Here is a 72,089-nt window from a genome sequence, read left to right as displayed (position 1 = left end):
GGGCTGTGGGATAGCAGGTATAGTAGGGAGAGATGGTGCCTATAGTAGCAGTGGGGGGATAATAGCCTCTGGGAAGGGGCTGGGGCTGTGGGATAGCAGGTATAGTAGGGAGAGATGGTGCCTATAGTAGTAGTGGGGGATAATAGCCTCTGGGAAGGGACTGGGGCTGTGGGATAGCAGGTATAGTAGGGAGAGATGGTGCTTATAGTAGCAGTGGGGGGATAATAGCCTCTGGGAAGGGACTGGGGCTGTGGGATAGCAGGTATAGTAGGGAGAGATGGTGCCTATAGTAGCAGTGGGGGATAATAGCCTCTGGGAAGGGACTGGGGCTGTGGGATAGCAGGTATAGTAGGGAGAGAAGGTGCCTATAGTAGCAGTGGGGGGATAATAGCCTCTGGGAAGGGACTGGGGCTGTGGGATAGCAGGTATAGTAGGGAGAGATGGTGCCTATAGTAGCAGTGGGGGGATAATAGCCTCTGGGAAGGGACTGGGGCTGTGGGATAGCAGGTATAGTAGGGAGAGATGGTGCCTATAGTAGCAGTGGGGGGATAATAGCCTCTGGGAAGGGACTGGGGCTGTGGGATAGCAGGTATAGTAGGGAGAGAAGGTGCCTATAGTAGCAGTGGGGGGATAATAGCCTCTGGGAAGGGACTGGGGCTGTGGGATAGCAGGTATAGTAGGGAGAGATGGTGCCTATAGTAGCAGTGGGGGATAATAGCCTCTGGGAAGGGACTGGGGCTGTGGGATAGCAGGTATAGTAGGGAGAGATGGTGCCTATAGTAGCAGTGGGGGATAATAGCCTCTGGGAAGGGACTGGGGCTGTGGGATAGCAGGTATAGTAGGGAGAGATGGTGCCTATAGTAGCAGTGGGGGATAATAGCCTCTGGGAAGGGACTGGGGCTGTGGGATAGCAGGTATAGTAGGGAGAGATGGTGCCTATAGTAGCAGTGGGGGGATAATAGCCTCTGGGAAGGGACTGGGGCTGTGGGATAGCAGGTATAGTAGGGAGAGATGGTGCCTATAGTAGCAGTGGGGGGATAATAGCCTCTGGGAAGGGACTGGGCTGTGGGATAGCAGGTATAGTAGGGAGAGATGGTGCCTATAGTAGCAGTGGGGGGATAATAGCCTCTGGGAAGGGACTGGGGCTGTGGGATAGCAGGTATAGTAGGGAGAGATGGTGCCTATAGTAGCAGTGGGGGGATAATAGCCTCTGGGAAGGGACTGGGGCTGTGGGATAGCAGGTATAGTAGGGAGAGATGGTGCCTATAGTAGCAGTGGGGGGATAATAGCCTCTGGGAAGGGACTGGGGCTGTGGGATAGCAGGTATAGTAGGGAGAGATGGTGCCTATAGTAGCAGTGGGGGGATAATAGCCTCTGGGAAGGGACTGGGGCTGTGGGATAGCAGGTATAGTAGGGAGAGATGGTGCCTATAGTAGCAGTGGGGGGATAATAGCCTCTGGGAAGGGACTGGGGCTGTGGGATAGCAGGTATAGTAGGGAGAGATGGTGCCTATAGTAGCAGTGGGGGGATAATAGCCTCTGGGAAGGGACTGGGGCTGTGGGATAGCAGGTATAGTAGGGAGAGATGGTGCCTATAGTAGCAGTGGGGGGATAATAGCCTCTGGGAAGGGACTGGGGCTGTGGGATAGCAGGTATAGTAGGGAGAGATGGTGCCTATAGTAGCAGTGGGGGGATAATAGCCTCTGGGAAGGGACTGGGGCTGTGGGATAGCAGGTATAGTAGGGAGAGATGGTGCCTATAGTAGCAGTGGGGGGATAATAGCCTCTGGGAAGGGACTGGGGCTGTGGGATAGCAGGTATAGTAGGGAGAGATGGTGCCTATAGTAGCAGTGGGGGGATAATAGCCTCTGGGAAGTGACTGGGGCTGTGGGATAGCAGGTATAGTAGGGAGAGATGGTGCCTATAGTAGCAGTGGGGGGATAATAGCCTCTGAGAAGGGACTGTGGCTGTGGGATAGCAGGTATAGTAGGGAGAGATGGTGCCTATAGTAGCAGTGGGGGGATAATAGCCTCTGGGAAGGGACTGGGGCTGTGGGATAGCAGGTATAGTAGGGAGAGATGGAGCCTATAGTAGCAGTGGGATAATAGCCTCTGGGAAGGGACTGGGGCTGTGGGATAGCAGGTATAGTAGGGAGAGATGGTGCCTATAGTAGTAGTGGGGGGATAATAGCCTCTGGGAAGAGACTGGGGCTGTGGGATAGCAGGTATAGTAGGGAGAGATGGTGCCTATAGTAGCAGTGGGGGGATAATAGCCTCTGGGAAGGGACTGGGGCTGTGGGATAGCAGGTATAGTAGGGAGAGATGGTGCCTATAGTAGCAGTGGGGGGATAATAGCCTCTGGGAAGGGACTGGGGCTGTGGGATAGCAGGTATAGTAGGGAGAGATGGTGCCTATAGTAGCAGTGGGGGGATAATAGCCTCTGGGAAGGGACTGGGGCTGTGGGATAGCAGGTATAGTAGGGAGAGATGGTGCCTATAGTAGCAGTGGGGGGATAATAGCCTCTGGGAAGGGACTGGGGCTGTGGGATAGCAGGTATAGTAGGGAGAGATGGTGCCTATAGTAGCAGTGGGGGATAATAGCCTCTGGGAAGGGACTGGGGCTGTGGGATAGCAGGTATAGTAGAGAGAGAGGGTGCCTATAGTAGCAGTGGGATAATAGCCTTGGTTTTGGAATAGAAGGTACGGATAGTAGGGATTACATTTCACTATACAGTAGTTAACCAGAGTGAATTCTACTCACTTTTTTGAGAATTTTTAACAAATGGTGCACTTTATTTTTCCCTTTAATAAACAGGGCCCTAAAAATATTATAGAAATGAATAAAGAAGTGAACTGTGGAGGTGAGCTCTGCTTCTCTTTGATAAATATGCCCCAAATACCAAATCATGCCAAATTACTCTGCATCTTGCATGAAACTTCTAGTTTTGCACAATTTAGTGTCATCAGCAAAAGCAGAAACAGTACTTTCATTGCCAGCTTCCAGGTCATTAATAACCAAGTTAAAAAAGCAAGCAAACCAGTTGCAAGCCAGTTCTCTACGTAAGTACATATATTATGTTCAAGACCAGTATTCCTAAAAGACAAATTCCTTGAAGGCAATTAGAAGTGCACCAGCATTTTATCCATGTGACATATTTGGCAAGTTGCACAAACATGGATGCGATTTAGTATCTGTTGACAAATCACTCACAAATTGCAGTGAATGCTGTACTTGATCCCAACTAAGATATAATTACCCCTTATTGGGGGCAGAACAGCCCTATTGGGTTTATTTAATGGTTAAATGATTCCCTTTTCTCTGTAATAATAAAACAGTACCTGTACTTGATCCCAACTAAGATATAATTACCCCTTATTGGGGGCAGAACAGCCCTATTGGGTTTATTTAATGGTTAAATGATTCCCTTTTCTCTGTAATAATAAAACAGTACCTGTACTTGATCCCAACTAAGATATAATTAATCCTTATTGGGGGCAGAACAGTCCTATTGGGTTTATTTCATGGTTAAATGATTCCCTTTTCTCTGTAATAATAAAACGGTACCTGTACTTGATCCCAACTAAAATATATTAATCCTTATTGGAGGCAATACAAAAATGATTTTTAGCAGAGCTTAAGTTGTGGAGATCCAAATTATGGAAAGATCCATTATTCAGAAAACCCCAGGTCCCGAGCATTCTGGATAACAGGTCCCATACCTGTACCTAGGGGGAGATTTATCAACAGCTGATTTTTTTCTCACAATTTCATTATTTTTTTAACTCTTATTTGAGTTTTGCTTCAAAAACTCAAATGTCTGGTATTTATTAAGTGCCAAAAACTCAAATGTAAAAATTTCCAATCTAAAAGCTTGCAAGTTTCTATAGAAGTCAATGGGAGTTGCCCTAGGCAAAGTCAAGCCATATTTTCATCTCAAGATATCTGAGTTCTATTCGAGTTTGTAATCTCGAAGATTCGAGGTATTTGAGTTTTTTTTATTTGAGTTTTAATCGCACATTTGCTGCATTAATTAATAAACGAGCATTCAAAATGCAAATTTACTCGATTTAGAAAAACAAACTTCACTTCACAAACTTGATAATTGATAAATAAGCCCACTAGAAACTGCCCGGGAAACATAAAAATAAAGGGTCCATTGTGATCCTGACTGAAATCCCACCCTCCCAACAACTTTATAGTGGGCCCATTATTTTATTATGACAATAATGAATGGATTCATTTTCTTGCCTTCTGTGTTCTGCTGTATCAAATGCTTTAGCAAAGTCTAAGTAGATCACATTCATTGCTACTCAAGAATGTAGGCTTCTGCTCCCCAATGTAGCAAAGGCGCATAAGTGCGCTATGGCCACCCTCCTAAATTATAGAGAACAATTTTATAGTGGGCCCATTAGCACCAACAGTGAATATATTAACTTATGTTCACTTTACTGGGGCAAATTCTCTATATATTAGAGCAGTGATCCCCAACGAGCGGCTCAGGGACAACAATATTTTTGAATTCCTGACTTGGGGGCAAGTTCTGGTTGAATAAAAACAAGATTTCCTACCAAATAAAGCCCCTGTAAGCTGATAGTGTGCATAGAGGCTGCCTAATAGCCAATCACAGCCCTTATTTGGCTCCTCCATGAACTTTTATGGTGCTTGTGTTGCTCCCCAAGTCTTTTTACATTTGACTGTGGCTCACGAGTAAGAAAGGTTGGGGGTCCCTGTTTTAGAGAATCAGGAATCACAATGGCAAAATATAACTTAATTAACACACAGTAAGTAAGGTTTGGCTGATAATACCCAAGATATGCTCTTAAAAGAAAAGAGAGTTCTTGCATTTAAGTCCAACTATGACGCCATGTTAGCTGGTAAGATTGGGTTTCTCTCACGCCGCACTTTTTGAAGCTCATTTATAAATAACCCGTGTGATTAAGGATTTCTCTGCACGCCTGTTCAGCTGGCTCACATTTCCTCTTAAGCATTTTAGGACGATATCCAATCCTGCAGCCATTCTGCTGCTGTCTGTGCTAGACAAAGCACAGAGCAACATAAAGATCCCTGGCACAAAATCAGCCACCCTGTAATATTCCTATTAGTTGCCTGAAATATGACCACGGGGTGTCTTGTCACGGGGCAGAAACAAATGCAGGGCTGTCAGAGTTGAGCTAGTTTATGGATCCAGCTGCTTATCATTATCAGATATGAGCTAAAGCCATACTGTAGTTTCTCAAATTTGCCACATTTCATTGGCTTGCAGATTGTTTTAGGACATGGAGCCGCTGAGCCAAACAATTTTTCAGTGCCACTTATGTAATAGAGGGGTATAGGGGTATACAGTACCTTAAAGTGACATCTTATAAGATAAAATTGTTATGGTTGCAGGAATAAATGCCTTAGTAAACATTACTCTCAGTCATTTACAAAGTGCCAATATATTCAGATGAATAAGTTGTAAATTGCTTTCCTTTTTGAAGTTTTGGGTTGGGTCACAAGCACAGACATCATTAATAGACCAATCAATGTGCCTGTCATGATTTGGCTTCAATAGTCTTTCTCCAAGAATCCATTTGCATACATTACAGCACCATACACAATTGTCTTCTGTCATTTCAGTTCAGATAACAACCAGTCATTATAGGCCAGAATGAGCCCTGTGTGGAGGGACCTACAGTGTCAGGATCAGTAAAGGATCCAGGGAATGCTTTGCAAAGGAAAACGATTAAGAATGCAGTGAGAAGGGAATGGCTTTAGTCCTACACCTTGAACTATTCAATATTATAGCCAAGGAACAACAAGCACTTAAGTCTATGGCATATCTGTGCCACCAAGAGGTGCCGAATGCAATTCTGGCAGGTACCAGGCAGCCAGGTCAGAGGGCAGTCAGTAAGTACTGGACTGCTGAACTCTTCTGTGCTCAAATATCTGTGCCATTAATTCTGCTGACTGGCAGGCATGCTTCCATTTGGCACATGGATTTGCCAATAAGTATGGCGCAGCAATGCTGACATCTCTCCTTTTATATTTGATGTTCATGTAATGTACCTTGTAGCTGTGAGCTATGCTATTTCATGCCATCCTATATTTTTAGAATGGTCTAAAGTAAGAATGAGATGCAATATTTGCCTACTCTCAAAACCAGCATGTTCCAATCATAGTGCAGTACATGGTGTATTCTAGTTGCAGTCTGTATAGAGTGATAGCATTACTTACTGCATATTCATTGCCCATTACTGTCACTGTGGTGCCCTCTGTTGTTCCTAGCAGGAAATTGTGTATTACATGTAAGTTAAATAATGTGATTTGGCTATAAGCCAGTCAAGGGAGAGGCAAAAAAAGCACAGGGTATACATTTGTAATGGAGTGGCAATTTCAAGGGCTCCTATAAAAAAGTAACCTTAAAGGAATAGGACTATATAAAATACAATATTATTCCAGTTACTAATTTGTTTTATTTTGAGAATGGTTGTCAATTCCCACACCTTGTGTCTCAACCCTTTCTCCTTGTAGATTGTAAGCTCTTTTGGGCAGGGCTCTCTTCACCTCTTGTATCGGTTATTGGTTGCTTTATATGTTACTCTGTATGTCCAATGTATGTTTGCGCTTTATAAATAAATGTTAATAAAATAATAATACAGGAATGACCTGCTGTCAGTTTGTTTTGTCAATGCTTAAGATATATTTTTATAGAGAATTGTATCAAAGGACCCCCTTCCCTCTTCCTTTCTCTACCCCCTCCTTTTATTTACCATTGCAAAAATTCTAAATAAAAAAAATCTAAAGGGAATGGGACCACTTTACTTTTCTTATCAGTTTGTACTGTATAAATATGGAAGGCCCAGCAGTCATATTCAGCCGACTTGCCTATGTGGAATTGAAGGCAGGGTCGGACAAGGGGTGTGGGGGCCCCGCACACCCCCCACAAGGCTCCCCACCCCACTGGCCCTGAACACACATAAGTAGATTCGATTGGGGTGGGGAAGGCAGCTGGCATCGGGTCTGGGCCAGTGGGGCCCACCGGGTTTATTCCTGGTTTCCCACTGGCCCATTCCAACCCTAAATGAAGGAAAAGCTTTCTCCTGTTCAAGAGTTTTTGTGATAATGTTAGATCAGCCTTATTGTTATACTGTATATGAGATGAGAGTGGGCACTAGCGATGAGCAAAACTGCTGAAAATTCAGTCAATAGGTGATAAATGTATTCTTTCACCCATCAACTTTTCCTTACATGCTTACCTCTTATTTGTTCTCACTCCAAATGCATTGGGGCATTTTTTTCTTCAAATTTTTTCTCGCGGGGAATTTTTGCCGCAATTTCGTGAAATTGCCCATGGCAAAATGTGCAATTTTACCATGAATCCATGCCTGGAAAAAAAAATTTGCTCATCACTATTGGGCACTTTTTTAAAATCATATTAAGGCTGTGTGGCCTTTTTATGAGCTGAAAAATTCAAATACATTTTAGACAAAATATATTAAATAATAACCTGAAAAGTGTATCCCACATTTGCCTTGCTTTTATAACCTCGGTACCTCACACCTGCTTCCCTGGGGAATATAGTACAGTTCTTTTAATTGCTGCTATTTTTTGTGATGATCAAAATACCATTACATGTCATAGACTGCGCCACCAGAAGTGTTTTTGTTGCATAATGGAAGAAAATGTAATTTTAAGCAACTTTCCAATTTACATTCATTACACAGTTTTAATGGTTTTAATTTTAATTGTTATTAGGCACAGTATTTGGTACGTACTATTCTCTGCACTGCTAATTCCAGCCCTTGAAACAAGGCACCAGCAGAAAAAGCATGCAGTGTATTGTGGGAATTGGGGTTTTGGCTGAAGGAAAGTTGGCTGCTGCTACATTGTTTCAAGAGTCAGAACTAGCAGTGCAGAAAGAGACAAGCAAACAATACCCCTCAGGGTCAGACTGGGGGGTGCAGGGCTCACCGGGGCTCCCCCCCGCAGGGTCCCCCACCCGACACCCTCCCCTGAGCGCACATAAATTTAACGCTTCATGGGAGGGATGGTCGGGTAGAGGGAGCGCTGGCAAGGGTTGGGTCTGGGCCGCCGGGGCCCACCGGGATTTTTCCCAGTGTCCTGGTGGCCTAGTCCGACCCTGATACCCCTTGTGTAGCACTGCATAGTTTTCTTTCACATTAGAGTATCTGAATTAATGTTTATTGTTTGCTTTGTCTCAAGCAACCTTTCTTATCTCTTCCATTCTCACAGATAATCTAGATAGCAGCAGTGTAATAAACTTAATTCCTTCCTCTATATCATGAGGGACTGGTTTTGATCATGCGTTTTTGTCATTGTGACTTATTTATACATTGCCACCGCAGCTTACACTTAATAATTTTGAATAAAAAACAAGACATTGAAGATATAGTAACAAAGAGGCGCCTGCAGGGCCCCAACCCACCACTAGAGGCTGACCAAGGAATGCAGTATAATGTATAGAGGCGGTTGCTATCCTAGGGAAAGGCAGTAAAGGCTATTACCTACTACTAAATATTTGCACACTGGGCTGGTTCTCTCTACAAATATAATGTAAAAGAAAACAGGAATCTCATTTTATTACCGTAACGTGACGTATGAGGCTCTGATCCAGCTACTCTGAGGGAGCTATAAATGAATTTATGAGAGGAGTAGCTTTTTGGTGTAAATGTGTCCTTGACTTTTTCACGTTAAACAAAAACCTTGGTGCCACTAAGATATGAACCTGTATATTTCTTACAACACAATAAAAACTGTGTGTGAATATTTTTACCATATAAACCTTTATACCTATTAACGTAGTGTAATAAAAAAAAACTTCTCGAAAGGGTATTTTCCATTCAAGTTAACTTTTAGTACGTTATAAAAGAGACAATCCTTAGCAACTTTTCAGTTGGTCTTCATTTTAATAGTTTTTGATCTATTTGCCTTCTTGTTCTGACTCTTTGTGTGAGGCTACAGTTTTATTGTTATTGTCATTTTTGTTACTTTTATTTCTGTTCAGGCCCTCTCCTATTCATATTTTTGTCTCTCATTCAAACCACTGACTGGTTGCTAGGGTAATTTAGAACTTAGCAACCAGATAGTTTCTGATATTCCAAATTGGAGAGTTGCTGAGAAAAAAATGCATTTAACAAATTAAGACCAATTGCAAATTGTCTGGGAATATCAGTCTCTACGTTATACTAAGGGGCTGATTTGCTAAGACACGATTTTGAATCCGAATTGGAAAAATTCCGATTGGAAACAAACATTTTGCGACTTTTTCGTATTTTTTGCGATTTTTTTCGGCGTCTTTACGATTTTTGCGCAAAAACGCGAGTTTTTCGTAGCCATTACAAAAGTTGCGCAAAGTCGCGCCTTTTTCGTAGTGTTAAAACTTAAAAGGCGCGACTTTGCGCGCAAGTTTTAACGCTACGAAAAAATCTCGACTTTGCGCAACTTTCGTAATGGCTACGAAAAACTCGCGTTTTTGCGCAAAAATCGTAAAGACGCCGAAAAAATTGCAAAAAAATACGAAAAAATCACAAAAAAATACGAAAAAATCGCAAAATACCGATCATTACGAAAAAAACGCAATCGGACGCATTCGGCCAGTTCGTGGGTTAGTAAATGAGCCCCTAAATGTTAATTTATATAATATTATATAATATTCAGGGTTCCTTATGTAATGGTGTGCAGACCTATGCAGGAAGCCCACCCTGTCAAAAATAAATACACACAGATTAGTGATTCCTGGGCTGGCCCAGTACCTATTGGGCCCCTTTATTTTTGCCATTATTTTTTATTACTCATCTTCCTTTTCAGTCCCGCTCCTATACTTATACCAGTCTCTCATAAAACCACTGCCTGGTTGCCAGGGAAAATAAGACCCTAGCAGCCAGAGAGTCACTGAAAATGAGAAGTTGAAAACTCCTAAATAAAGAAAAAATAACTGGAAAACCATAAGGGTGAAGGTCTTTCTTGCCATAGGGTACTGTGTCTGTCCCTGTGACGATTGTTTTTAATACTGTAACTGTACAATTTTGCTTTTTTCAGGTGTTAATCCAGCAAGAGAGCATGGATCTATCTCCTGCTGTAAAAAAGGTTTTAACTTCTTGAAAGGTAAAAGAATTATATAGAACACTGACAAAAGACTAATGCTAAATGCTGAATCAGGTATAGTACTACTGAATGTTTGGGACACTTCTGGATAGGCCCTATGGGCGGCTTCCTTTTTATGGACTGAAGCACGGACAATTAGGGGAGCATTTATTTCTGTGCTTTTATAGTTTTTTTGTAACCACAACTAAACTTATTTCCACAAACGTCACTCATTTATCAAATGATAAAAAAGCAGAAATAAAAAAAAAGTGGAAAAAACTTGAAAACCACAACTTTTTGGTATTGTCGCATGAAAACCGCAACTTTTTGGTATTGTCGCATGAAAACCACAACTTTTTGGTATTGTCGCATGAAAACCGCAACTTTTTGGTATTGTCGCATGAAAACCACAACTTTTTGGTATTGTCGCATGAAAACCACAACTTTTTGGTATTGTCGCATGAAAACCGCAACTTTTTTCCATACTGTCGTACCCAGTCCCGGATTTGTGGTGAGGCCACAAAGGCCCGGGGCGGCATGCCGCACCGCAATTTTTACATTTTGTTCCAATAGGGAGCAATGCTCTGTACTGTTCGCTCGGCAGGGGGGGGGGGGTTCTGTTGGTTTGCCGAATGGGGGTGGCCCTGGTCGTACCCATACAGCAGACTTGGATCAGGGAGAATCAATTTAAGCCTGATACCCTTGTCACTACTGCTGGCAGCAGAATACTCCCTGGTATCTCTTCTGGTTGGAGCAATATATTAACAGGTATCGGACCCCTTATCCGGAAACCCATTATCCAGAAAGCTCCGAATTACGGAAAGCCTGTCTCCCATAGACTCCATTTTAATCAAATAATTCAGAATTTTTAAACTGATTCCATTTTTCTCTGTAATAATAAAACAGTACCTGTACTTGATCCCAACTAAGATATAATTACCCCTTATTGGGGGCAGAACAGCCCTATTGGGTTTATTTAATGGTTAAATGATTCCCTTTTCTCTGTAATAATAAAACAGTACCTGTACTTAATCCCAACTAAGATATAATTACCCCTTATTGGGGGCAGAACAGCCCTATTGGGTTTATTTAATGGTTAAATGATTCCCTTTTCTCTGTAATAATAAAACAGTACCTGTACTTGATCCCAACTAAGATATAATTACCCCTTATTGGGGGCAGAACAGCCCTATTGGGTTTATTTCATGGTTAAATGATTCCCTTTTCTCTGTAATAATAAAACAGTACCTGTACTTGATCCCAACTAAGATATAATTACCCCTTATTGGGGGCAGAACAGCCCTATTGGGTTTATTTAATGGTTAAATGATTCCCTTTTCTCTGTAATAATAAAACAGTACCTTGTAACTGATCCCAACTAAAGTATAAATAATCCTTATTGGATGCAAAACAATCCTATTGGGTTTAATTAATGTTTTATTGATTTTTTAGTAGACTTAAGGTATGGAGATCCAAATTACGGAAAGACCCCTTATCCGGAATACCCTTGGTCCCGAGCATTCTGAATAATGGGTCCTATACCTGTATATATATACATGGACAAACAATCCCTTTTATTTGGAGTGGAAGCAAGCCTGGAATAGGATGAAAAATAGGCCCTGGCAACAGCTCAAACAGCACCCACCCCCCTGCCAACCAAATGACTGTCCATTCTATGACATTCCGTATTGGTCCACAGATTGCCAGTCCGGACCTGAGAGGAAGCATACACTTTCGCAAAAGATTTCTTGATGTCCTGTAATATATTGACATGGGTAAGTGCAGATCATCTTTTTTTTCTCTGTAAACAACGTATTTATGAATTCAGTAAAGTTGTTGGTGCTGTCAACTGCCTTAAGGGGCCTTTTCGGCCCTCCACGTATCATAAAAAGTAGCAAATGTTCAGTGAAAATGATAATGCCAATATCACTATCTTGGCATAAAGTGCCTAAAACATGTGAAAGCCTCTCTTTCTTAATGGTTAGCAGAAACTTAACTGCTGCTAAAGCATATTTGAAAAGGTCCATGCCCTAAGTGTAAGCGTGTGTGATAGCATAATAAAAAGCAATATATATGTCACCCATTAAAAGGTAGTAAATGTATTTTATTTTTGAAAGGTTATACCATATGCAACACAAAAGGGGTTAGTTTGCCTTTAAATATGTCCATAGGTTAAAGGTTCACACAGCATTTACGATGGTAAGGATAACGGTTAGGGACAGCAGAAAGATAATATGTGGATACAAGTATTCAGGATAGAGCAGCAGCCAGCATTGTATCAGTCAACTGAAATGGGCAGTGTTGGAGGTGGTCACTTGGCCAGAAGCCACTGTGACAAAGGGAGCCACGTAATACAATGAAAACTTTATGGGTTTAATTGTGTGTCTAAAAACAAAGGTTCAGGAAGGAATGAATGAAAAGTTTCCTATACATAAATTAGCAAATTACAAAATGCATAAACTTTAGTTTGATGCCCTTTTCACCCCCGAACCTCTTCTTTTGTTCTAGGTCCCATTGTGCTACGTGGGCATAGACATTTCTGTGTTGCATATAAATTATTTTGTCAAAAGGGGCTGCATTTATATAGTGTTTAGAGAAAGGTCATCATCTCCTATTTAAGCTTTGACTTCTAAAATACAGACCCTATTTTCATTTCACATTTTCAACAATGTTATTTGTTTGGATTCACTCACCAGACATCAAGAATAAGCACAAAGGTTTATTTTGTGCACAGTGTTCCAGGGGAACTCTAACTTCTGAACCAACATTTGCTAAAGAGAACCACGCAACACAGAAACCTCTAAAATATCTTTCACCGTAGCCTGTTCCTTCAAAAGGAATAAATAAATACAGTTTTTATATGCTGAAATCCAGTAGCAAAACAGGTCTTCTCTTTGCATCATTTGAAATCCTGGCAGTGGAGGAGGGACTAAAACAAATGTTGAGTGACCAGTCTAGCAATATATACCAAGACACCCCCCTACTAGACAGGAATGTATGCATTGAGGATGCAATAACAACTATATATGATGATGTACAGAACTGAATAGCATCCAAGCAATACTACAAAGTAGCAAGAACTTGTTGTCAGCTTAGGAACAAAAGAACATGATAGTAAAATATACAAGGCACCCCTCCCTCCCCCACCCCCTCTTCTTTTTGTATCCCCTCCCTTATTGTTGAAATGCAAAAATAAAGAATATATAAAAAAAACAAAAAACATTGATGTTGAAAACTACATCAACTTCTCCACAATTTACATTGACATGACCTTAAGTCGTGATTGGGTGGAGTCCCCCTTTAATAAAATAGGTAAAATTGTTTGGAAGGGTGCTGAATGGTAATGTAGTTGCCCAAGGGCATTGTGGCCATTTTGTAAAGCCCCCCCCCCCCCGACACCAGCCCCTTGTGTTTCTTGGGTATTGCTATTGTAGTGCCCTATTTCTAATACTTCCCCTCCTCTGAATTATGCTTCCATAGTGGAAGTGATTGAATTCTTTAATGTCTTTTGGCATGTACCATATTACTGGGTGTCATCCATTTATTTCCAATATCACTTGGAAAAAGCCTTAGCTAGGGAACAATAATTCACATTGTCACTAAAGGGGAGGAGCCTCATGCCAGAAATGCCCATGGTCTTTTCTGTAGATATTGTTACATATTGCACATCTCAGTACCTATTAAATGTCAGTGTTTTCTTTGATGTCCCTTACTTGATAGAAATGGTTTAAGACTATGGGGCACATTCATGAAAACGCGAGTTCAAATCCGATTGGATATGATAATTTCTTAAGATCGCAAATATCACGAATATGCTTACGAAAAAATCATATTGGTCACGATAATATCGTATTGGCGATCCGAAAGTCACAAAATTTTCGTATCCGAACAATTGTAAAATGCAGGAAAACCTTTCCAACTTTGATCATTCTGTGCATGATTTTGGAAGCCTCCCATAGGAATCAATGGCACTCTGCAGCTCCAACCCGGCCCAAGGAAAGTCTCCCATAGGGCTCAATGGCACTCTGCAGCTCCAACCCGGCCCAAGGAAAGTCTCCTATAGGGCTCAATGGCACTCTGCAGCTCCAACCCAGCCCAAGGAAAGTCACCCATAGGGCTCAATGGCACTCTGCAGCTCCAACCCAGCCCAAGGAAAGTCACCCATAGGGCTCAATGGCACTCTGCAGCTCCAACCCAGCCCAAGGAAAGTCACCCATAGGGCTCAATGGCACTCTGCAGCTCCAACCCAGCCCAAGGAAAGTCTCCCATAGGGCTCAATGGCACTCTGCAGCTCCAACCTGGCCCAAGGAAAGTCTCCCATAGGGCTCAATGGCACTCTGCAGCTCCAACCCGGCCCAAGGAAAGCCTCCCATAGGCCTCAATGGCACTCTGCAGCTCCAACCCGGCCCAAGGAAAGTCTCCCATAGGGCTCAATTGCACTCTGCAGCTCCAACCCGGCCCAAGGAAAGTCTCCCATAGGGCTCAATGGCACTCTGCAGCTCCAACCCGGCCCAAGGAAAGTCTCCCATAGGGCTCAATGGCACTCTGCAGCTCCAACCCGGCCCAAGGAAAGTCTCCCATAGGGCTCAATGGCACTCTGCAGCTCCAACCTGGCCCAAGGAAAGTCACGATTAGGAAGCTTGAATGAATCCGAAACTTTCGTACTCGTTGCGACAATATGATTTTGTTGCGTAATTTGTGCCGCACAGTATGAAAAAGTTTTGCAAAATAACGAAAAAATTGGCGAAAATACGCACAGGCATTAGAACGAATGCACGGAGCGCTTGTGGATTAATAAATCTGTCCCTATGGATAGTTGGTGATGAATACCGCTACATGCAAAACTGATGTAAGAAAATTACAGCAAACAACACAGCACAAAACAAAAGGACCAAAGTGCCGCTCTCAGAGACCTTCCCAAGGTAACAAAATGAGAGAAGGTTACATGGTAAGAGGACTGGGGTAAAGTGGTTCTGCAGCATTCTAACATGTGGACATTAGTGCTACTATGTGAAATATCTTTTTCTACCCAGCACCTATAGTGTGGAATGCATTTTCTTGCCATTGCTGTGTGATTTACCCCTTTCAGGTTATGGGTTAAGATGGGATGGTGACAGAATTGTCACCATCCCATGTCCTTGTCAGCAAGTTGGTGGGGGCTGTGTCTGTACTGGAGTAACAACAAGGCAGTGATCCCCAACCAGTGGCTCGGGGGCAACATGTTGCTCACCAACCCCTTGGATGTTGCACTCAGTGGCCTCAAAGTAGGTGCACATTTTTGAATTCTTGGCTTGGAGGCAAGTGTTGATTCCATAAAACCCAGTGTAAAGCCAAACAGAGCCTTCTATGGGCTGCCAGTCCACACAGGGGCTACCAAATAGCCAATTATAGCTCTTACTTGCACCCCCAGGAACTTTTTCCATGCTTGTGTTGCTCCCCAACACTTTTTCATTTGATTGTGGCTCACAGGTATAAAAGGTTGGGGATCCGTGCACTAAGGAATCACCCACCTATTCTTCAGTCACCCTTTTCCTCACTCCCCATATATGTGAGCCCACCTTCTGTTCTTCCTTCCCTATCCAAAGGCTGGATGAGCCATGAACTAAAGTTTAGTTGTGGACATTAGGGGATATGAGGGAAGGCCACACATTGATCTGAAGGGGATTTAAAGGCTACAACTTGTGTTTTTGGTGTCTGTACTAACCCAAGGTAACCACAGCCCTTTAGCAGTAAAGAAATGAGAATCTGAAGATGTCCCCAGCAGGGCCGGATTTCTCTTTGGTGCGCCCCGAGGCCGCCCCTGTGGGAGTCCCCCATGCGCATGCGCGAACGCGTACCCCAGTGCGCATGCGCAAACACGCCCCCGGTGCGCATGCGCAAGCGCGCCCCCATTGCGCATGCGCAAAGGGCCAGCTCCCCATTGCGCATGCGCAAAGCGCCAGCGCATGCGCGAACGCTCTTTTTAACTCCCATACGGAGCAGTGGGGAGAGGTCCTGACTGCTCCGTATGGGAGCAAAATTAAAAAATGTTCTTGCGGCGGGGCGGCATGCCGCCCCTAAACTTCTGCCGCCCTAGGCCCGGGCCTTTGTGGCCTCTCCACAAATCCGGGCCTGGTCCCCAGTACTACAAAAGTCACAATTACAGGCAGATTAGTAATTCAGTGGTTCAGATTTACATTACATGGCAGCACAGAAACCAGTACATACAGTAGCAGAGTTGCTAAGCAGTCTTGGAGTGCAAGTTTTTTTGACAGATGATGAGTGTCAACAACTCCTAAACTCAGCTTTTCAACAGCAGCCCAGAACACACTGAGCATGTGCAGTGACCCCGTGGTCCAGGCCCACCTGCCCCCCCCCCCCCTTCCCCCTTGTGGGGAGTCTGCTGTATCATAGTTACATAGTTACATAGGGTTGAAAAAAGACCAGAGTCCATCAAGTTCAACCCATCCAAGTAAACCCAGCACACACAACCCACACCTACCAATCTATACACTCACATACATAAACTATATATACAACCACTAGTAGTAACTGTAGATATTAGTATCACAATAGCCTTGGATATTCTGCTTGTTGAAGAACTCATCCAGGCCCCTCTTAAAGGCATTAACAGAATCTGCCATTACCCCATCACTAGGAAGGGCATTCCCCAACCTCACTGCCCTCACCGTGAAAAACCACCCACCCAACATCCCCCGGCAGGGCATTCCCCAACCCCCTCACTGCCCTCACCGTGAGGAACCCCCTACCCAACATCCCCCGGCAGGGCATTCCCCAACCTCACTGCCCTCACTGTGAGGAACCCCCTACCCAACATCCCCCGGCAGGGCATTCCCCAACCTCACTGCCCTCACCGTGAGGAACCCCCTACCCAACATCCCCCGGCAGGGCTTTCCCCAACCTCACTGCCCTCACCGTGAGGAACCCCCTACCCAACATCCCCCGGCAGGGCATTCCCCAACCTCACTGCCCTCACAGTGAGGAACCCCCTACCCAACATCCCCCGGCAGGGCTTTCCCCAACCTCACTGCCCTCACCGTGAGGAACCCCCTACCCAACATCCCCCGGCAGGGCATTCCCCAACCTCACTGCCCTCACCGTGAGGAACCCCCTACCCAACATCCCCCGGCAGGGCATTCCCCAACCTCACTGCCCTCACCGTGAGGAACCCCCTACCCAACATCCCCCGGCAGGGCATTCCCCAACCTCACTGCCCTCACCGTGAGGAACCCCCAACCCAACATCCCCCGGCAGGGCATTCCCCAACCTCACTGCCCTCACCGTGAGGAACCCCCTACCCAACATCCCCCGGCAGGGCATTCCCCAACCCCCTCACTGCCCTCACCGTGAGGAACCCCCTACCCAACATCCCCCGGCAGGGCATTCCCCAACCTCACTGCCCTCACCGTAAAAACCACCTATGCTGCTTCAAATGGAAGTTCCGTTCCTCTAATCTAAAGGGGTGACCTCTGGTGCGTTGATTGTTTTTATGGGAAAAAAGAACATCCCCATCTGCCTATAATCCCCTCTAATGTACTTGTACAGAGTAATCATGTCCCCTCGCAAGCGCATCTTTTCCAGAGAAAACAACCCCAACCCTGACAGTCTCACCTCATAGTTTAACCCTTCCATCCCCTTTACCAGTTTAGTTGCAGTCTCTGCACTCTCTCCAGCTCATTAATATCCTTCTTAAGGACTGGAGCCCAAAACTGCCCCCCATACTCAAGGTGAGGCCTTACCAGGGACCTATAAAGCGGCAAAATTATGTTTTCATCCCTTGAGTCAATGCCTTGGACACAAGACTGTTGAGAGCACTTGAAAGTGGCAAGTGCCTTGAAGGTTGAAGACACAGAGCTACTTAGTAGCAGCTACTTGTCACAGCTACTAAACGCCAGAAAATACCCTGCCATAGACAATACTGAGAACTGCCTCTGGTAAAACAAAGACATAGATACAATTATCAATAAATGATCAGCATTGTCTATTTCTGTAGCCCTGACAAGTAGCTGCTACTAGTAGTTCCGTGTTTTTTCACCCTAGCACATATCCCTTGTGGTTCCCTGTAAAATGTAAAATGGTGGTTCTACTTATATTTACCTTGTAAATATGTTTTTTTAAGATGGCCTTTCTTCCTTATCAGGAAAGCTAGTACAGTTATATCAATTATCTGCAGTCTTGGCCAATGTCACCATTAGTCCTAAAGTATTGTAACCTTTATATATTTTCCAGACGATTAGCAGCTTACATGCTTAATAACACGGGCAAAAGATCTTCCCAGAAGATAGCGGTAGTAGTGATACTGGAAGAACTCGCTTGGTTGCTCCCTCAGCTCATCATTAGGCAGATGTAAATGGCCCTGGCTTATAGGCTGGCTTATCAGCCCTTGGTTAGACAGTTTCTGCTTTTAAACTCTTTTCTTCTTTCTTTTCATAATTAGGTAAATAAGCCCTAAAAGGTAATCAATTCCCACAAATGAAAAGTCATTCACTCAATACCTTCCACCAAACCCAACACAAGCCAAAGCCGCAGAGAAGGAATTCCTGGATGACTGTAAAGCAGAAACCTCCTCTCTTAGGGCTCTGGTACACGGGGAGATTAGTCGCCCGCGGCAAAACTCCCTGCTCGCGGGCGACTAATCTCCCCGAGGTGCCTTCCCCCTGCCATCCCACCGGCGAACATGTAAGTCGCCGGCGGGATGGCAGACGCGGCGGCGCAATTTCGCGCAAATCGCAGAAAAAGACTCGCGAGGCTTTTTCGGCGATTTCCCGAAATCGCCCCGCCGCGTCTGCCATCCCGCCCGCCGGTGGGATGGCAGGGGGAAGGCAACTCGGGGAGATTAGTCGCCCGCGAGCAGGGAGTTTTGCCGCGGGCGACTAATCTCCCCGTGTACCAGAGCCCTTAATGTTTGTCCCCCTGTTTGCACTATTAGGGCTCTGGCACAAGGGGAGATTAGTCGCCCGCAACAAATCTCCCTGTTCGCGGATGACTAATCTCCCCAGATTGCCATCCCACCCCACCGCCGAAAATGCCTCGCAAGGCAACTTCAGCGATTTGCCGAAATCGCCTGTGCAGCGTGTGCCATCCCACTGGCGACTTACATTTTCGCCGGTGGGATTGTAGTTCGCGGGCGACTAATCTCCCCGTGTGCCAGAGCCCTTACTGTATTGGAATAATGTAAAGAGCTGCATGCATAGGAGCACTAGATAAGCAATACATACAGGTATGGGATCCCTTATCTGGAAACCCGTTATCCAGAAAGCTCCGAATTACAGAAAGCCCATCTCCCATAGACTCCATTTTAATCAAATAATTCAGAATTTTAGAACTGATTTCCTTTTTCTCTGTAATAATAAAACAGTACCTGTAATTGATCCCAACTAAGATATAATTACCTCTTATTGGGGGCAGAACAGATCTATTGGGTTTATTTCATGGTTAAATGATTCCCTTTTCTCTGTAATAATAAAATAGTACCTGTACTTGATCCCAACTAAGATATAATTACCTCTTATTGGAGGCAAAACAATCCTATTGGGTTTATTTAATGTTTTATTGATTTTTTAGTAGACTTAAGGTATGAAGATCCAAATTACAGAAAGACCCCTTATCCGGAATACCCTTGGTCCTGTGCGTTCTGGATAACGGGTCCTATACCTGTATATGAACACAGAACATGAAGGAGGGAAATGCATGATATTGTGGGTATAAAGGCTGGTTCATGTACCTATGGTGCCAAGTCAGTTTTTACTGGGAAAAGGATCCTTTCATCTGCTATTTCAGCTCCTAATTATATTTACTGTAGCACACATGATCATATTGTCTCATTCTAATAGTCACAGGGCAGGGTGCTGGGCCACTGCTTCATAAATAAAGATATACATACATACATATATACATACATACTGCCCACAGCCAGCATCACTACGTTAAGTGGTATAGGAAGTATTATAGGAATGGCATTATCAGTATAAAAACTTGCCTGGAGCTCTGATTGCTTATCTAAACAAATTCCTGACCCCTAAACACCCCCCCCCCCCCCTTTTATTTTATATAGCAGTGTCAGACATGTCTTCTCCAGCTACAGCCATGACAGTAATTCAGCTCTATTTCCTGCCCCTAAGTTTAAAGGGACACTGTCATGATTTTTATGGTATACTTTTTATTTCTACATTGCACTGTTTACATAGCAAATAATTCACTCTGCCCTTTAAAATGTAATTGTTGAACCAACAAATGTATTTTTAGCTGTAATATTGGTGTGTAGGCGCCATCTCAGTGCATTGTGCCTGAGTCTGAGCTTTCAGCCAGCGCTACACATTAGAACTGCTTTCAGCTAACCTATTGTTTCTCCTACTCCCATGTAACTGGAGGAGTCCCAAGCCGGACTTGGATTTCCTACTATTGAGTGCTATTCTGATACCTACTGGGAGCTGCTATCTTGCTCCCTTCCCATTGTTCTGCTGATCGGCTGCTGGGGGGGAAGGGATATCACTCCAACTTGCAGCACAGCAGTAAAGTGTGCCTGAGTCTGAGCTTTCAGAAGGAGCCAACGCTACACATTAAAACTGCTTTCAGCTACCCTATTGTTTCTCCTACTCCCATGTAACTGGAGGAGTCCCAAGCCAGACTTGGCTTTGTTACTATTGAGTGCTATTCTGATACCTACTGGGAGCTGCTATCTTGCTCCCTTCCCATTGTTCTGCTGATCGGCTGTTGGGGGGAGGGGGGGGGATATCACTCCAACTTGCAGCACAGCAGTAAAGTGTGAAGTTTATCTGAACACATGGCTGTGGCACCCTGGGAAATGAAGAATATGGCTAGCCCCATGTGAAATTTCAAAGTTAAATATAAAAAAATCTGTTTGTGCTTTTGAAAAACAGATTACAATGCAGGATTCTGCTGGAGAAGCTCTATTAACTGATGCATATTGAAAATAACATTTTTTTTCCATGACAGTATTATTTTAATGCCATAGGTCCAGCAGCAATGAAGTTAAGAAAGAAAAACACAGAGGAATTATACAGGCTCTTATTACACATTACAAAAGTGGTAAGTTCCTTTATTCCTCATTAACTCCGTGGTCACAACCTCCACCCACGTTAACACACATGACCCCAGTATCAAATCACATGTATAAATAAATACACAGAAATCTTTTGTGCAAATCATCACATAATACATTACAGGGGGGTGTCACCACTCATTGTTAAAAACACTCTGGGGGGGTGGGCACACATTATTCTGATGCCTTTGGTAATTGTGTGCTAATTCTGGTACACAGCTCCATTGTGGGTAAGAAAACCTATCTGCCCCTGTTTAGCACTTTGCACATTGCTAGGATTGCCACCTTTTCAGGAAAAATACCAGACTTTCTCTATTCTTGCCTTTTTTCTCTATTGGTAACATTGGCAGCAAGGTCTGCACTTAACTTCAAAATAGGCTGACTTCAAGTACATGGAGGCCCAAAAAGAACCCCAACCAACCCAACAAATAGTGATTGTCTATGGCGTCTTACAGCCAGTGTCTGACTGGGATGCCAGGGGGCCACCAACATCTTAAGGCCATAGGCTCACATTCCAGACTATTTTTCCTCCTCTTCTCAACCAACCTCTTTATTGTCCTAGATTTTTTTTTAACTAATTCAATTTATCCTTCCATCTATTTCTCTTCTTTGTTTCCATACAGAAATAGGAATTGAGCATAATTAAGCCAAATGGTTTGGAGTACAAAGGCCCAGTAACACCCACTAATGCCTGGGCCCACTGGTAGTTTTCCTGGTATCTTTTTGGGCAAGTCTAACACTGATTATAGCAGCCCCTCTGGCATTTGCCAGAACCCACAGCTTACCAGTCAGCAAGTATCATATTTACCAGTCAGGCTGGTTAAATACCAGCCAGGTGGCAACCCTACTCATTGCACTTGTCTCATTTTGCACTCATTGCACTTGTCTCATTTTGCACTCATTGCACTTGCCATTTTGCCACCCACACAGTTACATGAGCTATGCAATTGTGCTTGCACACACAAGAAATTGTGGTATGCAGAAAGTATTCTGTATGGCACACATAACTTAATGCTTATTTGGACCCACCCATGTCTCTGCCCCCACAGTTTTTAAAAAAGTGCTTAACGCAAATGGCTGTAAGAAAATTAGAGGGAACGCTGGATAGTGACACACATCTACTTTTGTTGTCGAACAGGTTTTGTGCAGGTGCGTAGCATACAGAAGGTGAAAGGGTGGCACGAGGGGAGTTCCTTTCAGCTGCTAATGTGTAGGTGTGGCGTTCATTCTCACAGTGTAAGGGAACACCGGCCCCTCGCTCTGTCAATTCAACTTCCTTAGCTTCCAGCAGTCACAACAGGGAAACACCAAGGGTCCAGCACTGGATGTCAGCGGGGCACACACAGCACTGGAATCATGGCCAGCAACATTCAGAAAGAACAGGTATGCTCTGGTATTGGATGGCAGTTATATATGTGGCCCCTAGCATATATGTGGCTCTCTGGGGGTGTTTGCGCACTTCAGGTACAGGCATGCTACTGTGGGTATTTCTGCCTCTCAGCAAGAATATTTACAGGAAAAATGCAAGCCCTGCCTTAAAATTCTTTTCCGCTTGAAACATGTTATTCTGCCTGTTTTATAACTGATTTATTAAGTATACAATATTTATTCTTATATAGAATTACTGATTACACACAGTACTTTATGCAGTTATTCATGCACGTGTCTCTGTCCCACAGAGCTTGCAATCTTAATTTGCTGCCTGAGGCACAGTAAAGAGAATGTAACTTGACCAAGACATATGACGTTTGCTCTAAGATTCGAACTAGGGATGCAGTGAATCCATCACACTGTATTTTGATTTGAATGAAAGCAGAGGTTTGGCCCAAATGCTGAACTAAATCCAAATACAGTTTTGCATATTCAAATGTGGGCACAATCTCTGCAAGCTGTGAGCGCAATTGTGTTGCTTTAAGGGCTGTGACACACGCCACATGACAAATCTTTGTTGTCGCGGGCGACTAATCTCCCCGCAATGCCATCCCACCAAATCGCCAGTGGGCTGGCATACGTGGCGCCATGATTTGCCTAAGTTGCCCGAAGGTTCCTCTCAAGGCAACTTCAGCGACTTCGGCAAATGGCTGTGCCACGTGTGCATTCAGGGGAGATTAGTTGCCCGCGACAACAAAGATTTGTCATACAGCGCCTAATCTCCCCGTGTGTCACAGCCCTTACTTGTCCAGTGTGTTCAATCACATTACATTAAAGCTACCGCCACACAGACCTTCGCTCTTGTCCAAATCCGCTCCTTGTGCCTGCACCCCAGGCCGACCCCAGGCCTGTACCCCAGTCACAGGAGTAAGCTGATGCTAGCAGAGGGGCTGATTCTTGGCTTGCAAATAGCCCCAGGCCAGGAATCAGCCCCAAATGGAATTAGTCTAAGGGATCCCCAACCTTTTATACCCGTGAGCCACATTCAAATGGAAAAAGTGTTGGGGAGCAACAGAAAATGAAAAAAGTTTCTGGGTGTCCCAATAAGAACTATAATTGGCTATTTGGTAGCCCCTATGTTGACTGTGAGCCTACAGAAGAATCTGTTTGGCAATTACTATGGGGTTTTTATTCAATCAAAGCTTGCCTCCTATCCAGAAATTCAAAAATAAGCACCTACTTTGGGGACATTGGGAGCAACATCCAAGGGGTTGGGGAGCAACATGTTGCTCACGAGCCACTGGTTGGGGATCACTGCGTCTAAGGGCTGCGCACAAGGGGCGATTTAATGCCCACTGTGATTGGATGGAAAATGGGAAATCCGCTGCCTAAGGCACATGTACCAGTGACTGACGGTTCTCTGTTGAAGTGAGTGATTTTGGGAGGTGGGCACGTGTTGCCACTGCTTCCAGTATATAGTAATAAAAAGGTGTGACAGGTAAATCAAGGTGACTGCCATTGTTTCCTCTCATTATAGCGGCTGTAAAGCTAACATTTTAGATTAGGCTTATCTTAAAGGACTTGTAAAGTGAAATTCAATAGAGGTTGCCAATGTTATCTTACAGAGCTGATTACAGGTATAGGACCTGTTATCCAGAATACTCGGGGTTTTCCAGATAAGGGGTCTTTTCTAAATTTTAATTGCCGTACCTTAGGGCTCTGGCACACGGGGAGATTATTCGCCCGCGACAGAACTCCCTGTTCTCTCCCCGAGTTGCCTTCACCTGCCATCCCACCGGCGAAAATGTAAGTCGCTGGTGGGATGGCACACGCGGCGGCGCGATTTCACGCAAATCGCCGAAAAAGCCTCACGAGGCAACTTTGGCGATTTGCGAGAAACCGCGCCGCCGTGTGTGCCATTCCACCGGCGACTTACATTTTCGCCGGTGGGATGGCAGGTGAAGGCAACACAGGGAGATTAGTCGCCTGCGACAAATCTCCCTGTTCGCGGGCGACTAATCTCCCCGAAATGCCATCCCACCGCCGAAAATGTAAATCGCCGGTGGGATGGCATGCGCGGCGGCGCAATTTCTCTGAAATCGCGGAAGTTGCCTTGAAAGGAAACTTCCGCGATTTCAGGGAAATCGCGCCGCCGTGAATGCCATCCCACCGGCGATTTACATTTTCGCCGGTGGGATGGCATTTCGGGGAGATTAGTCGCCCACGACAACAGAGATTTGTTGCAGCGCGACTAATCTCCCATTGTACCCCTGCTCTAAGTCTTTTAAAAAACATATAAACTTTCATTAAACCCAATGTGATTGTTCTGCATCCACTAAGGATTAATTAATCAAATACAAGGTAAAAAGGAAATCATTTTTAAAAATGCCAATTATTTGATTTAAATAAAGTCCATGGGAGATAGCCTTCCCATAATTCTGAACTTTCTGGATAACAGATCCTGTACCTTTATTTATAACCCACCTGGTTATGATTATTGATGCGTTTCCCGCTAAATTGTTCACTGGTGCTCCTGGCAAAAAATTGTAAAACCCCACAACACTATTTTGCATGCAGATAACCCATAAGGTTTATTTTTGCACCCCTGACCTTTTGCTTTTGTCCTTTACTGGGGATCCACAGTTGTGGATGAATTGTTGATACAACATAAAGACACGAACCAAACCTATTTGTGCAAATGTTACAACTGTGTAAGTCTGAGGAGAGGCAGCTGAATATAATAGCTATGAAAACATGGGTGGATTTGTTGTTGGGTTTCTTCCTAGAGATAAAATAAGCTCCCTTGTGACGTATGTTTGCCACCGTATAGACCTTCATTTTTTGTTATAAAAGATCTGTGCCCCCAAAGATACCCCCAGTAGCCCCCCATCTTCTTTTCTGCTGATTCACAGCACATTCTCTGGGCTGAGCTAAGGGACTGACTCACAATATAATATATATATAAACACTATAAAGTTTACAGTTCGAGTTTGATGAATGATTAATTCAGATTCACATTACACGGCACAACAACAGAAACCACTGCATTATGCATCAGAATTGAATAATAATAAACCCCTTTGCATCAGCTTCCATGACAAATGTAAACTCGCAGTCTGCTAATGTGCTGAGGATCCCTAAGGAAAACATCACGCCTGCAGCCTAGGACACACTGAGCATGTGCGGTGCCACTGACACTCAGAAAATCAGGATCAGATGATGGGAACTACTGTGGACAGTTTTGAAGGCATGGATCATTAGGGCTATAGGGCCTCTGAAGCACTGGGCTTAAGGGAGCAGAAAAAAGTAATTTTGTGTTGCTCATTACTGAACCCCCCCGGCCTGTTTTGTTGTGTAATGTTCTAGCCATGCCTCTAGGATGTCATGTGTGTGCTTTGATTGCTTTAGGCTGTGCAGCGTGCATAAGGAACACACTGATCCATGTGTTACTTGCAGGACACCCATAAGGGTGGGACATGGGTTACAGAGCTGCTGTGCCTCAGGTCAAATACAGCGGCATTTTTGCTTACCCTTTAAAATTGTTAAAATGGCAAGATATGCAAATGATTCCAGAGAAAAATAAAAAACCACAAGATGTGCAAATGATTGAGCAGAATAAATGTTTAGTTATTTAGTTGGCTGTGATCCACACTATACAAACAGAATCATAGCATATTATATATTTGCAGCATTATCAATAGAATTGTCAGCTCTCTGGCTCAAAGGCTGTTATATTTAGTTCTGTCTGTGCAACAGGATGCAAAGCTACACATGGCTGCTATTGTTATAGGCTGGATGTTTATATTGCACAGGTCAGTGATAGGACACAGCCTTAGATTAAGGAAACAAATGGCAGTTAAAAGACAGGGCAGGGATTGGTGGGATGGGGCCTATTAGTCAAAGAATGATATATACAAGTACAAATAAGATATATATATTGTACTGTGTAATTACTGCTCCCAGCAGCCCTCCAGCGTATTGTTAATCCACAACTACTAGCAACCAATGATAGCTTGGGGCCACAATTTCTTTTACATGTCAGGGCCACACCTTCCATAGAAGGCAGCATAGATTGTAACATTTCCATTCTCATATTTGAGTAAAATTAAAGTAAAAGTAAATAATAATAGAAGCAGCCGTGAGTTGTAACGAGGAGCTCCTCGACACAATTAGGGATACACTGAAACCTTCATTTCTACGTTTGGCCGCATACTGAATCCTCCATGAAAGAAATGGCCCAATACAGAACTGAATCTGAACATAATGCGTGATTTAAGTGGATGAATGTGCAACAGCCTCATTGAAACTTAATCAGTATATGTGTTCAGCACCATGTACCAACTGCCGGTGGGTACCTGGGAAGGCAAACACTGGCCCCCATGGAAACGAGAGTTTGATACATATTTTCCCACAATGCCCTACCCATCCCAGCATCACTGCACTTCTTCCTGCCAGCTTACGTGTTTAGTCTCCGGAACACACAACATTGTGTATTTTGCTAAGCCTTGTGTACATTTTGTAAGTTGAAGCTTTGTATACAGTTCAGCCCACAGTCCCGGATTCTTATTGAAAAGTCTCTCATTTCCCTTTGCCCCCCACCCCTCCCAGCAGCCGATCAGCAAAATGGAGCAAGATAGCAGCTCCCAGTAGGTATCAGAATAGCACTCAATAGTAAGAAATCCAAGTCTGGCTTGGGACTCCTCCAGTTACATGGGAGCAGGAGAAACATAGGTTAGCTGAAAGCAGTTCTAATGTGTAGCGCTGGCTCCTTCTGAAAGCTCAGACTCAGACACACTTTACTGCTGTGCTGCAAGTTGGAGTGATACCCCCCTCCCCCCCAGCAGTCGATCAGCAGAACAATAGGAAGGGAGCAAGATAGCAGCTCCCAGTAGGTATCAGAATAGCACTCAATAGTAACAAATCCAAGTCCGGCTTGGGACTCCTCCAGTTACATGGGAGTAGGAGAAACAATAGGTTACCAAAAAGCAGTTCTAATGTGTAGCGCTGGCTCCTTCTGAAAGCTCAGACTCAGGCACACTTTACTGCTGCGCTGCAAGTTGGAGTGATATCCCCCCCTCCCAGCAGCCGATCAGCAGAACAATGGGAAGGGAGCAAGATAGCAGCTCCCAGTAGGTATCAGAATAGCACTCAATAGTAAGAAATCCAAGTCCGGCTTGGGACTCCTCCAGTTACATGGGAGTAGGAGAAACAATAGGTTAGCTGAAAGCAGTTCTAATGTGTAGCGCTGGCTCCTTCTGAAAGCTCAGACTCAGGCACAATGTTACCAACCTGTCATCACTTGACTCCAACATTACCAGTCATGGAAAAGTTTAAAGCTAAGCCAGTGGCTTTTGAACTTGGATTCCTGTTCTTCCACTAAAGTTGCTGTAAACCATCTACTCTTTGCTGCCCATTTCTATCTATTGAACATTACCTATACTGTAGTTTCTGCTCACTGGGAAGTTCTTACTTGCTTATCAGTATCCCAGTAAGGAATATAAATGTTTATTCTACATTACGGATATTTTACTGGATAAACCTCTCCCATAGGACAATATCATTCTGTAAAGCAGGGAAGACAAATGTGCAGCCTTCCAGCTGCAGTACATCCATAGTTTTCTGCTGTTGCAATTGTAATATCAAGGGATTATTCCAGTAAATGTTTATAATTACACTGTTTACCTATGCTGTGTAATAGTTGTGTGCTTCAGATATTTAGCATAGTGGAGGATATAAGAACAGGGAACAAGAGCAAGTTAAACTGGAAAATAAGTACAGGTATGGGATCCATTATCTGGAAACCCTTTATCCAGAAAGCTCCAAATTACAGCCATATCCCATAGAGTCCCTTTTAAAGAAATACAGGTATGTTACCTATTATCCAGAATGCTCGGGACCTGGGGTTTTCTGGATAAGGGATCTTTCCGTAATTTGGATTTCCATAACTCCATAACTCTATAAGTCTGCTGAAAATCATATAAATATTGAATAAACCCAAAAGGTTTGTTTTGCCTACAATAAGGATTAACTATATGTTAGTTGGGATCAAGTACAGGTACTGTTTTATTATTACAGAGAAAAGGGAATCATTTAACCATTAAATAAACCCAATAGGACTGTTCTGCCCCCAGTAAGGGGTAATTATATCTTAGTTGGGATCAAGTACAGGTACTGTTTTATTATTACAGAGAAAAGGGAATCATTTAACCATTAAATAAAGCCAATAGGGCTGTTCTGCCCCCAATAAGGGGTAATTATACCTTAGTTGGGATCAAGTACAGGTACTGTTTTATTATTACAGAGAAAAGGGAATCATTTAACCATTAAATAAAGCCAATAGGGCTGTTCTGCCCCCAATAAAGGGTAATTATATCTTAGTTGGGATCAAGTACAGGTACTGTTTTATTATTACAGAGAAAAGGGAATCATTTAACCATTAAATAAAGCCAATAGGGCTGTTCTGCCCCCAATAAGGGGTAATTATATCTTAGTTGGGATCAAGTACAGGTACTGTTTTATTATTACAGAGAAAAAGGAATCATTTAACCATTAAATAAACCCAATAGGGCTGTTCTGCCCCCAATAAAGGGTAATTATATCTTAGTTGGGATCAAGTACAGATACTGTTTTATTATTACAGAGAAAAGGGAATCATTTAACCATTAAATAAACCCAATAGGGCTGTTCTGCCCCAATAAGGGGTAATTATATCTTAGTTGGGATCAAGTACAGGTACTGTTTTATTATTACAGATAAAAAGAAAATTCTTTTTAAAAATTAGAATTATTTGCTTATAATGGAGTCTATGGGAGATGACCTTTCCGTAATTTGGAACTTTCTGGATAACGGGTTTCCGGATAAGGGGTTCCATACCTGTAATTCTAATTTTAAAAAAGTATTTTATTTTTCCCTGTAATTTGAAAACAGTACCTTGTACTTGATGGTAAGTAAGCTACATGAATCGATATTGGTGGCAAAATATTTGGATTTGGTTCATTTCATTTTTAGCTGACTAAAGGTGTGGAGATTCAATTTACAGAAATTCCTTAGCCAGAAAACCTTGGATTCCAAGCATTCTGGATAATAGATCCCAGTAAGCATGAAACTGCATATAATATGAAGGCAATAATGCAACTATTTAGAACACAAATGGTTGTCCCATATCTATCATCAGAAATCAATGGTATGTTCTCTAGTATTAAATACAAATTTGTTACTTTGGTTGAGCAGCCTGTCCTGTAACTTCTGTAACGACTGGAAAGGTTGACTTCATTTCCTTCAGGATTACAATGGATCTGCTTGCTAAGGAAATTCATGGTTTCCTTGTACATGATCCAAGTGGCAAGAGTCCATGGGAAGAATAGTTTTATATAAATATACTGACAACCACTTGACGTATGCTAGGCAGCACTCTTCATGCATTATTATTTATGTACATGTACAAATGCAGACATCGCTTGTTATGTGGTTTGGGAGTACTGACCTATTTGAGGATTCTATTAACTAAGACTAATGACTAATGGTTTGCAATGAATTAGCATTGTTGGTATTACAATGATATTTTTGAAAACAGGTTTGAGTTCAAAGGGGCTGCTTCAGGTACCAGAGTTTCTATGCACCAATGCCATTGCTAGGAATAAGGGTGAAGACACATGGAGCTACTAGTAGCAGCTACTTGTTGTAGCTACTAAAATAGACAGTGCTGATCATTTACTAATTGTCTCTACGTGTGTTTTAGCAGGGGTAATTCTCATTATTGTCTATGGCAAGGTATTTTCTGGAGTTTAGTAGCCATGAAAAAGTAGCTGCTACTAGTAGCTCAGTGTGTCTTCACCCTAAGGGCTGTGGCACATGGGGAGATTAGTCGCACCACGACAAATCTCCCTTGTTGCGGGCGACTAATCTCCCCAAAATGCCATCCCAGCGGCTAGTATGTAAATCGCCGGTGGGATGGCATACACAGAGGTGCGATTTGCTGAAGTCGTGGAAGTTGCCTTGAGAGGACTTCAGCAAACCTTGCCACCGCATATGCCATCCCACCGGTGATTTACATACTAGCCGCTGGGATGGCATTTTGGGGAGATTAGTCGCCCGCGACAAGGGAGATTTGTCGTGGTGCAACTAATCTCTCCGTGTGCCACAGCCCTAAAGCTTTGTCTGGATGAAGCCAATTGCATCACAAAAGCTTGTTCCTCTGAGAGAAACAATGGAGCAGCAGGCAGAATAGGTGACTGAGCTGGTATAATGTGACTAAAGGTGGCCATACACGCACCGATATTATCGTACGAAACCTCGTTTCGTACGATAATCGGTGCGTGTATGGCATGTCGGCGAGTCGACCGATATCGCAGGAAGCTGCCGATATCGGACGACTCGCCGATCGGACAAGTTTGAAAATTTTGATCGGGCGCCATAGAAGGCGCCTGACCAAAATTCTCCCTTCAGAGCTGAATCGGCAGAAGGAGGTAGAAATCCTATTGTTTCTACCTCCTTACCTGCCGATTCAGCCCTGAATGGTGTGTGGCGGATCTTACGATGTTTCGTGCGACCGATGGTCGTACGAAACATCGTCGGATCGCCACGTGTATGGCCACCTTAAGCAAGAAAGTTCCATTAACGAGAATTCAAAGATCAAATAATGACTAAGCTTGCAGGCTGGGAGCAACCATAAACGTTTTGTTAGTGCATAGTCATCAACTGTTCATCATTTCCAGGGTTTCCCCTGTTTAATGATCTACTTCACAGTATTTCAGTAATCCTTTCATCAGAGATTATTTTCAGTGTCTGCTCTTGCTTTATAATCCAGAGGGGCCCAAAAGCTACATACTGGACAGAACAAACTTGAGTAATATATTAACTAATTCTCCTGGTTGCAATATACATTTTCTCATAAATACATATAGGGTTAGGGTTGAGTTACAGATCCCTAACATTTCCATTGTGTTGGTAGATATGGACGGAATAGACACCACATCAGCAAAGTCTAAGCAACCCTGCTATAAACTATAGATTTTTACTATGTGACATCTTTATTGTCTACTATAACTACTATAACTTTAACTCGGCTGGTTTGCTTTGGCTCCTGGTAAGTTCTAAGGTTGTGCCTGTTCTTTAGGAAGTTTTTTTCTCCCAATACTGCAAAGATAAGACATTTGCTTTAGTCCTTCCAGTTCTGTTGTTCTAGACTCCCATTTCATTGTGGGTCCTTGGAAACCAGAAACCAATAAGTACAGGGCTCTGTTGTGGCCTGTGCCCACCCTAAAGGTCCCCATACACGGGCCGATTCTGGCTGCTGATATTGGTCCCTTAGACCGTCTCTGCAGCTAATCGGCCTGTGTATGGGCACTCTCGATGGGCCTGCCTGACCTAAAACTGGCCTGAAATCGGGCAGATCTTGATTGGGCAGGTTAGAAAATCTAGTCGGATCGGGGACTGCATCGGCTCATTGATGCGGTCCCCGGACCGTCTTTTCCTGGAGAAGCACCTTTGTGCCTGCCCTCTCCCCTTACAGCAAGAGCCCTCGGAGCGACTTACTCACCCATACATACAGTACTCAAAAAGAAAGAGATTGCCAGCGCTCAGATTGCCTTTAAATATATTTTTTATATAAATTGAGGTATTAGTGCCAAAATAGGTAATCTCATGTGCCATGTCAAGGCCCCCCCATTGTACGTGAGTCCTACACTGCATATTAACAAAGTTGTCCAAAGTGTGGTACTAACACTTCATTTTTTGTAAATAATGGGTTTTTATAGTTTATAGCAGCTGGTCAACTCCAACTTGTGGGTTAGACCGAGTGCTGGCACAAGGGTGTTTCTAGCAGCTGGTCAATGCTACAGTGTGGGTTAGACCGAGTGCTGGCACAATGGTGTTTCTAGCAGCTGGTCAATGCTACAGTGTGGGTTAGACCGAGTGCTGGCACAATGGTGTTTCTAGCAGCTGGTCAATGCTACAGTGTGGGTTAGACCGAGTGCTGGCACAATGGTGTTTCTAGCAGCTGGTCAATGCTACAGTGTGGGTTAGACCGAGTGCTGGCACAATGGTGTTTCTAGCAGCTGGTCAATGCTACAGTGTGGGTTAGACCGAGTGCTGGCACAATGGTGTTTCTAGCAGCTGGTCAATGCTACAGTGTGGGTTAGACCGAGTGCTGGCACAATGATGTTTCTAGCAGCTGGCCAATGCTACAGCGTGGGTTAGACCAAGGGCCAGCGATTTTTTTCTGTTTTTCGTACACATATAGTACTGCCTTTCTGTTTTCTTTTTAAATCTTTGCATTTAGTTGTACTTTAGACATTTAGACATGTAGACATTTTCCATGTATTTAGTTACCAGAGGAAGGGTGTGACTGTGTAAAGTGCGTTTGTCCTCTTCTATTTCTATTGGTACCTTTAGTTCTGTTGACATCTACTCTTTCTTCATATTCCTTTATTTTATTGTACTGTATGAATCACCCTCAGAATAAAACTCTCCCATTGTGTACATAGCACAAGCAACACTTCTTTCTTCTAATCTCTCTATCCTGTGTAACCTGTAAGATTAACAAGATGGGCAGTTAAGGTGGGGCAAAAGACTAACAGGACATGCTGTGTTCAGATAAAGCCCTGCCCTGAGCAGTGGTAGATGTTCAACTGGGTTATGAGCTGGGTAATGATGGATTAGCCATTGCTTTTATATAGGTATAGCAACCAGCTGCTGGTTTTGGATTTTGTTGACTTATCTGATTTTTTTACTTCAATTACAAAACATAAAACATCTGATCCTTCAATGTAACAAGCAGTATTCAAGTTATGGCAGAAATATTAATGGGAGTATAAAGCAAACATGCAGAATAAATTGATAATTGGTGTGGGTGTGGGCCTACCCATTGAAAGATTTGGCTGCGCCCCAACCACACCAAACAGAAAATAATGCTGATACCTGCAGTCACGGTTGTCCTTTCTCTTGTGAGGCTTGAAATGGGGGATACATGGGGAGTAATAATATGCATGTGAAGCTTTGGTAAAGCAAAAAAGCTTTGAACTAGTACTCTTTTGCGAGAGCAGCACTGATTGGTGAATAAATAACCAGGCGGTGTGCTTTCCTCCAATTAAATTTTTCCATTCATGTGTCGCCACACTGTATAGCCTATTTGGTTGGATATTTGGAGAAGTCTGAGCAAGCTTACTGTACCCAGATGTAATCTCTGATTGCACGTAGGTGCTTTGGAACCCATAGTATTAATCTACATATGATTGTATTACTCAAGCAATGTGCTAGCTCGCTATGACTACTGCAAGATTTGTTGGGAGGCATGTGCTTGATTACCATTTGACTAAGCAACAAGGCTACAAGTCCTGGTTTTGGATATTGTTAGGAGTGTCAGTGGCTCTGCACATGCTCAGTGTGCTCTGGGCAGCTTAGGGCTTGTTGCAAAATATCAAGCAGAAAATTAGGTTTGTCTGTTGCATAAGCTAATGCGATAGGGCATTATATTAAATTCTGATGCAGAATATATTAGTTTATGATCTGCTATGAAATTTGAATCTGAATTCCTTGATAATCACCCTTGTATCATGACTTTATATTCTGTATATACAGAATATTGTGAGTTGGTTCCTAAGCGTAGGTAATTGACAGCAGCCCAGAACATTTCATTGGGAGTTGGCTGAACAGGGTTGATGGTGATGGGGAGCACAAGGCCCCAGTAAAGAAGAGTGCCCCAAAGAAAATATCGCTCTAGGGAAAGTTAGGGAACAGGGATCCTGTACACAAGGTAAATAGAAGGTGACAGACTAGCACCTGTACTAGTAGATAATGTTGGCTAGAGTTGCTAACTGTAGGTAGCTCTCCCAGGCAATACTTGCCTTAAAGTAAAGGAACCTCAGTATGAAAAGGGACTCAGACTACAACTAATCCCTGAGGTTACTGCTGGAGAGGATCCAGACCACTAGCTAGTATTTCTCTATTTCAAACATTCGACTACACGAGTACCTTCTCTGTGTGTCCAATAAACTTTGTTTAATAGTAAAGAACCTCTGACATCCTAATATCCTGATTTTGCAGTATGAGGGGTGCTGTACAACAATGCAGTTCCCTTCCACCACACTCCATCGATGGGGCCCAGCTGAAAGAAATGGTCATGGTGTAACTGTGCTTTACCCCCAGAGTAGCTGAAATGGTGCTTTAGCCAAAGAAAGTGTTTCATATATACATATAAACTGCTCATCGCTCCATTGTGGAACAAATGTTCTCCACTCAGCTCATCCATGTTATCTTATTTCCAGCTACAAGTTTAATTTCCTTTCATGATCTTTCAATAGTTTTTCCTCCTTGTTGGCTGTATACCTTCAAATTATCTTCAGTCACACCCCTGCCCAATAAGGGGTAGCAGGACAAAGCTAACATAGGTTTGAATATGTACACTTGCCTTAATTACTCTTCTCAGACCCGACTGAGATATCATTATGATCCTCCAAACATTACCAACACAGAGTATTTTTGATAGAGTTGTCTAATCATCTTTGCAGTGTTACAATGTCATTGACAACAACATTACACTGACAGTAGCTATAAATGTACAACACCCATCCCTCAAGTCACATTTTTGTTTATATAAATTTGCCTAATGCTTTCATATAGTGTGGGCCATTTATTTTCTATACCCCATGTTTGGGTGAGCTGATTATAATAAAATAATAACATCGTTCAATGAGTTTAGTACAGCTGGGGGGGTCATAAAAGGCTCTTGGAGGGCCACATCTGACCAGCACCCCGTATTAACTTAATACAGGTATAGGACCCTTTATCCAGAATGCTCGGGACCAAGGGTATTCCGGATAAGGGGTCTTTCCGTAATTTGGATCTCCATACCTTAAGTCTAATAAAAAATCAATAAACCATTAATTAAACCCAATAGGATTGTTCTGCTCCCAATAAGGGGTAATTATATCTTAGTTGGGATCAAGTACAGGTACTGTTTTATTATTACAGAGAAAAGGGAATCATTTAACCATTAAATAAACCCAACAGGGCTGTTCTGCCCCCAATAAGGGGTAATTATATCTTAGTTGGGATCAATTACATGGTACTGTTTTATTATTACAGAGAAAAGGGCATCAGCTTTAAAATTTGCAATTATTAGATTAAAATGGAGTCCATTAAGACAGGCTTTCCGTAATTTGGAGCTTTCTGGATAATGGGTTTCCAGATTAGGGATTCCATACCTGTATATTCAAATCAGAACATACTTTCTTATTCTGTGTTGTGCTTTGGTAGTACTTATTTATTTATTTCCTGTTATTTATATATGTATTCTATGAGAGCATACCGTAGATTTCTCAATAGAAAGTGATATAACAAACAAAAATTAATTACTTTATCCCTGTTGTTACATTATTGTTTTGCAGTTATATAATAATGGTTCAGTTATATAATTATAATAAAGACGGGAGCTGGAGAAGAAGAGCGACTGTAATCTCTTTATGGCTCCATTTCATTATATTGCTTCTGTTTATTGTGCACAATGTGTTACCTGGCTTAGTTACAGCCAATAAATATTGTACTGTGGGTGTAAATCTTGGATCCTTTATCTGCTGCTCTGTAACTTTCTCTGCAATGCAAACCTTATATAGTAAATCTAAAGGAACTAACTGTATAGCATGTGTATAGCATAGCATGATTGGTTGCCATAGGTCAGTGATCCCCAACCAGTGGCTCAGGGGCAACATGTTGCTCCCCAACCCCTTGGATGTTGCTCTCAGTGCCCCCAAACCAGGGAGTTATTTTTGAATTCCTGACTTGGGGGCAAGTTTTTGTTGAATAAAAACAAGATTTCCTACCAAATAAAGCCCCTGTAAGCTGATAGGGTGCATAGAGGCTGCCTAATAGCCAATCACAGCCCTTATTTGGCACCTCCATGAACTTTTATGGTGCTTGTGTTGCTCTCCAAGTCTTTTTACATTTGACTGTGGCTCACGAGTAAGAAAGGTTGGGGAACCCTGACTTACAGTAGGTTATTGCCCAGGTGCAAATTTGCCCAGTGTTTATAAAGCTGGCCATACACATTCAGAATTTAGTCTTCTTCCAATGAACATTCGGATATCGATTGTACATTTAAATGCAATGATCTAAAACTAACATTCAGACTCAAATTGTAGGATAAAGTACTAAAAATAACAAACTGGAGGAGTTTCTGACCATAATAACTGACAGACAACAATTGTACAAGCATATCATTAGATACACAATATATGCTAAGATATTATCGTTAGCCATCCGATATTTTCTAACCTGTCCAATCAACTAAACGACCCATTGCCATGGTACAAAATTATCAGGATAATAATTCGAAGCCCACGCTCTGTCCAAAAATCGTAGAAACTATGTTTTGTGAATATGTGTGGGAATAGCCAGCTTTAAGTCCGAGTAAGTGAAGGTTATGGGGTGTTTTCTTTGGTTAATTGCTATAGACCATGTATTATCGTTTCTAATGTGTCTGTGTTCTTTTCTTACCCTGCAGAGCTGGATTCCCAAGTTATTTAAAAAGAAAACATGTACTACCTTCATAGAAGACACAAAGGACAGCAGGTGAGTAGTTACTATAGATGGACCAATCACATGCTTTGTGTGCTTTTTCTGCACGTAATCCTCTGTTTATTTTTATTTAAGGCTGATCATAACATCTTTTTAAATAAACAGTTCAGTGTAAAAATAAAACAGATGAAAAATGGATAGGCTGTGCAAAATATATAGTTAGTTAGGCAAACATGTAATCTATAAAGGCTGGAGTGGGCAGATATCTAACATAATAGCCAGAACACTACTTCCTGCTTTCAGCTCTTTAACCTCTTAGTTAGTCAGTGACTTTAGGGGGGACCACATCGGACATAACTGTTCCGTTAGTATGCGATCACTCAAGTCAGATTCAAATGCAAACTAACTGAGCAGTTATGTCCCATATGGCCCCCCCTCAAGTCACTGATTGGCTACTGACTGCTAACAGCTTAGAGAGCTGCAAAGGAGGAAGTAGTGTTCTGGCTATTATATTAGACATCTGCCCACTCCAGCCTTTATAGGTTACATTTTTAGCTAACTATCTATTTTGAAAACATTTTTTATTTTGCACAAATTATTTTACCCAGCTTCATTTTTACACTGAACTGTTCCATTAAGGATTCCTTATCTGTCATGCCTGTCACGCCTACGTTATCAGTTGCACTGTGCTTTGCTAATGACATATAGACATTTAGGGGGAGATTTACTACTCCACGAACGGACCGAAAGCGTCCGAATGCGGTTTTTCGTTTTTTTGCGACTTTTTCGTCGCCATCGCGAATTTGTCGTATATTTTCCGCAACTTTTTTGTCGTGAAAAAAACGCATTGTCGCAACGAGTACGAAAGTTTCGGATTCATTCAAGCTTCGGTATTGTGACTTTCCTTGGGCCAGGTTGGAGCTGCAGAGTGCCATTTATTCCTATGGAAGGCTTCCAAAATCATGCAAGGTCGGAAAGATTTTTCCACCATTCACGATCGTTCAATACAAAAAAGTTGCAACGGTGACAAAATAGTTGCGCAAAATACAAAAAAATCCAATCCGATTTTTTCCCATTCGGGATTCGGATTCGTGGATTAGTAAATGGGCCCCTTAGTAACTGAGTGGATCTGTGGCCTAGCAATTCAGTTGCCAACATTGGCTACTTACACCAGCTGTGCCAGGCTCAGTTGACTACTTCCTGCATGAGACCAAACAACTTTGGTTAGGATTGACCATATATATATATATATTAAGGCAAGTACATTGAGCCCTTGAGCCAAAAATTGGATCACATGGGAGTTTGCGTAGACATTTTGGCAATCAATATGGCCAAGGCCAAAAATTATTTTCCAGGGATCCTTTTTGGCCCCTACATGGCCATAGGCTGCACGAGTTGGCAGCCAATGTCTAACCATATATAAATGACTTGATGAAACACTGGACTAATTTTAATGATCTAGTCTTTTGTTGGTCAACACAATGAGCAGATCATTGGCAGTGCCCTGTAATCATTGCCAGATTTCTGTTGACTAGAACTAAGACACTTTCAATTATCTGCCCCAAAGCTTGACCATGGAGGAAGCCTTGGAAAAGGCAGGCATAACAGCTTTAATTGTGGATCAGGGGGTAAGGGACTGCTCAAAAAGCATAAACCCAAGAACAGACAGGGGTTTTGAAGGAACTGCTTATTAATTATCGGGGTGCTGTATGATCGGTAGAGGAGTTTCATCTTTAATAGTGACATTAGGGAACAATTTACAAGTGGGGTAACAATGTTTGATCCATTATCTGGGCATGTATGAAAGAAATATTACCCTTTTGGTACAAGTGTGAATGTTATGTTTGGGCCCCATATGAAAGATTAAAGGAGATATGGCACCTTACTGATAAATAGCATGCATTTCTGAAATGTTTCTCTTTAGAGAGGGGTTTTTTTTAAACACAAGGGTGAATATACCTGCTGTCTGACACAAAGTATTTCAGTTATGCTTAATCCGTCTAGTAGCAAATTGCATTACAATGATGGCACAAAGAGGCTCATTTACAAAAGTCAAGGGAAGGGACACATTTTATAGGGAACATTACTGCTCACAATAGTTTTGACAAGCAAGTACTGTATTTTAGTCCCTGTTTGCTTGCAAGGTTGGGTAGACCCTTTGCTATCTGAAAGTACAAATATGTAATTCAATTGTGTGTTTACAGCAGCCCAACAAAGCTGTGCCAGTGTGGGGCACTCATGATAAATCATGTATCCGTTGCAATGGAGGATAATTTTGGTGCAGCCATGGTCAGTACGTGGAACTCTGCAGAACACACCACGGAGGAGCCCACCGATGCTTATGGAGACGTTGAGTTTGTGGGTGCTGGGAGGAAGCACAGCAAGGTAAGGTTGGTGGAAGTAATGGGAACATTCGTATAGTGCATATAAACTGGGTGCTATTTACTGTGCTTTGAGCACAATGTTGCCGTATTGGCTGTTGTAATGTAATTTATTTAACTCTATCTCTTTGCTGCCTTTACCTTCCGCTCTTCTTGGAAGGCTTTCCCATTAGGCGCTGGAACATTGTTTGTGATACTTCTTTCCTTTAATACATAAAAGCTTGGCACTAACGGTAGGCAAGTTGGGTTAGTGTCAAAAATCTGTGCAGGCCAATCAAATTCTTCCACTCACATATCAGCAACTCCCTTCTGTACTGGCCTTTCATTGTATATAAGGGCATTAGGGTGTTTTCCCCAAACTGAGGCCATAAAGTAGAAAACATGGATTTGTCAGGAAGGTATTTGTATTGGCACCTGTGTTGTCAGTTATGGATGGGGCTTAAATAGCCAATTCCACTATATTAAAAGGGGTGTCACCATACATATGGCCATATAGTGGTCACCAGCAATTAGAAATTATTTCCAGGGTTACAGTGTCAGTGTACTTTAGCAATATATGAAAGTATGTAATACACCACTGATCCATAACATGTTTAATATATATGATTCTAAATGTTGCTTAGTGATGTCACCATAAATAGTAATTAATGAGGTCCTTTGTGTCACATGATTCATGTAATTGTGTGTGTTGTAATAAGTAACGCACCTTCAGAGTCCTTTAACCTGTATAAACTTGGCCTGTGGCTTTATACCTTTATATGGCCATTCAACTCCTCTGTGTCTAATATCTTTATATTTTACAATAAAGTGCACATAATCCCCCATATATTTGCAGCTGAGAAACCTACAAGTATTCTCAGAACCTTGTCAGATAATGTTATTATAAGGGTATGCTTATCAGTACACATTGGCGGGTCCCATGTTTTACTAGTAATTCTAGTTCCAAGCTGCTATGCCACCATACTACCACATGGATGTTGGCCTGCCTTCTTCTAGATTACCTCTGCTACATCAGTCTACACTGGTCAGTCTTTGGTCAGGAGATATTTCCACCAAGATACTTCAACCAAACAGGGAGGTAATTAGTTAATATGGGGTTAACTTGATGTGGCATGGAGGCCTGGAAATTCTTCCCAGGAGCAGTAATCTATAGCATCAAATCTGGTGGTAGAATTTATTGGTCACCTGTTTAAAAGCAAATATCTTATTGGTTGCTATGAGTTACTGCTCCTGGGCAAAATTAATGCCTTTTATTACATATGGGTAATGATAATTAACTTCTTCCCCCTGTTTTGAAAATATATGTACTCTGCCCAGGTGCAGGGCCGAATTTGTTTGTCGGGCACCCCGAGGCCGCCCCCTCTCTGTCGCACCCCCCTGCGCATGCGCAAACGGCGAACCTCCCCCCGTGCATGCGCGTGTTAAATTATGCCCTATGTGTAGCTTGCTAATGGAATTTTATGGCCCCAAAGGGTGTTCCATAGGCCAATACCAGTAACATTGCTATTTTGTTAAAGCTTGGCCTGGAATATTTGCTATATCTGATATTTTAATCCTCTATGTTAGTTTTCACATTTTTCTATGGTTCACAATTGTATCTTAAACATTTCTCATGAATGAAACAGGAAAATGGCATGTTTTTATCAGCAGCTAGGGAAAGCAGTATTTCTCAGCATTCTTCAACAAATATTTTCTATTTTACTCATTCATTTACAAAGAAACTCATCAGAAAGAAAGGATTGCCAGAGACATTCCCCCATGGGCATTTATATTTCATAACTGACATGAAACAGCTCTTGCTGTCAGCTATTCTGTGTGAAGCTTGTTCAGAAGGATAAAAACAGACACACTTATATTCAGCACATTTACAGTAGTGGCCTGCCAAAAGGTTTGCATTTACTGCATCCGCTAGGCACACTGGAGACTTTATTTGCTTTGAAACAAGTTTATGTCCAATCTGAATCAAGTAATAAAGACCAGACCGTGTGATCTGATCTACAGCACATTGGCAAAAGAACAGACCTAGGCCCATATTGGCTATTTTGTTCCACTAAGTTGGCCTGTGATCATCAGAGTGCCATGTATCCAGCATTAGGTAGACTTTTACCCTGCTTGGCTACAATACCTTTACTCACTCTTCTCCTCTTCCTGCATTTAATTATAAACCCTACTACAATTGCAATTAGTGATGAGCGAATCTGTCCCGTTTCTCCAAAAAATTTGCGAATCTTTCAAAAGATTTGTGAAACAGCAAAAAATTTGTGCGGAAAAAAAAAATTGCTGCCCGCGACTATTCTTTTGACGCACGACTATTCTTGCGTCAATTTTTGGCCGCGGGACTATTCTTTTGGACACGCGACTATTCTTTTGACGCGCGACTATTCTTTTGGACACGCGACTATTCTTTTGACGCACGACTATTCTTTTGGACACGCGACTATTCTTTTGACGCGTGACTATTCGTGCGACAATTTTTGGGAACGCGACTGTTCTTTTGGACACGCGACTATTCTTTTGAACACGCGACTATTCTTTTGGACACGCGACTATTCTTTTGGACACGCGACTATTCTTTTGACGCACGACTATTCTTGCGACAATTTTTGGCCGCGGGACTATTCTTTTGGACACGCGACTATTCTTTTGGACATGCGACTATACTTTTGACGCGTTACTATTCTTGCGACAATTTTTGGACACGCGACTATTCTTTTGGACACACGACTATTCTTTTGGACACGCTGCAAATTTTTTTGAGCGGAACAATCCATCAATGGCGAAACGCAGAAATTCACCACAAATCCATGCCAGCCGAAACATTTCGCACATCACTAATCCTGCTTTAAAAATGTAGCAGCTCACACACCATGCCCCACCCCCCCCATTTGCTTATTATCCCGCCTTTTGCATTTAAATGTATATGAAGCTTTTTCACTTTTAAGTGTCTCTGTTCTTTTAAATTGCAAATTTATGACCGTCAAAGGGGACATTTTATCTACAATTGTAGGTAATAAGATTTATACCCTCTGTGCACATACATATAGTTTTCAAGACAATTTATAGTTCATGAATTTAATCAATTGTAAGGTGGGGCAAAAGAGGCAATGGTAATTAATACTGAAAGTAATTCTATTCTATGTTTATATATATGTATATTTTATATATATATATATATATATATATAATATACAGTTTGGCCATTTCCCTATGGGACCAAACTGTAAATTATATCCTTATAACGGTGCTTAGTGGTTTAATTTCTGTCACATGACTCACTAAAACTTGTATATTATAATAAATAAAGTACCCCCTGTTATGAAATATATGATAGTTCCATGACCTGTATAAAACACTCGGCCTTCAGCCTCGTACCTTTATATGGTCATGGAACGCCTTGTGGCTTATAATATCCCTATATTTTACATTAGTGGGTATTTTATTCACTATATATTTTAGAAGCCATTTCATATATTTGTCAATGAGAACAAAGGTTCATCCAATACCAATATACATAGCAGGTAAAATGAGTTTTTCTAGATTCCAGCAGAATTACAATAGATGTCAGAGATAAGAATGTGTCCACTGCCATCTTTGCTCTTCATCAGATCTCACGACTGACCTGCTGACTGCAACAGCGAGTGCATTTTGTTTAAATCCACTTGAACTTTGAACATGGGTTGGATTAGCATCTTGCATGAGCAACACAATATTTAACTCTACTGACCTTCCATTTAAAAAAACTAATTCTAGGAATTACGTAGCCAGACAACCTGGCACTCCAACTGTGTGACACAGCCATGTCACACAAGATACGTGGGAGATATGCAGGGCCGCTCCTGCTATAAGGCAGGGTGAGAATCTTGCCTGAGGCGGCAAGGAGCGGCCAGTTACCAGGGGTGGCAAAAAGCCATGATGATGATTTCTGGGACATGAAGAAGCATAGAGTTTCTGGAAAGTAGGGGGTTCCAAGTCCCAAAATTACTTGAGCATTAAACAAGGTGAGGGAGGGGGTTAAATGAGTTATGTACTATGGCTATGGGTCTGTATGGGGATTGAGGGTGGGATTTCACAATGCTGACAGTTTTAAACCAACCAAGTGGCAAACCCTATGAGGAAGAGCCACAGCAATTATTTACTTTCTGAACTTTGAACTCGCACCATTTCTTCTTGATCTTGTTTGAGTTCAATTCTTATAGGCACTTCAACATTGATATTGAAAGGAGACATATAGGATAAATGGGAAAAACCCTAATTTTGTAGGCAATTATGAATAATATCCGGTGCTGGTTTCCCTTTGGGCTAAACATTAATCCTATCTGTAACAATGGCCCCTTAATTGGAGCTCCTATCCTAGATCCTAGATCCTATCACTTCTCTGTCCAGTGTGAAATGAAGAGTGGGCGTGTCCTAACGGTCCCTGCCTGAAGCACAGTAGGAGGGGGAGAGCCAATCACAGCCCTGCACTCACACACGCACAGACAGGCTTCAGTTCCCTATCAGGTCAGCCTAGCTGCTGATTGGTTCCTATCCTACAGTGCAGGGTACGAGGGGGCCGCCGGCTCCCCAGCTCATCCAGAGAATTCAGCCAGCAGGAAGTGGAACAGATGGGCGGGGCTAGTGGGGGTTTGGGGAAATTTCTCAATAAATCAGTCGGAAACACAACTTTTTTAAGCACAATCCTTCTATATCTATAGAGTATAATTCCCTGGTACATTCATAATTTTTATAGGATATGTCTCCTTTAACAATCCATTTTATACTCCGCAGGAGAACAGATTAAGGGGTATATTTATCATGCTGGGTAAAAAGTGGAGTAAAACATCACTGGTGATGTTGCTCATAGCAGCCAATCAGATGCTTTGCTTTGGTTTTCCAACTGTTGCTGATTGGTTGCCTTGGGCAACATCACTGGTAATGCTTCACTCCACTTTTTACACAGCATGATAAATATACCCCTTTATGTCAGCAATTCAATCAGTCATGTCTTAAGGTGGCCACACACATGGCGATTTTTGATCTCTCGTGCGCCCATCGGTCGCTCAAGAGATCGTTCCCACCCGCCACAGACGTTCAGGGCTGAAACGGCAGATATGGATGTAGAAACAATAGGATTTCTACCTCCTTCTGCCGATTCAGCCCTGACGGCAGATTTTGCTCAGGCGCCTTCTATGGCGTCCCATCAAAATCTTTTAACCTGGCCGATCGGCGAGTCGAGCGATATCAGCAGCCTTTTGTGATATCTGTCGCCTCGTCGAGTTGCCATACACGCACCGAATATCGTACGAAACGGGGTTTTGATCGATATCATCGGTGTATGGCCAGCTTTAATTTGTAGCACATTGTTAAATGGCAAGGAAAGCCCAGATTTTGTATTATACGCTTCAGATACAAGGCTGCAGTGCTCACATACACACAAGGGCTTGCACAAGCACTTTTCCTAAAACCATTACTGGCAACCTTTGTTTACCCTTTAAATCTACACCAATCTTACAGTATATTTCCATCAAATAGGGTGTAGAATATTCATTTAGGGGTTTGTTGAGTTGCCACCTGGTCAGTATTTAACCAACCTAGCCGGTAAATAAGCAGGTAGGACCTGCACTGAATTTACTGGCAATGTACTTAATAGTAAGTTTGTAATACCCTAAAAATCCCTCACTTTCCTTACCTTTTCTGATATCAATCAGCCTTTATAATCATAGGCCCACCTCTGCCCACCCATTTCCCAGCCCAGTCTGCCCATTTCCCAGCCCAGTCTGCCCATTTCCCAGCCCAGTCTTCCCATTTCCCAGCCCAGTCTGCCCATTTCCTAGCCCAGTCTGCCCATTTCCTAGCCCAGTCTGCCCATTTCCCAGCCCAGTCTGCCCATTTCCCAGCCCAGTCTGCCCATTTCCTAGCCCAGTCTGCCCATTTCCCAGCCCAGTCTGCCCATTTCCTAGCCCAGTCTGCCCATTTCCCAGCCCAGTCTGCCCATTTCCTAGCCCAGTCTGCCCATTTCCTAGCCCAGTCTGCCCATTTCCCAGCCCAGTCTGCCCATTTCCCAGCCCAGTCTGCCCATTTCCCAGCCCAGTCTGCCCATTTCCTAGCCCAGTCTGCCCATTTCCCAGCCCAGTCTGCCCATTTCCCAGCCCAGTCTGCCCATTTCCCAGCCCAGTCTGCCCATTTCCCAGCCCAGTCTGCCCATTTCCCAGCCCAGTCTGCCCATTTCCTAGCCCAGTCTGCCCATTTCCCAGCCCAGTCTGCCCATTTCCCAGCCCAGTCTGCCCATTTCCCAGCCCAGTCTGTCCATTTCCCAGCCCAGTCTGCCCATTTTCCAGCCCAGTCTGCCCATTTCCTAGCCCAGTCTGCCCATTTCCCAGCCCAGTCTGCCCATTTCCCAGCCCAGTCTTCCCATTTCCCCACCTCTTATGTCATAGCCCTGCTCCCAAATGTTGTCATGGGCCTCCCCAACCCGAACATAAAAAAAGTTGCAACCCTAAGAACAGCACAATACCTAACTGAGGCGCTCTTTTATTGAAAAATATGACTTCTGCCAAATCCTGCTAGGTGGGTTCGGGTGTTCGGTCGAACTCAAAAAGTGGGTTCGGTGCATCCCTATTACAAACTCAAACCTAGTTAAGAGCAGTTGTAAAGTATTGAGCCTCCTTCCATATCAGCACCATGAGGTTTGCTCCTGAGTTGTCAAAGTAATAGGCGCAATGGATGGTGCACAGATGCAAGTCTTCTTCTACGTAGTTATTAGGGCAGTAGGGACTGAAGGGCATCAGCTTGCTTTACTTCATGTAATAGTGCTTAAAAGATAAGTAAAGCTATAAAACAAGTGAATATAAAAACGATGAGAGAGCTTTTCTAAGAACTTTTTTATTTCCATTCATTATTTTTTTCAAGATTCCAAGATATTAAGGGAAATAGGTACTGTTAATATGAATGAATTTTCTTACAACAGCTCCACCTGCTGGCCAGTTTCTGACTGTAATGCAGTTGAGGAACGTGTCGGGAGAAAGAAAGGGGTGGGCTGATAACTCAGATAACTTCTCTCACATTTTTCCTTACCTTTCCCTCTTTCTTTCTCTTGACAGTTTTCTCAAATACACCATGGCGTGATAATATTAATTTAAATTAACAATACATTCCTCTTACATAGTAACATAGTAACATAGTAAGTTAGGTTGAAAAAAGACATACGTCCATCAAGTTCAACCATAATGCCTATATATAACCTGCCTAACTACTAGTTGATCCAGAGGAAGGCAAAAAACCCCAACTGAAGACTCTCTAATTTGCCTCAGAGGGGAAAAATTCCTTCCTGACTCCAAGATGGCAATCGGACCATCTTAATATCTTTGAATCTTGAAAAAATGAATGTGAATTGCAAAAGCGCTTAGAATAGCACTCATCAACTTTACATGCACTTGTTTCAAAGGAATTTCTGTGTGACTCCTTGGCCTGTAGTAACTTCTCTTCCTTTTCTCTCTTTGTCTTAGTTCATCCGCTTGTCCAATGACACTGACCCAGCAAGTGTGTACAGTCTCATAACGTACAACTGGAAGATCCCTCCACCAAACCTGGTGGTCTCTGTTGTGGGGGGAGATGGCGACTTTAAAATGAAGACATGGCTGAAGGACATCCTGAGGAAGGGACTGGTGAAGGCTGCACAGAGCACAGGTGAGAGGTCCAAGATATGTGGAAAAATCTAATAACATGGTCACTGTTTTGTGTAACAGGTGTATGGGGGGTACCCCAAAACATTCTGCTACTCTGTATTGCTATGACCCAGACCTGAGAAAGGGGCCTAAATCACAGCAACTCCCAGTAGGCACGTATTATATTAGACTCTTTATCCTCAGGTGAGTCTTTGCTGAATATGGAGGAATGGTTACCACACTGATGCTTGCACACAGCATTCAAACTCTCAATAACTCTGGGCCCCAGTAGTTCTTAGGGCTCTGGCATACGGGGAGATTAGTCGCCCGCGACAAAACTCCCTGTTCGGGGCCGACTAATCTCCCCGGATTGCCATCCCACCGACGAAAATGTAAATCGCCGGTGGGATGGCAAACGCGGTGGCGCGATTTCAGTGAGATCATGCAAGTTGCCTCGAGAGAAAACTTGCCACATATGCCATCCCACAGGCGATTTACATTTTTGCCGGTGGGATGGCATTTCGGGGAGATTAGTTGCCCAAGACACAGGAGATTTGTCACGGGCGACTAATCTCCCCGTGTGCCAGAGCCCGTAGGAAGAGTGGAATGGTTTATTGAACTATTTCATACAATTTCAGTTGCCAATCCCTATCCATTAGGAGGTGTTTGCTCAGCTGATAATACAAAATAAACAAACAAGTGCCAGAAGGTCTTTGCACATATGATATTCACAAAGAAATCCATGTAGCTGTTGCAAACCCACAGGTAGTACAGCCTGTCTCTTGGTGACCAATCTCCATCACTAGATGAAGCCCACAGAGGTGAATTGCTCCAAAAATCTAGTCCAGAGCCTACCTCCTTGGGTCCCTATAATGGCAGCAGGGAACTAACCCATACTAATCTCCTTGTTGGAGCACTGGACTGCTCACTAACTTTTTCTAATCCTATCTGTCACTCCTGGAGTGACTATGACAGAAACTGACCTGGCACTCACTTCTCCTATACCGGGCTTACCTCCACCCAGGTGTGGAGCACACCTCACCTACTTCTGTCAGTGAAGGGACCAAAAGGGACAGAACAACGTTGGGCTTCCCTTTTTATAATCTACAGGGAAACACTATTGTCACTATTTTGCAACTACAGTCCCTCCCAACTTATCAGGACCCAGCCTATCTGGCTAACTCATTCACAGGGGATAAAGAGCTAAAAGTTTCCCAAACCTTTACTCTCCTACATTAGTTACATAGGAGTGTCTGTGTACTTTGTCTCAACCAAGGTGCAAAGTGCACCTCAGTATTTGTTAACATTTATATATTTGAGACCTGTATAAGTTGCTCAGTTTAAAGCTACTTAAGATCCATCCCTTACCTTCCTCTGTGCCCATTTCTATGGTGTAGTCAGGCTTTGTTCTGTACATTATATAACCAAATTATCATACATCTTAGTGGCAGGCAAGTCAGTTAAATAAGCTAATATTTGAACCTTCTTTATAAACTTAACTCAGGGAATTTTTGATTGTCATTCCCAATGCTTGGAAACTTTCTTGACTAAAAAAAATGGTTTTGAAAAATTCCAAGTGCCATTTTGGAGCCAGGAAGGAATTTTGGAAAGGCTAGAAAGGGATTTTTGCCTTTTTTGGATCGGCTAACAGTTAGGCAGGTTTCATATGGACATAAAGGAATAAATTCAATGTCTCTTTTGTCAACCTAAATCCATGGTAATACACATTTTGATTGACTGCATATCACCCATAACACACTCACTAGTTGTACCAAAAATTTTCCTTATTCTTATCAATTGTTCCTTATTTTATCAATGCCATTTTAGTCAATGCTATATTTATCTGATAAGCTGAAGGTGCAGAACATTCAGAGCCCTATGTATTAACCCTTAACCTTAGCTAAGATACACAGGCAGCCCCACCCAATCCAATGTGTTATTCCTATTTGGTTTAACAACATCAATTATATGGCAGGCAGCTCAGATGATCTTTGCTTGATGTTGAAATGCTGCCAGCTATGTTGCAATAGATTGTACAAAGTTATTATCAATAATATTTCTCTGAACCCTGTTGGCATAGTTTCAATTATGGCAAACGTCACTGCAATGCAAAGTGACATTCCATTTGCTACAGAGATAGCAAGGAAAAAGGACAGAAACCTATCAGTAATATGGGGGCCACACGGGCTACAGATGTAGTAGCCACACAGAGTCATGCCCCTTTTTCCCAATGAAAGAAATGGTATGTCAAGGGCGCAGTATGTACTAGTTACTCCTCCAGCTTTCAGAATTTAATGGATGCTTGTTTGCTGGAGGCAGACATAGGTGTAGAAGAGAATTCTTTAACTTTTTGGGTATGGGCTCATAACAAATTCCCTATATAGGGAAATATAATATTAACAGTAACTTGGTGCTCCATAAGCTATCACAATGGCATTGGTCAACTGTCTTTTTCAAGACCAGACAGAAGGATTGATTTTACACTTGCAACAGTATCAGTGGTATCAGCAGAGCCTACCATATTGGCACCCCCAGTAAATAAAAAAATACACAGCACGCAATATTCAATAAAGAGTTCTTCTTCAGGGAGGAAACATGATTGTATATTTTGCTACTTAGAAATGAAGCACTTAAATTGCCCTAAACAGCCCTGTGTTCCATGTGACACTTAAAGACATTAACATTCCACATGCCCCAGCATGAACAATCATTCCTGGCATAGGATTAGCTTTATCTCATTTCTGGCATAGGACTTACCGTAGCTTTATCCCCATGCCCCAGCATGAGCAATCATTCCCTGCACAGGACTTAAGGTGGCCATACACGGGCCGATTGTAGCTGCCGATATCAGTCCCTTAGAGCGACTCGGCAGCTTATCGGCCTTTGTAGGGGCACAAACGACGGGCCGGGCCGGCCGACATCTGGCCTGAAATTGGCTCGTTGATGCAGTCCACGAACCAACTGCGCCTATTCCGGTGTTCTAATTAGATTGTTTGGCGCGAGCGGATCTTAACGTGTATGGCCACCTTTTGCTTTATCTCTATGGGCTCAACCTGTAAGTGGTAGATTGAGATGACTTTGAATCCCAGTCCCCTCAGCCCACAGTCCCATGCCAGTCAAATGGTCAGCAAGCTGGATTGTGGCCCAGCCAGGGTGACATTCCCCTATGCTCATACCAATAGGCAGCACCATTCTATCACTGAGCATCTATTCCTCTGTCCCACCCCTTATGGTGGGACAGAGGAATAGTGGGGAATAGTGGGGAACTACCACTTCACTGAAAGTGACAGCAGCTCCAGGGTCCCTTCAGGGAATTGGGTCAATAGCTGAACCAGCCTTGCAGCCTAATAATCCCACACAAATGCCAGTTTAATGCCACAAACAAGAATTGACGTCTTCCCAATAAGAATATTTTAGATGCAGAGAACGCAGGACTGCATACTGTGTAACAGAAAAATATCAACTTGCGCCCTGTAAATGAGCCCTACTGTGTTTACTAGAAGATATTGCAGTCTTGGCTCATACATGTGTTTGTTACTTGGTGATAGGTTGCACTTTGGGTGACTCCCTTAGGTGCTGGGCAGCCACCCAATGCAATATTAGCCCAAAAGCTTAAATGTCAGTGCTACTTTGCATGCAAAAAGATCATTGAAACCTGCGTAGTTTCTACTATTTGCATTCACCTCATTGCACCGGGGAAATGCAAATCCAGCATCTGCACAGACTGCCATTAATTCCCTATCCCCTGGTTACCTGTCTCTATGTTCGGCATGACTTCCTGTAATGGCTTCTCCTGCACCAGTCTGTATGGCACTTCTTATAAAGTAACACATAGTAACCTACTGATAAGTTGTCTTTATCTCTCAGCTTTCTAATTTTAGTACAAGTTGCCCCAGGGACTGGTCCGATTGCCATCTTGGAGTCAGGAAGGATTTTTTTCCCTTCTGAGGCAAATTAGAGAGGCTTCAGATGGGGTTTTGCCTTCCTCTGGGTCAACTAGCAGTTAGGCAGGTTATATATAGGCATTATGGTTGAACGTGATGGACGTATGTCTTTTTTCAACTTACTATGTTACTATGTTATATCATTTACTTTATAGTACAGGAAATATAAACTTAAAACGCTCTTTTAAGTAGGGAAATATGGAAGAGCACTGGGGCCAGCGAGAAGATAAATCTGATTAATTTTTACGTTTAAACTCCAAATTTTTTACTTGGGGAGGCCCAAGTTGTAAGTATGAGATTTAAAGTCAGAAATGTGGCTTTTTAAACTCATAGTTATGAGGGTAAAAGTCAAATTTTTGAGTTATAAGTTATAATTTTTTCCAGTGCTCTTCCGTACCTATGCACATTTAAAATTGACATAAACTTTTAAAAAGATTCCACAATATCAACAATGTAAGCTGCTGATATGATGAGTACTGTAACGACAGCATTACCTGCTGGTACATTTTTCCAACAGCAATACAGTACGTAGAACATGTTAGAAGGAAGCAAGAGAACTGTTCTGATGTTGCTCTGCTCAGGAAAGACATGAGAAAAGTCCTTGAATAGTTCACCCATGTCTGGGTTCTCCAGTTTCCGCCCAAAGGCAGGTTAATTGGCTGCTACAGATAAAGGAAAAGTAGTAGTTAAACTTGATCTTCTGGCTGTGGTACATACATCCCAGTAGTGCTGACCTTTCTCAAAGGCATTTGATTAATGAGGTCAGGGGTTTCTCGTTTTAGTCACAAGCACTGATTTAATTCCAGCAATTGCTGTGGGTCGCTACACTGTGGGCCATGGGCTTCTTGTGGTGCCTCCTATTCTAACCAATGGCATCAATTAATTAGGGAAAGAGTTGATAACAAATGCTCAATGTGCCATAGCTGTTACAGTTATCAGTGACACATACAACCCTGCCTTGGCCATTAGGGAAATACTGTCCCATCTGGAAGCCATTATCTGTTGAAGCACACATTACCCTTATATCTTTCATGTCATTCTAAATGCCAAGCCTGGTAGGTGCATAGTACTCAGTGATTTGTCACCATGGAACCTCAGGAAGGACTTGGCATTTGGCATGTGAGGCTTCTTAGTGGCTTGGACTTCATAAACAGACAATAAACAGCAACTGAAAAAAATACTTACTGGCAATTAGTTGTTATACGGCAAGTTGCAATGAGTCAGAGCTGTTGAACATGTGCCATCAGGCACTCATCTAATGCTGTAAATTCCTCTGCATAAAACAAACTCATTTCCCCTGAAACTTCTGTCTCTCAGGTGCTTGGATAATGACAGGAGGGATGCAGGTGGGCATTGGCAAATATGTGGGGGAGGCTGTGAGAGACCACGCCACCGCCAACTCCAATTCCAGGACTAAAGTTGTTGCAATGGGAATCGCTCCCTGGGGAATCGTACACAACCGGCAGAGCTTAGTGAACCCCAAGGTAACACAGTAGCTCCACTGCATTTCCAATACTCTTACATTAATAACTAGTAGGGTCATGGACATCTTTTATTTCTTGTAACACAGGGCTCTTTTCCAGCCACCTATTACATGGACAACGTGGATGGCCCCACTTATTCCCTGGACAACAACTACTCTGTTTTCCTCCTGGCAGATGATGGGACACATGGACAGATGGGCGGCGAGACAAGCTTCCGATTCAGGCTGGAGGAACACATTTCCCGACAAAAAACTGGAGCTGGGGGTAGGTTTGACTATGGGCCCCTCAATGGTTTTTTTCTTTAAGAGCTCCAAGGCAAAAAATAATAAAAAAAGCAATAGCTAATACTTTTGATAAATGCGAGAGTTGAGGTTATTGTATAAACTGTGTATTTCTTATTATCTTAGGCAAAGGGAGCATTGAAATCCCAGTCCTGTGCATGTTGATAGCTGGAGAATCAAAAATGCTGGGGGTAAGTTTATCTTGCTTGTCTGAAAACATCCTAGAGGGAACATTCTCATCACTTGAGAGCTCAGTTATTCTGAGCCAAGCTTGTGCTTGTTACTTTATTTCCTTAACTACATATCTGGGAAGTCCCAGTAGGCGGGACACAGTTTTGGGCATATTTAGAACAGGGTGGAAATGGAACTTGCTATAGCAGTGGGGAAAGTCCCCACTCGATTCACTTGTATTGGATTTTTGAGGGCATGTCCATCAAAAGGTGAGCTCTGTTTTCACCTGGTGCTAAATATGCCTCTTTGTTTATTGATAGCTGTGTTTAGCTCCTGGGGGCATATTGCACTCTTAGGGAGGCCATCCATACCTATAGCCACAAGTGGTTTTCAGACTAAGCATTTGGACATATTACTGTGACCTGAAACTTATGTAAATTGGCCCTTTTTGCCCAGGAATCACTGAAATCTTTTGAAATCTGATTAATTAGCTATTCATACACTATAAGATTTGCTTGTTTGGCGAGGTCGCTGAATGTGCAAATCTTTCTCCTGATATGCCAACCTTAGGTGGGCAAAATTGGGATGATTCAAGGGCCAAACCAGGGCCGCCATCAGGGGGGCACAGGGGGGACAAGCATCCCGGGCCCGGACGTTTCTAACTTTAAAGGGGGCCGGCCGTGCTAGAGTTTTCTTAGCTCGGGCCCCCTTTAATTGAGTCCGGGCCCTGTCACTGCTGGCGTCCTCCGTTATGTCCCGGTGCTCCCTGCTCCATCTGTGCTTATATAATGTTGCGCCCCGTGCGTAGTGACGTCACACGCACGGGGCGCAACCTTTATAAAATCGCAAATGTAGCAGACAGCAGCGGGACATAGCGGTGGACGTCAAGCAAGCCGGAGGACACAGGGGAACCGGAGGAAGCAGCAGGGGAACCAAAGGAAGCAGCAGGGGGGGTGGTGAGGAACTGGAGGATGCTGGGGGGAGCTGAAGGATCCTTGGGGGGGCATGGAGGAAGCAGGAGGACACTGGGGGGGAACTGGAAGATGCTTGGGGGGAGCAGGAGGATGCTTGGGGGGGCCCTGGAGAAAGCAGCAGTATGCTTGGGGGGCCTGGAGGAAGCAGGAGGACACTGGGGGGAGCTGGAGGATGCTTGGGGGGCCCTGGAGGATGCTGGGGGGGGAGCAGGAGGACACAGTAAGCAGCAGGGAGCAGGCCATAGTATGAGTAATTTGGGGGAGGACCACCAATGTTTTAGGGGGCCCTGGCTACCACTGTCTGTGTGTACTTTGTATTTATGGGAGGAGTCACTGGGGGAGGGGCCATTGGGGGCGTGGGAGGAGGGGGGGCCTAGAAAATTTTAATTTAGTTGTGAGGGGCCCTGTGATTTCTGATGGCGGCCCTGGGCCAAACAATAGAATTACAATGGGACTACGAGTCTTCAGAGCGAGGACGTATAAATGTGCCAAGATAGCCTTTGGATAGGCCTGTTGAATAGCTCCATACAGGGGCAGACTAGCTGCTGAGTCAGTCTGAAGGACCCAAATTGGCAAATAGCCACCTTTAGTCTGTAAACAAAATAATCAACAAATGCCATCAGTTGAGTGACAAATAGAAACTTGAAAAACAATGGAATTAAACTTGCCTTCAGGGGAAAACTGAAAAACAAGACAAATGGGGCAATTTAACTTTTTTTAAAAAGTCATGACTACAAACAGCCCGTGATTGGTCACAGCAACTCTTATATTAACCTTTGGCAGCTAAAAGCCGTGGAGACTAATCGCCCTGTGTGTCTTTGCCCTTAGACAGACTGGCAGCTCATTGGTCCTGAGCAGTTTGCTCTAATTCATCATCTATGCAAAGGGAGCAAGGGCCAGAGAGAAGACAGGCTGATAGCTCATTGGTCCCTGGCAATTTGCTCAAATTCATTGAATCTCCCTACTCAATCCTTTTTGATCTTGCTCCATGTCTAGCAGCTCTGTTCACCCAACAGCCCTTGAGGGTCAAGTTTTGCATAAGAAATACAATTGTTTGAAGCAAGAATAATACCATGCAAGATAACCGTAATGTTGCCATTCTGTATTTTCAGAGGGTGTATAATGCCACTAAAAGCCCTATCCCATGTCTGCTGGTGGCTGGTTCAGGAGGTGTCGCTGACTGCTTGGCCGAAATCCTGGAGGAATCCATAGCCTTGGAGTCTATTAGAGGGCTAATAGAAGAAAAACTAAAACATTATTTTCCTAACGAGAACCTAACAAAAATGGTGGAAAAGGTAGGTGCCATAATGCAAACATGATGTTGGCCTTGTTATCGATTTCATCAACATCATGTGATCGATTTCTGGTAATGCCTTAAACTGAGGTGTAAGATGGGTCGTTAGTAGATATCAAGATTGTGAGGTGCAAAGTGCACTCCCAGAGGGTGCTACACAGCCATGTTCTTTTCACTTACCCTATATACCCTGCACCCACTGGAACTGATGCATCCTGCATCTATTGGTACTCTCTAATTTTTAGTTCGGTGCAAATGAAGTGCAAGTTAGGCGACTCTTGGATAGAGTGCTGCCTAACGCAGGTTTACCCACAGGTATTTTTGCTCCGAATCGGAGACGCTTCCCTCCTAAACCCAAAACACACCACAGCTGACCCTGTTAAGCTTCATATTAATGACTTTATCCCATACCACACAAAAGAATATTAAGGATCACTCGTCATATTAGCAGTATCTGTTCATGGCATCTCTTCCCCAGGTTGAGAGAATTGTGGAGAACAGGGATCTGGTTACTGTGTATTCAGATGCTGACGGGATTGAGGACTTTGAAACTGTGATCTTAAAAGCACTGGTAAAAGGTACATTGATTCTCTGAGCATCATTTCACCAATGTGGAACCAGTTTACCTTTAATTCAACTGCTTTTTTTCTGTCCTGTCCCAGCTTGCAAGAAACATTCAAGTGATGCCGTAGAATACCTAGATGAGCTTAAACTGGCAGTAGCCTGGAACCGAGAGGATATTGCCAAAACTGAGCTGTTTCATGGGGAGATTCTCTGGAAGGTAACATATATTAATAACAATGTAAATAGTTAACTAATATACTTGATAAGATTTCTAATTCTATACTAATTCAATGTAATTAGTCCATTCATGAAGGAGAAAGAATAGGCTCAGATGTAAAGGCGAGGAATAGGCTCAAATCTTAGGGCGTTTTGTTGCCCGCTTTTTAACATAATTGCACAAAAATACATCAGCAAGCATTTCTGCATGATTGCGTCATTTCAGTGTTTGGCAATGGCAGGGAAATTTTGGGCATTTTGCTGTCCGTATTTTAAAGTGGTGATAAAACATCCTGTGGTTCATTTATAAACACTGGGCATGTTTGGATGTGGGCAGTAACCCATAGCAACCAATCTTTTATTAGATCTTTCCAGCCAGCTGCAGGTAGAACAATGATAGCAAACTAAATACGGCAACTTAAAGGCCAACAAAAGCTGAAGATATGGCCCCCGATTTGGCACCTTTTGTACTTGTCAACTGATATCTGGCAGCATAAAAATTATGAGATGAGGACAGAATTCCTATTTCAGCTTCTTTTGACCTCAGACAAGTTACTTATGGTTTCCAGAGATACTTAATACAACAAAAGATGGCTGCCTTGGCTGCTGTACAGGGCTGTTATAATATAATATATAAATGACACATTTAAAGTGACTACAGTGGAAAAGGGTAGGTACTTCTCACTAATGCCCTTTACCATGTTTTGATCTGCCCAGTTTATAGCAATATGCAAGCACTTCTCATTGTATCAGCAACCTTTGGCCCTGAAGGTTTAATAAAAGTAGGAACTTTAGTATCAATGCTCACTGATATCTCAATATTAATACGTCTCTCCTCTGCACATAATAGTTGCTATAGTTTGTACATGATACATGCAGTTTTCAGAAGAGATATTTTATTATATTATATTATATTCTTCGCTCTGGAATATGTGAAAACCTTTTAGACTTCTTGTGTTCCAGCTCTATCCAAACTAATTGGCTGAACAAAGGCACCACCCTATGTAATGAGTGGAATATGAACTACAAGCAATGATTAAATGACTCATTTAGGCTATGAACTATCTTTGCTCACAATGTTAATTTGTTGATTTAGCTTATTGCCTTATTAGCGCGTTTGAGAGCCATCCCAACCAAAGAATGGCTTGAATTACTTTAGTAAATTGTTTTACCTCATTGCAATGAAAGAACTGGAGTGGTTAAGGTCACAATAGCGTCCTAAAGTGCTCAAATAATTATGGGTGGAGACATTTTAGGAGACTTTAATATCAGCCTTCTGTATTCTCTTATAGCCCGCTGCAGTATGGAAACCCCTTTTGATTCTTTCTGTCTGATTTCATTGGTTCCTTACATCTTGTACCCCCCATTAGGCAACTGACCTCGATGACACAATGACTGATGCCCTGATAAACAACAAGCCCAAGTTTGTGAAGCTTTTCGTGGACAATGGCTTGAACATTGTAGATTACTTAACCTATGGGCGGCTCGAGGAACTGTACAGTTCTGTGCTGGACAATACCCTTCTCTATCAACTGCTAAAGAGCAAGCACGATGAACACAGGAATTCAAAGACCAAAGACCATCATGAATTGCTATTTATGGAATCTAATGGCAAAGGAAGGGAATTCAAACTCTATGAGGTTTCCAAGATCTTACGAGACCTGCTGGGTGATGTCTGTACCACTTTCTACACACATGTCCTGGGAAATATGAAAGGTTCTGTTAACAAAAGAAACTCAGGGGTAAGTAGTATTTGGAAACCACCTAAATCTGTCTATATTGTTTGGCATACTGGCAATAAGTTACCGAACACCAGTTTCAGGGGTCAGTGTATCGCGTAATCCTATATCTTTCTTATTTCTAATATTAACAGAAAAAATCTATGGAGCAAATCGCTGTGGAAAAGTATCAACCAAGGAAGTCAACATCCCCATGGATAGATCTCTTTATTTGGGCAATATTACAGAATCGGGATGAAATGGCCACATACTTCTGGGAAATGGTGAGTCTCTAGCTTTGATAGAATTTTATCATGATTTAGTGCCCAGTAAAGCACGCCTACAGTAAAGCGCAACATGGTGGATGAGCCAAAAAGAAGCTCAACAGGAATATACATATGGGGTCATGGGACACCCCTGGAATATGATGTGGCTACACATTTTCTCAGAGTGTAATTGGCTGAATCTTTGAATATACATTTGTAGTGACCCTACAGATGAGCCAAATACATAGGCTTATATTGAAAACGGTCATATGGATCTTGGTTTTCTTTTCACCCTAAAACTGCCCAGTTCTTTCCCACTGAAATGAGTTAAGGTGTCCATACATGGGCCAGCCTGTCAATGATGTGACTGACCAGCCCACAGGCTGAATGGCTGCTTACTGTGCCATTTGTCCATTCACGTGGCTGCCAAATTTGCTTTGTTCAGTTCTTTAAAACCAACATCCCAAACTAGCCAAACAGCTCCTCCTCTGGGGCCTAGAGATCAGAAGAATATAACTCTATATATTAGAATTATCTTTTGTGCTCAGCTGTTTTCCCTTGCTGCTTTGCAGGGCTCAGAGGCTGTAACCTCCGCTCTGGCTGCTATGAAGATTCTTAAGGAGCTGTCCCGGATGGAGTCAGAGGCTGAAGAATCCTTAGCCATGAGGGATCTGGCGGCAAAGTTTGAGCAGCTTGCTATAGGTATGTACAGGTCTAAATGTACCTTCACTCACCTCTTCTTTATGGGATTATGGGTAAAACCATCAACAGAATGGGCAATCTATACAAGTATGGGATATGTTATCCAGTATACATGTAACATTAAGGGGGCCATTTAGAGATTTGAGATTTACTATGCTACAAAACGGCTATTCGCCAGCTAAAACTTGTCGAGATCATGTAGAAGTCAATGGCAGATGCTTATATAAAGTGCTTATATAAATTAGAAATGCTATTGTGTCCAAATGCTTTAACTGTGTAGGAAATGCTGAAAAGCTCATGTTTGCTCTTTCAGGAGTGTTTAATGAGTGCTACAGAAACAGTGAAAATCGAGCATTCAAGCTCCTTGTGCGGCGCTCCGTCATTTGGGGAGGAGCCACATGCCTGCAGCTGGCTTATGAGGCTGATGCCCGCAACTTCTTTGCCCAGGATGGCGTACAGGTACAGGAACATCGCCCATTTTTTATATGGTCATGTTCTTTTAGATATTTAAACTCTTACAGTTTTCTTTTTTCCTAGTTTACCTACAGTTATTCGCCCCTGAACTATTCCCTTTATATTGGCAAAATACTGTCCCCTTTCCAGTTGGTGGGACCCGGTCTTTGGGGGATTTTAGCATGCAGTGATATCTGTAGAGACCATTTTTATCAGGGAAAGTGCCATGATGGAGAAGTAACTCCTGCCACTGGCTACAAAAATTACCAACAGCTACAAACCTGCAAGCAATGTTATTATATGTATTTATAAAGTGCTGTTCAATAGTAGGGTGTATGCATCAAACATGCAGATTACCAGCAGTGATGAGAATCCCTGGAGGGATTTTTTTATATTTAATTTCACATGGGGCTAGCCATATTCTTCACTTCCCAGGGTGCCACAGCCATGTGACTTGTTCTCCGATAAACTTCAGTCACACAATACTGCTGCCCTGCAAGTTGGAGTGATATCCCCCCTCCCAGCAGCCGATCAGCAGAACAATGGAAAGGGAGAAAGATAGCAGCTCCCAGTAGGTATCAGAATAGCACTCAATAGTAAGAAATCCAAGTCCGGCTTGGGACTCCTCCAGTTCCATGGGAGTAGGAGAAACAATAGGTTAGCTGAAAGCAGTTCTAATGTGTAGCGCTGGCTCCTTCTGAAAGTTCAGACTCAGGCACACTTTACTGCTGCGCTGCAAGCTGGAGTGATATCCCCCCCCTCCCCTCAGCAGCCGATCAGCAGAACAATGGGAAGGGAGCAAGATAGCAGCTCCCAGTAGGTATCAGAATAGCACTCAATAGTAAGAAATCCAAGTCCGGCTTGGGACTCCTCCAGTTCCATGGGAGTAGGAGAAACAATAGGTTAGCTGAAAGCAGTTCTAATGTGTAGCGCTGGCTGAAAGCTCAGACTCAGGCACAATGCACTGAGATGGCGCCTACACACCAATATTACAGCTACAAATACATTTATTGGTTCAAGAATAACATTTTAAAAAGTGAATTGTTTGCTATGTAAACAGTGCAATTTAGAAATAAAAAGTACCTCATACAAATCATAGCAGAATCCCTTTAATATATTTGAATCTCAAAATAAAAATGAATGTTAGATTCATCCTTTTATGAATCAGCATGTACCTTACAGGTTAAGTAATGATCTGCAAAAGAATTTGCAGCAAATAAGGGTGAAATGAAATGCTTATACATGGGGTTATACAGGGTGTTTATTTTTTTGATAGTGACCCTATGAATATTTATCTTCACTTTTGTTTAATACGTTTGCTTTTCATAAATACTTTGTGCCGTACTAATGCATTTTATATGTATTTCAGTCAATGTTAACAGAGAACTGGTGGGGGCAGATGGCTCAGAACACCCCAGTGTGGGCGATGGTGCTGACTTTCTTCTGTCCGCCTCTGATTTATACAGACCTAATCACATTTAAGTAAGTTACATGGTGTATGTATAACTCATTTTCCAGGCCAAATAATTATATGATAAGTTCACATCTTTCTAGTTCAGTAGAACAGAATGGGGTGTGACCAACAGCCCTGTACCCAAATGCTGATGTTCTCGTGCCCCGCCATCTAATTGTACCGGCTTTGACACACTAGGTAAAAATGCCAAGGATCGCAATGGATTGGCAAGTAGTTTTCCAGTTACAGTCATGGATTCCAGAGTGACAGTGATTAACATTTATTACAATGGGAGGCGATCCTTCTGTGATTTGATCACATCAATCAAACCTCCTGGGGTGCTGTAGCTTTAACACTGCACTTACTGCAGTACCATATAATCTTCTTCCCTTCATACTGGTGCAAAAAGCTATTTTTTTTTTCATCCAGTCATCCAGTTGAGTGATTTTGTTATTCAACCAGTATCTCTCCCAAGCCTTTTACCCACTTGCCAGATATAAAAGCTACATAATTATATTAACTGCATTTAAGATAATACAGGTTATGCTCTTGTAGTTTTACCTGCCAAAGAAATGAAGCTTAAACATACCCATTGCCTGTTTCTATGGTTATGAGGACATTTTATATTTGCTTTTATTTCATTACATGTATGTAATAAAGGTTTTTAAGTTACCAAAGAAATACCTTTGGCTTATATTGGTTATAAAGCACCAAGGTTTACTTTTAAAGTATTTCAGTAGACCTACAAGCCGTGAAGTCCTTAATACCCAGGAAATGGCTATCCAAAACTGCCCCCTCTGTCACAGAATGGTACTCCACTATGGAGGAAATAAAAAAAAATTTGAAGAAATCAAAGCTATGAGACATGGTACATACTCTATTTATTACAAAATATGGTCTCACTGGAATAATTACACACTAAAGAGCACCAGTAAACCCACAGCCACTAATGGAACAGTATATCAACCCTAGCCGATTACCTACCAAGACCAATCACCTTAAGATCTATGTGACAACCATCACCCCCCCCCCCACCAGTTTAGTCACATGGTTCACCCCTTAAGACTTAAGACAGATCTCTTAATTACTACTTACTGTTAATAGAAATGTCTGCAAATATTTGTATGGAATTTTCATGCTCCCCCTTATTCTTTCTCTACTGTATCCCTATCTTGAAAAACAATAAAGAAAGAATTATAAAAAAAAAAAAGTATTTTAGTAGACTTAAGGAATGGAAATCCACATAATAGAAAGAATCCTTTCCAAAAATCCAGGTCTAAATTGTTCCAGATAACAGTCTGAAATAATATGATGACCCATAGCCTCAAACTTCCTTACAGGCTGATCAGTCTTGGGGTTACTTTATACATCGAAGATGTTCAGTGCGGCCCCTTCTGAGTGTTCAAGTCCCTGCATGGACTGCAAGCTGGACCTGACTGTGTTATATACTTTTACATTTTATCTTGGGTTACATCATTCTTGTTATTATCAGTAACAATTTCAACAGTATTCTAATAGAACATAGCTGGCAATGTATTTATATTGACCTCTTTACTATTAACCCACTCTTCTTTAGGTCTATTGACCATGAAAATGGAATAGAAAGTGCTCAGCGAATGGAAATGGACAGCCTGGATACAGACATAAAGACTACTGTTGCAGAAATCATGGAAGGGTAAGCTGACATCAGTCATAAGAGGGGTTTCAAGCAGAAAACAAGACAAGATAATGGTAACTTAAATGGATACTGTCATTAAATAGGTACTAGGAGAAGCAATAGACATTCTCACCTTATCTGGCCATCAGGCTTTGCCCCCTCCAAATAAACTACCCTGGGCTGCCTACTGGGGCAGTCCCACAATTTAGGAACCACTTTGGAAAGTGGTCTTTTCTTTCAGTTGCCATTTCTTTCACTGTCCCTTTTTTTAGACTTTTGCTTTTATCCTTAGTTTAAATCCAGATTCCAAGCCATAGACAGACAAAGACATGACTAATGCAGCGTCGAGCCTGTTGTACCCTCCCCCTGTTACCACAATAAAACAACGGACAACTTAATTGGGGAGAGAAGGCCGCAGTTGTTTATTGCAAATTATTTAATATAAACCAGCAATTATATATATATATATATATATATATAAACAACCACAATTTGTATTAAACTGTTTGTAAATCCAAACATTAAACAACAGTCAAATAACTTATATCCTCCAAAGAGGTCTGACCCTGAGCCCAGGCCCGGAGCCTGTGTCCTGTCTACTATCCAAGTCCCATTCTGGATTATCCATCTCCCTGGGGACCCCAGGCCTACCCCGTTACCCACTCACTTTACCAACTGCGCCTTTTTAATTTCCTCTGGGGCTCAAAGTCGACCCCACCCCCCACACTGTGACTATTAATTCCAACCTATTAGGGAGGGAGGGATGCTGTCGGCTCCTGCCGGAAGTCTGGTGAGCTCACATCCGGGGAAGGTCCATTTTTATTCCTTGCCCTGAACCTGTAACACTGGGATATCCTGGGGGGGGGGGGAAGGGGTTAGGGGTTGTCCTCCTAGCTTAGTCATACCCTTCTTCCCTTTCGTTTTACTTGGGTTATTGGGTCCCCGAACTGCTGTTGTTTGCCAGAAAGGAAGCAGAACATTATCTTCTGAAGAGCTTTATTTCTCTTTCAGGGAAGAGAAGGATGACAATGCAGAAGAGGTACCACTCAAAAAGATGAGTGTGAAAAAATCAAAAACGAAAAAGGCTCCCGAAGCAGAAATCATCAAAGAGAAACAGCGGCCAAGGTGGATGCAGCGCTGGAAGCAGTTCTGGAGTGCGCCGGTGACTGCCTTCTTCGGCAACGTGGTCATGTACTTCGCTTTCCTCTTCCTTTTCTCCTATGTGCTGCTGTTGGAATTCAAGATGCCTCCCCCGGATGGCCCTGCAAACTCAGAGTTTATACTTTATTTTTGGATTTTCACAATGGTGTGTGAGGAGATACGGCAGAGTTTCTTTGTGGGCACCATGCCTGTGGCGCAGAAGGTCAAGCAGTACTTGCAGGATTCCTGGAACCATGTTGACATCATAGCTTTATGTCTCTTTATCATTGGGCTGATTTGCAGGTAAGTCTGACTGGCAGAATGTGTAGATGCCCCAGAGCAGTCATGGTCAACCTTAGGCCTTCCAGATGTTGTTGAAGATTGATGTCAAGGGGCTGATTTAGTAAAATTTCTTTTTTTCTGGGCTTCAAATTAAAATTAAACTTGATCATTGTTGTATTTATAAATGTCACAATAATGCTGTTATCAGCCATTTTAGGAGCATTGGCACTCATTCTTGGAAAACAATAATGTGTTTAAGTTTCACTTGAAACTGGGTGAAATAGAAAACAATGAAGTAAATAACTTCCCCTTGAAAAATGTGTTAAGGACGGGCTGTCACAGACTATTCTATTCCTCTACTATTGCAAGCCTCCATAGGACTCAATGGTACTGGACAGATAAAACCTGCCAATTTTTTTTTTGCCAATAAACAGTTTTTCGAGAAACCCATTCGTAAATCTCGAAAATATCTAGAAGTTATTGGAAGGCTGGGAAGTTGCTTTTTAAAAAAAAACAAAACATCCCAAGGGCCTCTAGGTTGCCAGTCACTGCTCCAGACAGTATAGGGAGGAAAATATTAGAGACATTTCTTGTTTGAATGTTTGTTCCTGCACTTATTTGTTTTTTTATCAACCAAGTAAATTGTTTGAGAAACATTCCATTTGATAAATACAGGCTGGGAATACTGGAAACCATCATCTAGTAAGCTTTGATTTCAAACTGGACCCATTATACCAGATTGTGGGCCACATATCCGGCACCATTGTGATTTCTTCCAATTGTTTTAGTTCTTTTCCCAAGTAGAGACAAGGGGGGGGGGGGGAACACATTTTTTCATGGCAGAGGTGCAGATGAATACAAGATTTTAAGAAATAGTTCAACCCTACTACATTTCCAAATTTGGTGGAATAGATACCCAGTGGCGCATACTCAGGACCCCTAACCGTTACTGTCTCCCTGCAGGATGTTTAATGAATCGTTTGAAGCTGGCCGCACCATCCTCTGCTTCGACTTCATGGTCTTTACTCTCAGGCTGATCCACATCTTTGCTGTCAACAAACAGCTGGGGCCAAAAATCATTATAGTCAGAAAGATGGTGAGTAATAGAATGATTTGCCAATACAAAAGGTGTGTATTTATGATTATTTATTGTAGTGCTGTACAGGTAGGGAAACCCACAACCATAATATAACAGATTATTGTACTTTATGTGATTATGATTATGTTTATGATCATGTGGTCTTGCCAAGAACTTCAGAACTGTGGAAGTCATGTCCAAAAGGCCATTACTATTTATTTTCATTGATTTTGCTGCCTCATAAGTCCAATTCACCTATCAAAAACCTGATTAATGAGCTTTAGTATTCTACTGTTTTTGCTTCATTGAATTGTCTTACAAATGACAACTATCCAATAAATATTAGGGGGATGTTTTTTCCCCTAATCCATAGCAGGCACTAATCTCATTTTTCTTTATATTGTCATATTAATGATCAGTAACTTTTATCATTACAACTCTATTGAACTTCTTCAGTTATTTAATATTTAACCAGTTATTGTTTATTTTGTTCCAGAGCAGAAAATAATTGCCCGGAATGTGGTTCTACATTCCCAAGTAGATATATCTCTACTGATTAGATAGATTGCTACTTGATTAAGTTAGCCTTTGAAAAGATTACAGCCTTCAAATTCAACCCTTCCAAATTAGTGATAAGTGGGTTGACCCAAAACCCAATGGACACTTGGGTTTATCCACAGGCTGGGCAGGTTTGAGGCATGTAGGTGAGCCCCTGGTGTATGTTTGGGCAGGCAGAAGGTCAAACTTCAAGCTTGGTGCCTTTGTTTGGTGATGTAATAACGCTGACCCCTAACCTATGAAGGTTGATCCCACCCATAAATGAGTCTTGAGGGGAGCAGAGGTTTTTAGCTCATTTTGTCCTTTGTGTTTTTTTGCAGATGAAAGATGTTTTCTTCTTTCTCTTCTTCCTGGGTGTCTGGCTCATTGCTTATGGAGTTACCACCGAGGGCCTGCTTCATCCCACCGACATGCGCCTCAGCTGGATCTTCCGCCGGGTCTTCTACAGGCCTTATCTCCAGATCTTTGGTCAAATCCCACAGGAGGAATTTGATGGTGAGAGAAGCATATTTCAGTATCCTGAACATGATATAAACCCTTTATACCCACTGAACAAATAGATTGCAGGGATGTACCATTCTCTGAACAGAAAATAACTAAATTTAAATCTGTATTGCTCATTTTAATGAATGCAGATGGCTAGGGTGCATTGATTGTAAACCGATTTAGGTAGGTTATCAGCACAATGAAGCCTTTCTGTTTGAGGTTTGTGCCAGCTAAATTGGGCACGCACTGTGTGCATGTAAGAGAATGCCCATTTCCTGCCCATGGGAATATCTTGATAAGCAAACTGAGGTCCTGTTCTTTTCCCTTAAAGCTTCCAAGATTGCTTCTTCCAACTGCACAAATGACCCTATCGCCATCATGCTAGAAGAAGCAGAGCCTTGTACCAACACATATGCCAACTGGCTGGTCATTCTCCTGCTTGTCGTTTTCCTGCTGGTTGCCAATATCCTTCTTCTGAACCTGCTGATTGCCATGTTCAGGTGATGACCTGGGGAAGGGCTGAGCAAGGGTTCCTAATTCAATGTGTATTTCATTGTACCTTTTTTAGGCAAAGAAACAGCTGTCACCACCCAAACTGCCTGCCACTGACTTTAATAGCCATCACCTGTCACCAGCGGCCAGTGGCAGGCAGCATGGGCAGTGTTTTTCAGTCGGCAGAGAAAACTAATACTTGTGCCATTAGCCTTTGCATTCTATTCATAGTAGAATGGGTTTTCAGTTACAGGTTATCAAAATAATATATTATATGCTGTCTTTTTGAGTCAGGGACCCCATGTAAGGGTCCTTAGATCTTACACGTTGGGCGTTGCATCTGCAGAGTAATAACAACTGCAGTAAATGTTTAAGACTGCTGAATCCTTTGTGTTTATAGAGAATATATAAACCAAGGCAAGCAATATATTATTCCTCTTTCTATTCTAGATAAATTGGTATGTTCTGCATCATGAACCCAACTATATGTAGTATATATTTTCTCTTCCGATATTATGACACTTACTCTTCTCTATTCTTCCATCTTCAGTTACACCTTCTCCAAGGTCCAAGGCAACAGTGATATCTATTGGAAATTCCAGCGTTACAATTTAATAGTGGAGTATCACAACCGCCCGGCCCTCGCTCCTCCATTCATCATCATCAGCCATATCAACACCTTCATCAAGCGCAAGATTCGCAAGGTGGCATCTCAGAAGATCAGACATTTCAGTGAGTGCTTTAGAATCCATAGACCGTCGACCCTTGCTTTGTTTGTTGTCCTTTAGCTGCCATCTAATGGGCTAATACTGTCCTGTATCCTCAGTGCTGGAACTGACAGAGACTCTAGACAATCGAATGCTCATTTGGGAAGCTGTGCAGAAGGAGAACTACATGGTCAGTGTTGCCAAGCATAAAAGGGACAGCGACACGGAACGTCTGCGCAGAACCTCACAAAAGTAAGAACCCACCACTATTTCCACCAGTAAAAAATACTGTCTAATCTGGTCTGTAAACAACCTGGCATCATTATTTTCCCTCTGCAGGGTTGATAATGCCTTAAAACTGCTGAATGAGATTAAGGAACATGACCGAAGGTTGAAAGCAATGGAAAATGAGGTAAAGTGCTAAACAGGGTACTGTATTTTTGGGAGTGTTTTAAGGGAATACTGCTAAGTTTTAAAAGGGACTTGAGCTAAAAAATGCTCAATGGTCCCCATGTTTCCTCATATATAAGAGGCTACCACAGTTCAGTGCTGGAACACAGGTGTTCACCTAACCAAAGCTACCACATCTTGTGTATATATATTTTTTTTTCTAAGGTGAGGATAAGTGTAAATATATATAATTTACATTGGGACCTCATCTTAGAAAAATGGCTATGATGCAATGACAAACTTGACATATAAGAAATGGACCATCACTCAGGAGGTTTCCGTGTACTTTTTTTTATAATATTTATATGATATTGCTACTTTGAGCACATAGGACTGACCTTGTTGAGTGCAGGGGAGTTGCATATAAGTGCAAGGATTATTGGCAATGGCAGCATTCCAGTTAGTTTCCAATAGTACCCAGGCTGCACAGGACTCATTGGGTCATTCCATTGCTGGAACTAGGAGGAAGGGGTGACATTGTTTCACTCACATAACTGGGGGGCAGTGGTTCTTAAGTTAATAACAAATTATTGACAACAGGTAGATACATATATCACATCATTTCTTTAAGACATTACAATATCATACAGAAAAATAAAGAACTGAATACATACAGGAGCTGTCCTACCACTAGCTAGTCCTTCATCACAGGTCCCTTATCCCTGACCACTACTAAGGTCTGATTTAGCCTCTACCACAGGCTTCTTGCACCCTCCACCATCTATCATAAAAGAAGTCCATGATAACTGACATTGCTACCATGGTTACTTTTTATATACCTAATGGAAAACCTTTTGACAACTCATCCCCAATGGGGGCCTCCCCTACATCTGTATAGGGCTCCTTCTTCACACCCACCCAAACAAACCAGCTTTTCTTATCTAAGGCAATTAAACAAAATGGTGAATAAAAACAAAAATGGTAGACTATATCCCTGCCTCCCTACACAAAGTACGAAACAATCAATTACTGATTCTTTTTAAACCATTTACCCTCTTTTGTAAATTTTCCTAGATGGAATACTGCCGTAACGCACTTTCCTGGATAGTAGAAGCACTTCAACAGAGCGAGGTTGTGAAAACCACTAGGAGTCCCCCAGTTTTTAGTGAAGGTAAGTGGAAAGCCTTTAAAACGTCATTCTCAGCCGCCTAACTGCAGTCCCTACGTAAAAGTGAGAGATTGTGGGCCAGTTGATTAACTTTATTTGTGAGCCGGAAATATGTGGGAATATATAGGGAAATTTGTATTGTACTGCTAGAGACACCATATACCCTAATCCAGTGATCCCCAACCAGTGGGTTGCAAACCGCATGTTGCTCACCAACCCCTTGGATTTTACTCCCAGTGGCTTCAAAGAAGATGCTTATTTTTGAATTTCTGGTTTAATGGCAAGTTTTGGTGCATAGAAACCAGGTGTACTTCTAAACAGAGACTTCTATAGGCTGCCAGCCCACATAGGGGATACCAAATAGCCAACCACAGCCCTTAAGGTGGCCACACACGTGGCGATGGTCGCACAAAAAGATCGTTCCAATCCGCCACTAACGTTCAGGGCTGAAACATCAGATACTGAGGTAGAAACAATAGGATTTCTACCTCCTTCTGCCGATTCAGCCCTGAAGGCAGATTTTGCTCAGGTGCCTTCTATGGCGTCCCATCAAAACCTTTTAACTGGCCCGATCGGCGAGTCGACCGATATAAGCAGCTTCCTACGATATCGGTCGCCTCGCTGACTTGCCATACACGCACCGAATATCATATGAAACAAGGTTTCGTACAATATGCATTTATGGCCAGCTTTAGTTTGCCCCCTAGGTATATTTTCCATGCTTGTGCTGCTCCTCAACTCTTTTTACATTTGAATGTGGCCCATAAAAATGGCTGGGGATGCCTGCCCTAATCTAAACAATAAAACAAAACCCAAGCATCCCCTGTTCCCCAAACACAGATGAACTGCATACATGGGAGTGTCTGCTCAGTCACTGTCTTTGGAAACACATGACATTAAGGCTACCAACGAGGCTACAAAGTTGATTCCATCACCATGTGCTAATATCATAGTCTTCTCTTCACAGGTTAAGGAAATCTCTATTCAGCCGAGAAAGAATTGCTGCTACCAACTGCTGAGGCTTCCACCATCTTCTCTTGCCCCTATGGACCAGTAGTCTACCTGTTCTTTGCTACGTTCATAGAATTTCATCAGTGGTTTAGTCAGTGACATGAACCTCTCACCCCACAAAAAACAGGGCGCCTAGAGTCACAGTTTCTCAATACTAAGAACTTCAATACTGTAGGAAAATCTTTTTTCTTGATGGACAATGGAATTCCTGGTGTAAGACTCAATATTCCTAGAGCGGACCCTTTCCATGTGTAAGAACAGGAAGGATTTGCCTTCTCATCCAGCCTCCAAGTATGGTACATACAGAACTTTTTGTCTCATCTCAACACAAGGAATCTCAATGTAGCTCTGAGCTGGCAATGAACAGAGATGGACCACATGGACCACATACAGTGACTGCTGAGTGCCGCACACTTGGCTGGACTTTCTGCACTCATGGCTGTTATAGGGCTGTCTGTAGTGCTGCCCACTCTTTCATGATTACTAATTTCAACTAAATGTATGACTTCTCCAAAGAGAAGTTCAAAAATTTTAAAGGGGAACTCCACCCAAACACAAGCTTTTTGAAAAGTAACCATAATATCAAGCAACTTTGCAATATACATCAAGTAAAATATGCAGCCTTTTCATGATTTTATTGTAATAATCTGGTTTGGAACAGTTCCCTAAGCCCCGCCCCCTGTTCCCCTGCTGACCTGGCTGACTACTTTGTGACTCAAAATGTAACAGTAGTCGCCTGTCCCTCAGCCTGCCTTCAGCCTGCATCCTCCCAATCCCACAATTCCCTGCACACGTGATGTCAATAAGGAAAGGAACATCACAGAGCAATGCATTGTGGGTTATGTAGTTCCTGCATGCTGTCTGTAAGCTGTGGAGAAGTTGTCACAATTTGTAACATCAATGTTTTAGTCCCTCCTCCCCTGCCAGGATTTCAAATGATGCAGAAAGAGAAGAACTGTTTTGCAGCTGGATTTCAATGGTATTTATTCCTACGTTTTGAAGGAACAGATACAGTGATAGGTATATTAGGGGTTTCTGTGTTCGGAAGCCGGAGTTCCCCCTTAAGGTCTTCATTTTAAAGGTCTTAAAGATCTATTTTGGTTGGATGATTTCGAATGAGTCCGTGACTTTTTCTGTAATATAATATTTGTTTATTTGTGTCTAGACATCAACAGGCTGCCATGTTTTTGAATTGTTTACCTTTTTTTTTATTTTTCGATTTCTCTATGTAATTGTGTACAGTCTGCGCTTGTTCATAATACTAATAATGAATATATGTATATGGCGCAATAGAGATGTATTTATTGATATCATGTAAAGGGCAACTAACACCATCGGGATGCCATGTTTTCTACTCTTGTTGGTAATTGTTTGTTTTTAAATTGATTATAAAATTCTCTGAGTGTCCATAATAATACTTTATAAATGCATACTTTATATATAGAGATTTATTTACTAAAACATGAGTAAAACCCATATTTTGGCCTTGCTGTCTCTCTCTCTCTCTCTCTCTCTCTCTCGGAGTGACTGTCCCATATGTGCTACAAGTAGGGTTACCACCTCTGCAGTAGGCTAAACTTGAACAAAGGAGGCGGGGCTCATTACATTGGGGGTGTGGCAGTGATGCTGGGGCATGATGACTAGTGATGAGCGAATCTGTCCCGTTTCGCTTTGCCATAAAATTCGCAAAACGGCAAGAAAATTTGTGAAATGCATTTGTCGCGCTTTTTTTTTTGTCGTCGCTGTCTTTTTTTGTCGCCTGCGTCAATTTTTTTTGTCGCCTGTGCTTTTTTTTGACGCAACTGTGCCTTTTTTTGATGCGCAGCAAACAAAAATTCCGCACAATGAATTTTTCCGCGCCGAATTTTCTCAGAAGTTTCATGAAACAATTCGCCAATGGAGAAATCCAAACATCCATGCCTGGCAAAAAAATTCGCTCATCACTAATGATGACATCAGATATCCCACAACAATTATTTGAGAATGTATTACTTCAGGATTATTGTCTCTTGCCAATGTTCTCACAGTCCCCCAGCTGCATAGGAACAGCGGCAGATTTTCAGTTAGGCCTGCCCCCATTCTCCACTCCGCCCCCTTAGGATTGCGCATACAAGCATCCTTTTCGCCCACATACAGTGAGCATTACGGAGCACTGGGGACAGGACGCGCTGACGTTTTCTACAGAGGCACGATGAGGAGGCTGATTTGTACAGCGAAATGCGTCGGGGGGGGGGTGACCTCAAGAAACTGAATGTGAATGCAGTATATTTCAAAGGCCATGGCAACCCCAAAAATAAGGTTTGGCCTAATAAAAGAAAACTTAATTCTAAGCAACTCTTCAATTTGAATTGCAGCATTTGCTGAACTCCTGGTTGTTACTTTTTAAACAACGTTGCAAAGGTCGGTCTCCCCCAGCGAGTCAGGTCTGTCAGGCTGCTGCTTTGTGTTACATTGTTGCTACAGTCTGAGCCACCAGGGCAGGGAATAGGAAAGGGCACACAAACACTGCTTCTAATAGCAATTATATATACAAACAATTCAAAAACCAT

The 72,089-nt window shown here is 42.6% G+C and overlaps 1 protein-coding gene across 3 annotated transcripts; it reads left to right on the top strand.

Moving 5' to 3' along the window:
• The first annotated feature begins 22,309 nt into the window (after positions 1 to 22,309).
• On the top strand, positions 22,310 to 70,193 carry trpm4 (transient receptor potential cation channel, subfamily M, member 4). Of its 3 annotated transcripts, none has more exons than XM_004916378.3 (25): positions 22,310 to 22,528; positions 37,014 to 37,081; positions 39,235 to 39,412; positions 46,893 to 47,073; positions 52,313 to 52,479; positions 52,566 to 52,743; positions 52,887 to 52,951; positions 55,018 to 55,200; positions 55,678 to 55,777; positions 55,862 to 55,980; positions 57,350 to 57,721; positions 57,853 to 57,981; positions 58,536 to 58,665; positions 58,979 to 59,124; positions 60,488 to 60,600; positions 62,148 to 62,246; positions 63,240 to 63,671; positions 64,614 to 64,746; positions 65,607 to 65,781; positions 66,104 to 66,272; positions 66,815 to 66,996; positions 67,091 to 67,223; positions 67,311 to 67,383; positions 68,436 to 68,532; positions 69,497 to 70,193. In XM_004916378.3, exons 1-25 carry the CDS (start codon positions 22,502 to 22,504, stop codon positions 69,499 to 69,501), a joined length of 3,654 nt encoding a protein of 1,217 aa, XP_004916435.2. In that variant the 5' UTR covers positions 22,310 to 22,501; the 3' UTR covers positions 69,502 to 70,193. The 3 variants fall into 3 exon arrangements, with proteins under 3 accessions (XP_004916435.2, XP_002934673.1, XP_004916437.2); XM_002934627.4 differs by having other exon boundaries at positions 22,311 to 22,528; positions 39,232 to 39,412; XM_004916380.2 differs by lacking the exons at positions 22,310 to 22,528; positions 37,014 to 37,081; positions 39,235 to 39,412; positions 46,893 to 47,073 and having other exon boundaries at positions 52,388 to 52,479; positions 52,579 to 52,743.
• Positions 70,194 to 72,089: the final 1,896 nt, after the last annotated feature.

This window comes from Xenopus tropicalis, chromosome 7 (genome assembly GCF_000004195.4).
Source record: "Xenopus tropicalis strain Nigerian chromosome 7, UCB_Xtro_10.0, whole genome shotgun sequence".
NCBI lineage: Eukaryota > Metazoa > Chordata > Amphibia > Anura > Pipidae > Xenopus > Xenopus tropicalis.
The sequence above is the reverse complement of the archived record's forward strand: the minus strand, read 5'-3'. Positions and strand labels throughout refer to the sequence as shown.

Excerpts from the sequence above, each read along its gene's own strand:
- trpm4 (XM_002934627.4), top strand. The coding sequence starts at position 22,502 with ATGGCCAGCAACATTCAGAAAGAACAG. Across the intron at positions 52,744-52,886 it reads ACAAAAAACTGGAGCTGGGG|GCAAAGGGAGCATTGAAATC; the intron begins GTAGGTTTGACT and ends TTATTATCTTAG. Across the intron at positions 55,981-57,349 it reads ATGGGGAGATTCTCTGGAAG|GCAACTGACCTCGATGACAC; the intron begins GTAACATATATT and ends ACCCCCCATTAG.